Below are 72,089 nucleotides of genomic sequence, written 5' to 3'. Positions count from 1 at the left end.
GCAATAGTGGTTTCATTCATAAACAGTTTAATAAAAAATACAATAAATTGGTAGAAAAGTGACAAGACAAAGGAAAAATGATTTAGGCTTTAGGGACAGCAAACAGTAAGAAAGTAACTAGATAAGGGAAACTAATGAAAAATAAGGGTCGTTTTAGCCAGTTTGTTTGGTAGATTCCTCTGCTGCTGTCTCCGGGCATTGCTGCCAGTGATTAAGAATCAATTAAAAATTGTCCTGCCCTTCCTGGTTGAAAAGAGGAGGGCAGAAAGTTTGCCTTGTGTCTCCTTCTTTTCAATTTCCTTCCACTCAAAACTGATTATATCAAAGTGGCATAATTTGGGATGGCGTACTCTGAATCGCTCATAAGTAATAATGACTGAGAATTTTTCAAAATGAACAACGAACACCAAACCAAAGATCCAGAAAGCTTAAAGAATACCAACCAGGATGAATACCAAAAACCATGCCTAGGCATATTATATTCAAACTGCAGAAAATCAAAGACAAAGGAAAAATCTTGAAAAAAGCCAGAGGGAGAAAAAGAAACAAAAACCTTATCTATAGGGGAGCAAAGATAAGAATACATTGGATTTCTCATCAGAAACCATGAAAGCAAGAAGAAAATTTAGTGAAATATTTAAAGTATTGATCTGTAGCCAATGGAATTATCCTTCAAAAGTAAAAGAGAAATAAAGACTTTCTCAGGCAAACAAAAATTGAGAGAATTTGTTGCCGTAGACCTGCCCTGCAGGAAATAGTAAAAAAAAGTTTTTCGGGCCGGCTCGGTGGCTCACGCCTGTAATCCCAGCACTTTGGGAGGCCGAGGTGGCCGGATCATGAGGTGAGGAGATCGAGACCCTCCTGGCTAACACGGTGAAACCCCCGTCTCTACTAAAAAACACAAAAAACTAGCCGGGCGAGGTGGCGGGCGCCTGTAGTCCCAGCTACTCGGGAGGCTGAGGCAGGAGAATGGCGTAAACCCGGGAGGCGGAGCTTGCAGTGAGCGGAGATCCGGCCACTGCACTCCAGCCTGGGTGACACAGTGAGACTCCGTCTCAAAAAAAAAAAAAAAAAAAATTTTTTCAGAGAGAAGGAAAATTATACAGGTCAAAAACTCAGATCTACATAAAGAAAGGAAGAGTGTCAGAGGAGGAATAAATGAAGGCACAGATTATAGTAGCATATAATTAGGTGAATTGAATGACAGAAATGTTATGAGTTGGGAAGGAGGAATGGGGATAGTCTGTTTTAAGGTACCTGAACTGCACATGAAACAATGTAGTATTACTTGAAAGTGAACTTAGATTCATTGTAAACATATATTGTGAACTCTAGGGTAACCACTTACAAAAAAATTAGGAACCATATAATTGATTTGCTAAGATAGAAAAGACAACAGAATCATATAAAATGCTGCCTTAAAAACATAAGCGTATTGAGTTTTAGCTCTTATTAACACAAAAGGCACAATTAATGAAAGAAAAGATTATAAGTTGGACTTTATTAAAACTAAACACTTCTGCTCAACAAAATGTACTGTTAAGAGAATGAAATGCCACAGATCAGGAGAAAACATTTGCAAGACACATATCTGATAAAAGACTTGTATCCAGAATATAGAATTAACTCTTTTAGCTTTATAATAAGACACAAGCAATCTGATTTAAAAATAACCAAAAGATCTAAATAGACACCTCACCAAAGAAGCTGTACAGATGGCAAGTAAGCATATAAAAAGATGCTCAACTAGGGAAATGCAAATTAATCAATGAGATACATTATACACATTAGAATGACTAAAACTGAAAACACTTTTCAGTTAGACAGGAGGGCTACGTTCTGTTGATCTGTTGCACAGCATGGTGACTATAGTTAACAATAATGTATTATATATTTCAAAATTGCTAAAAGAGTGGATTTTAAATGTTTTCACCATGAAGAAATAGCTATGTGAGGTGATGGATGTATCAATTAGCTTGATTTGATCATTCCACAAAGTATACATGTATTGAACCATCACACCAAATCTCATAAATAGATACAATTATTATTTGTCAATATAAATAAAATATTTTTTAAAAAAACACTGACAATATGAAATGCTGGTGAGAATATGTAGCAACAAGAACTCTCATTCAATGCTGGTGGGAATGCAAAATTGTACACCCATTATGGAGGACAGTTTGTCAGGCTCTTACAAATCTAAATATAGTCTTACTGTACAATCCAGGAATCACTTTTCTCAACAGTAACCCAATTGAGTTGAAAACATGTCCATACAAAAACCTACACACATAAATGTTTATAGCAGTTTTATTCATAATCAGCAAAAATTGAAAGCCAACAAGATGACCTTCAATAGGTAGATGGATACACAAACTAGTACATTCACACAATGGAATATTATTCAGTAATTTAAAAAATGAGCTATCAAGCCAAAAACGGACATGAAAGAAACCCAGCTGCATACTGCTAAGTGGAAGAAGTCAGTCTGAAAGGTTGCATACTATATCATTCCACCCATATGACATTCTGGAAAAGTCAACAGTATAGAGACAATAAAAAGATCAGTGGTTGCTAGGTATATGGGGGGAAAGGGAGAGGAATAAGTAGGTGAACCACAGGGAATTTTTAGGACAGTGAAACTTTTCTGTTTGATACTGTAATGGTGAATACATGACATTATGCATTTGTGAAAATCTATGGAACTGTAAAACACAAAGAGTGAACCTGAATGTAACTACGAACTTGTTAATAATAATGTATCAGTGTTGGTTTATTTGTTTGTGTGTGTGTGTTTGTTTTTATTTGTTTGTTTGTTGAGACGGAGTCTCACTGTGTTGCCAGGCTGGAGTGCAGTGGCACGATCTCGGCTCACTGCAACCTCCACCTTCCGGGTTCAAGCAATTCTCCTGCCTCAGTCTCCCAAGTAGCCAGGGCTACAGGCATGTGCCACTATGCCCAGCTAATATTTGTAGTTTTAGTCGAGACGGGGTTTCACCATTTTGGCCAGGATGGTCTTGATCTCTTGACCTCAGGAGTGTGGCTGTGTGGGTTACTGGAAAAGGGAAAGATTCATTTTAGTCATAAAAGGCCAAAACAATATGAACAAAGTTTGGGGTAATTTCTCAATGGGTCATTGTGCTATATTAAAATTTTTTATTTTTATTTTTATTTTTTTGAGACAGAGTCTCACTCTGTTGCCCAGGCTGGCGCAATCTCAGCTCACTGCAACCTCCGCCTCCCAGGTTCAAGTGATTCTCCTGCCTCAGCCTCCTGAGTAGCTGGTATTACAGGTGTGTGCCACCACACCTGGCTAATTTTTATTAGAGACAGGGTTTTACCGTGTTGGCCAGGATGGTCTCAATCTCCTGATCTCGTGCCTCCCAAAAGTGCTGGGATTACAGGTGTGAGCCACCATGCCCGGCCCTATATTAAATTATTAATAAACCACTTGGTACTTAAAGGATAATCCTGGACCATCAGAAAGGCCATTCTAGGGAAATGGAGAAATGAGATGGTGGGAAAAAGAGGGAGGAGCAAGGATCATAAACAGGCTTCCAAGAGCCACTCCTGGGACCCCTGGTTTCCTCCGTCTCAACTGTGCATGGACCGGTCTGCTCCTGTTAATGAATCCAGGCAAGCCTGGAAGACCGAATGTGGGCCACCAACCTCTTCTCTGCCTCCTGTACCAGGACTCGAGATCCTGGGGTGAATTTTAGTGGCTGCCCCATTATTCTCATGCTTGGTTGCACATCAGACTCACCTGAAGAGTTAAAAGACCGCTGATTCCCAAAGTGTTGTATCAGTGTTAAATTTGCTGGAGTGGGTAACTGTACTACGGTTATGTAGGAGAATGTCTCTTAGGAGTTGCACACTGAAGTATTTTGAGGTCAAGGACCATGATGTAACTAATCTTCAAATGGCCCAGAAAAAGAAATATTTAAAAATATTTTGTGTGAATATGTATGTGTGTGTGTATTGAAAGATAGAGAAAAGTAAGCAAGCAAATAGGTTAAAATGTTCACAGTCAGTGTAGAGGACATATGGGTATTCTTTGTAGTAGTTTTAGTCTAACACCTTCTCAGAGCTTAAAATTATTTCCAAAAACAGTTTTAAAAACATCCTTTTAAACTTGGTTCCCAGGGCCTACCCGTAAAGAGGTTCTAGTTTAACTGGTGGCTTTTCTTAAGGCTCCCAGGTGACTCTGAAGTGCCCTAAGGTTGAGAACCCAGTGGCTCTGAGTCAGAGAAGCACCTACCTCTCCCCCTCCCTCTTCAGGCTTCCAGGCTCAGCCAACCACTGTGAACTGTCTTTAGCAGAGATATGATCAGCACTTTAGCTTGTGGTTGTTTGTTTTTTGTTTGTTTTGTTTTGTTTTGTTTTTAACAGTCTCGCTCTGTCGCCCAGGCTGGAGTGCAGTGGCACGATCTCAGTTCACTGCAACCTCCTCCTCCCAGGTTCAAGCGATTTTCCTCCCCAGTAGCTGGGTAAAATTAGAGGAGCATGCCACCACGCCCAGCTAATTTTTTGTATTTTTAGTAGAGACCAGGTTTCACCGTGTTAGCCAGGATGGTCTCGATCTCCTGACCTTGCGATCTACCCGCCTCGGCCTCCCAAAGTGCTGCGATTATAGGCGTGAGCCACTGCACCCAGCTGCTTGTGGTATTTTGTTGCCTACAGAGACACAAAGTCATGTAGAAGAAAGCATCCTCTTTAGTGATCCTCAAGGCACTGGTGGTGTGCCATGCAGCTGTTGAATATTCATTGCCCACAAATTTTCCACAGGGCTGGACACATTGTCTGTCCACTGCCTGTCCAGTCTGTCTGCTGCCACTTTGTAACTGCTCAGCTGTCTGCGTCACTTTCATCAGAGGTGGCCTGTTTGCTGAAAGCTGTACCCAAGGTCATGGGCTGAGTGGTTGCTTAACACCTGTGCCTCCTTTTAGGGACTGGCTCAGGGAGGGGCAAGGAGTGGGGATGAGGGACCCTGCCTTTCTCCTCCAGGAAAGCACTTAGAAGAGCTGGGGCCTGGGGAACTGAGCTCAGGTGGTAACTGGAGAAAAAGCCCTCTGGGGACCCCCGCTCCAACTGCACACTTCAGCTGAGAGCTGACTTGTTCCTCTTCTGCTTTCAGTGATCAGAAATGCAGCCTGGTCCAGTCTATCCAGCACATCCCTTCACTCGTCCCTTGAGACCAGTGGCATGCATTTGTGAAGTGAGAAGGGCATTCTGGGGTTGCATAACGGAGCCTTCCTCTGGGACCGTTAGATGCCCGGAGGGGTGGCTCTCCTGAACTCATTAACACCTTTTAAAGCCATGGCAGCTCTGGCTGACTCATGTTCTGTGTGTGGTCCACCAAGAGCTACCAGATCTTTTTGGCCTTGTGTCTGCCTCATCTTCTCAGTGCTGTGTTTGTGTGATGGGATTTTTGTTTCTAAGCAGACTCGGAGGCCCTGTCTTTACAGGACTGAACCTCCCTGCTCCGTGGCCTGGGGCAGCTTCCAGGACCCGGCTGGTCTGGTGTCAGGCTCCAGGAGAGCAGCGAAGTCCCTGTCTCTGTTTCATCTTTGCGTATGCCTCCCCTCCACAGAGTAGGCACCCAGGGACTAATCACACTGGGACCAGGACAAACTTTGGAGTGTAGCACTGACAGCACGACATCACTAGAGATGGGGAAAGAATGGAGGGCAGGGAAGACAGGGGAGAAGGACAGCTGGTCACATGCACAGCAGCAAAGAGGCAGGAGGGACAGAAGGGTGTGAGCCATATGGAACTGGGTGTGGGATCATTACCAACTGAGAAACCACAATAGTGCTGGGGGCATTGTTGAAACTGCCTTTGCAAAATTATGACTGAGACAGTGAAAGAGATCTAACTTAACTAACACTGTCTTGCTTTTAAACTCCAAACTGTCCTTGTTCATTCCTGGGCATAGGCTGAACTAACTTTGGGAGAAACTTAGTTTATAGTTTAAACGAAAATCTTAACAGCCCTTTCCCAAAGCAGACCTTCTTCTTGCGTGGGGACTAGACTGCCTTTGTAGGACCAACATTACCCACAAGATTAGAAATGACGGTTTAGGAGTCATGCAGCTGGAGGCTACAAGATTCTGACCCTCCCTAAACTGCTCCTAAGATCAGTGCATGAGATATTTTGCAGACCCTGAACTTAATGGATTAGCCGGCCCCACCCAGATCAATAAACTGGCTCATCTGATCCTGTGGCCCCCACCCAGGAACTGACTGAGCGCAAGAAGACAGCTCCTACTCCCTATGATTTCATCGTTGACCAATCGGCTTTCCAAGCTCACTGGCTCCCCACCACCCACCAAGTTATCCTTAAAAACTGCTCCCTGAATGCTCGGGGAGACTGATTTGAGTAATAATAAAACTGCAGTTTCCCGCACAGCCGCTTCTGCATGAATTACGCTTTCTCTATTGCAATTCCCCTGTCTTGATGAATTGGCTCTGTCTAGGCAGCGGGCTAGGTAAACCCCTTGGGCGGTTACATTGTGAGCGATACAAAGATAAATTCCACATGAATGCACTCACACAGGACCTGCTGAAATGGTGCCTGGAACCACGGAGCAGTTAGCTAGGCTAGGGCAGGGCAGGGAATGGGCTGGAGTGAGCTGATGACGTATGGGGTTGCGGGTGGTGGAGTGGATGACATTTGATGCTTCTCAGGTCTTTGATGGTTCTCAGAGGAGGTGGCATTTGGATTGGGCTACCAACCCAAAACAGGTGAGCAGGCTTTTGACTGTCATAGGGGAAAAGCTTAGTCTTGATAAAAGAGGCCTGGGCCAAATCCCATTTGCCTATAAAAAGACTTCCTACTCTTTTCCAAGATCCACTCAAATGCAAACACTCGGGAGTGGGAGGCAAGCAGGCTGAGGAGGTGGAGGAGCTGGTCCAGGTCCTTAATGCATTGCAAAGTCACACTCTAGGCCCAGGAATGACGTGGATTTCAGGAGCAAGCTTAGAAGCCCGGCTCACTGGAGAGTGTCCCAGATCTGGCTGTCATGGGCAAGGCAGCTGCTGTGTTGGCTTGGCTCTGGGTGGCCTGAGGATGAAGAGAATCTTCCCTAAAGCCCAAGGAGCCTGGGGTTCTCCCAAAGCAAATCTTTGAAGGCCTCACTTGGCCCCTCCTTTTTTGTTGACCTTGTCTTTGCATTAGAAATATATTCTAAAGCCTTCCCAACTCAAGACACATTGGCCCCTTTGTTCCTATTTTGGGTGCATAGCTCATACTTTTTGTTGTTTGCACTTTTTAGAGGATTGCAATCTGACCTTATGTCTCATGCCCATTCTGTCCCTGTAGCCATCCTGTCACAAAAGCTATCTGTTTTGTGGGAATGAAGCCATGAGCTCAGCTCTGTGCCCTGGGAGCAGGGAAGCTGTGAGAGGTCAGCTCTCTGAAGCCCCTCTACCTACAGAAGATAGGGATGGGGCAGGGTTGGGGCTGTCTATGGGGAGGATGTGGCAAAAGTCTGCAGGCTGTGTACACCCTTCCTACCTCAAGCCCAGGTTTTAAGAACTCAGGGGTAACCATTCCTGCAAATGATTGGGCACTGGGCCCAGTAGGTTTGCTGAGACAATGATGGGAGCTGGGGCAGGCATCCAGGGAGCCTTGTCAATATCGGGCTGTCTTTCAAGACTAGAGAAGCAACATTTATTCTGTGTATTGGAGCACTTGATTCCTATTTCCTTGTGACCCAGTCTCTAATAACTTCATGCCTGTTGGCCAGTCTGTAAGCTTTCTAAGGAAAGGAGCAAATAGTATTTTTCTTTACCGAGCCCTGCAGTGTTTAAGAAAGCACTGAGCCCATAGCAAGTGCTTAATAAAATAAGCAGTGGCTAAATAAGTAGAAAACAATGCACCCCTGATGATGTTTAGAGTTTTACAGTAAAGCATCAGAGCAAGGGATGGGGCACATCTGTCCAGGGCTTGTTAGGGCAGGAGAGGAGAGAAAGACAAGAATAAACATATTGAGTAGTTGTAGTGTCATTTTTTTGTGATTTATTTGAGGACAATATATAGCTAAAAATCCCCAGTTGTGCCATTTCTCCAAGTCATTTGTGCCCATTCTTCTTTTCTTCTGAACAAGGTCATTTGTTCCTTCACAGTCCTGGAAGTAGTGCTATGAGTCTTGGACCTGGCCCTGGGGTGGGAGTTGGAGAGGCTACCCTCTCACACACTTCCTCGGGAAAATCCATCTCTTGTACCCACATCTTAGAGCTAACCAAATGTCTATTTGGTGCAAGATCAATCTACCCTGTGATTGCCTCTGCTTTCCAAAATGGACTGGAATATTTAAAGAAGAAATGCCTCAAAGGAATGAGTAGGGTTGACAGAACAGTCTTAATAAAGTTTCCCTCTTCCCGTTATTTCCCCAAGGTGTTGAAACCTGGATGTGGTTTGATTTTGTTTCTCTTGCTATTGATTTTTTGGCTCAGCAGTGTCTTGCTGAGAGAGGATCCCGACTCAATGGAGTCGAGGCTCATTGTCTCATCTCCCCGTTCCTGGCTGAACTCTCCTATTCGGACAAATCTCACCAGGGCAATAGAGCTGCTCTTATCGAACTCGCTCTACTCCGTCATTCCCCTCTGATGTACTGGAGTAGTTGCTGATGAAGAAACTTATTTTTCAAATATAGAAACCTAAGCTGCTGGTCCCCGACACAGAAGGAGCAGAGTGAAATTACAACCCGCAGGCAGTTTGCATCTGAGCTCTCCAACAGTAAGCACGCAGCATGCTGTGAATAATAAAACCATATCCTTGTAACTCTCTTTCTCTCAGGAGTGCAGAGCAGTTTGCCAACATGATCATATCAATCCTTACAATATTTATATAAGGCAGGCATGAGGCTCCGACGTTCTCCGTGGACTCCTCCAGCCCCAGTATGAAGAGGGGGCTGGGGATGGGTTGCATTTCCCTTCTGCCTGCCTGTCTCAGCAGCGTCTGGCTCAGGAAGCCCTGGCCCTTCTGACTGTTGCCTTTGTAAAAAACGTACTATGTGGGTGGGGATAATTAGGAATATTAAAATGCCTTGCTTCACCAGTTGAGGAAGAGGGAACAAAATGTTTCCCAGGCATGTATCTCAGAGGAATTCAAAGTGTTACAGACACTAATGCATCTCAGCCATCTGCTCCTATGTTGAGGTATCCTCTGCACTCGGGCTACTCTAGCATTTGTGTGCTGGGCAGGATCCAGCTGGTGACATTCAATCTATCCCCATCTCCAGCATCAGAGGACATGCTCCTGGGAACTCAGGCAGCCCAGGCAGCGGGGGTCCCTTGCAGGTCAACAACATGCTCCTTTCCATCACGTTTGAGCTGGAGCTCAGCAACTCTGCAAAATTTTAGTTCCTCTTTTTCTTCATTTCTCACTTCCTCCCCTCCTTTCTTATTCTTCGTGCCTTTCCTTCAGCCTCTTCTTATTTTAATTGGCCTCCAAGCTCTGAGTCTGCCCTTCTTCACACTTTCTTCTCAACTCTTTCCTTTCCATTTCTCTATTCATCTTTTTTACCTTTCTTGTCTGAGGATATGAGTTGAAACAAATCCTTTAGTGAGAAGGTGACTCGATTTACAAGCAGATTTTCGATGCTTTCAAACCTCTCTTGTTTGCAAACCTGTTGGAAAGCACTGATGGCCACGTAGGCAGCAGGTGTAGGAAATGATCCTCTCAATGCTTGGTAGCTGAGAACAATTCATACTTATCACACCGGCTTTGGTCAAGTCAAGTGTGAATGGTGTTTGATTGTAATCATTTTACCTTTTTTTTTTTTTTTTTTTTTTGAGACAGAGTTTTGCTCTGTCGTCCAGGCTGGAGTGCAATGGCGTGATTTCAGCTCACTGCAACCTCCACTTCCTGGGTTCAAGAGATTCTCCTGTCTCAGCTTCCTGAGGTGCTGGGATTACAGGCGTCCACCACTATGCCTGGCTAATTTTTGGTATTTTTAGGAGAGACAGGATTTCACCATGTTGGTTAGGCTGGTCTTGAACTCCTGACCTCTGGTGATCTGCCCGCCTCGGCCTCCCAAAGTGCTAGGATTACAGGTGTGAGACACCACACCTGACCCATTCTACTTTTTTAACATAAAAAAAGTAGTTAAAGCTTGGATCAACTCCTCTTCCGATTGTTCAGTATTTCTGGGCATAGTGTTTTTTGTTTGTTTGTGTTTATACTTGTTATCTGGATATGTTTTGGGATCAAAGAAATACCAAATAACAGAGGTTCTCGAATAGAATTCTTTAAAAAAATATTTTCACAGCCGGTCCAGGTGGCTCATGCCTGTAATCCTGGCACTTTGGGAGACTGAGGCAGGTGGATAAAACCTGAGGTCAGGAGTTCGAGACCAGCCTGGCCAACAGGTGAAACTCCATCTCTACTAAAAATAACAAAAATTAGCCAGGCATGGTGGTAGGCACCTGTAATCCTAGCGACTTGGGAGGCTGAGGCAGGAGAATTGCTTGAACCCACGAGGTGGAGGTTGCAGTGAGCCAAGATCACGCCACTGCACTCCAGCCTGGGCGACAAGAGTGAAACTCTGTCTCAAAAAAAAGAAAAAAAATTATTTTCACTTAATATATCAATACATCTCCATCGGAAATTTAAAAAATAAACCTTTTTTTTTGTTGTTTCTGTTTAATTGATGCCAGGTACTCAACCTCCAATGCCATCGCTCCCACCAATGCAGACTCGGAGGAAGAGTTTCAGGAAGCAGGGATCCTACTGGTCTTTCTGTCACTATAACCCAGCCTTGGCATGGAGCCTAGCACCTGGTAGGGGCTCAAAGGACATTTGCTGAATGCATGAGTGAGTAAGTCAGCTGAGGGTGCCATGGAAGGGACTAGAGGACGTTGTGCTGCAACCAGGAGCTCAGGGCATCATGCTGTCATTGGAGCAGAGGGAGGTTTTGCTGGGACAACAGAAGACCAGAGAAAGTGAAAATCACACTTCGTTCTTGCCCAGATATCTCAACCCCTCTACCATCCAAAAATCACATGTCTGTTTAGTATACTAAACTTTTATTGAAACTTTTGCTACATGTAGACTCAAGTTAAACTCTAGGGATACCAAAATAAACAAGACATTTTCTCTACCGGCAAAGATCTCTCTGTACGGTAAGAAAAAGAATAATTTTTGAACTAAAAGGTTATACCTCCATGTGTTACATTTTGGACTAAGCTGCACCAATATTTTATTTTTTTAATCAGGAAGATGAATCAGTTTGAATTGCCATTCTGTGTGTCTCTGTATTTCCTAAATCTTTTGTGCTGAAATAGCACAAGAACAGCAGCGCATTCCCACAGACGGCCCCTGACGGGACTGTGTTTGGGCCGAGTCTGTATTTCCTCCTTCTCTTGCATCATTTGTTCTCTGCCCTTTGCAAATCTCAGCACCATTTCCTCCAGAGCAGCTCCTGGAATTTTTGATGGGAGCTGTCACGTGTAACTAGGGAGCTTTCTCTTTCATACCTGTCATAGAAGGAGCTCGCTTCTCACGAAGACCCGCCCATTTTACCCCCTGACTCCGCTGTGACGTTAGGGAAAGTTTCCTTCTCTAGAAGTGTCTAGAAACATGCTTGGCTTTCACTAATGCATCTAGAGTGTCACATCTGTTTAAGAGCCCTTTGCTCAATGAGCCCACGTACTTGTGTCCACTTCCTGCCTTGGCGACAGTCTCAACGGGACAAGCCCGGCCCATCGCAGAAGCCCTGTGTCCTGGAGATGAACAGGAACTTAGACAGCTAACATTCTACCTGATGCTGGAACTCAAGGTCCCTGACAAATGGCCATGTAGTTTACGTTCTGAGAAGTGACAATGACCTCTCCATCGCTGGGGAGTGCCATTTCCAATTCTGAGCACTTTAGTTTGTTAGAAAGCTTTTTTTAGCAAGTTGTTTTTGTCTATTGAACTCAAAATCAAACTCCTTGCCACTTCCTTCCTGATTTACTTCCTCTGTCTTTCCCTTGACATTTACTCACTCTTTGCTCCTCTCCTGTCTTGTCCTAAAATAAAACCCATTTATTCCTTTGTCCTCACAACACCTCCTCCGATATTTGAAGACAGGAAGATAGTTCCTTGTTTTCTCTCTTCCAAGGTGAACACACTCAGAGCTTCCCACCAGTCTAGGTCAGGCACAGTTTCTAAAACCCTCAACACCTCCACCTTGCCTCTCTAAATGAGACATCTTAATTACAGGGCCTTGTAGTGAACATTATTTTCCAATTATCATCTGACAAGCATATAGTGCTACTGTTACTTATTATGTGGACATGATATTTTTATTTAATGAAGTTTACAATTACATTCACTTTTTAAAGCGACTGCATCACTCTGTTGGATCCAAATAAGCTTTAGACCAAAGAAAAAGTCCAGATATTTTGAAAACAGAACTGAGGGCAATTAAACCAGATCTCCCCCGTTATGCCATTGTGCAATCAATGTCTGGACCTAAGTGTGTTGGTACAATACCAGCCATATTGACATAAGGGTATTCTTCAGAGTCATCTCAAGCTAGTTTCTGGCTTGTCACTCGAACCCAAGCTCTACCTTTGTACCCGTGCCTGTCCACTGGAATGTGAGGTCCTCAGTTTCAGCAGCCCCACTTAGGTTGAGACAGCATCTCTGCTTTTTCTTTTTTTTTTTTTTTTTGAGACAGAGTTTCACTCTTTTGCCCAGGCTGGAGTGAAGTGGCGCAATCTCAGCTCTCTGCAACCTCCGTCCCCCACCCCGGTGTTCAAGCCATTCTCCTGCCTCAGCCTCCCGAGTAGCTGGGATCATAGGCACCCGCCACCATGCTGGTTAATTTTTATATATTTTTTTAGTGGAGACGGGGTTTTGCATTGTTGGCTAGGCTGGTCTCGAACTTTTAATCTCAGGTGATCCACTTGTCTCGGCTTCCCAAAGTGCTAGGATTACAGGCTCTGCTTCTTTTTAAATTTTACCCAGCACCAGGCACAAACCGTGGAAGAAGTCAATTCCTAATTAACATGTGCTGAAAGGCTGAATGAATGCATCATATGAGGCTTTACTAACAACAGTTGTTTCCCACAATGAGCTAAGATTGCCATGGAACGCATAGACTCCTTGCATGTTTTATGTTGTATTTCCTTAGATTTTCATCTTAAGAAAACCATGAATTCATTCTAGTCGAAGAAAAACCCTATACTTCCCAGAGAACTTGGAGCAAATTTCTCTTTAAAGGAAGGGGTGACCCATTTACTGTACTCATCACTACAGTTTAGTTGCTAGAGTTACTTTCTGAGCACACCAGGACAAGAATATTATCTTTCTGATATGTTGGCATGAAAAAGGATGTTGAGAAAAGCACATGGACCATAATCACATTCCTTGGCACCAGCAATTTCTAAGCAGTACGGCCAGAGCCATTGCTATGAGTAGGTTTTTCCTGGCTGAGACCAACCAGACCTGAGGAAAATACTTGCAAGTTATCTAAACCAGCAAATACTTGCATTAGGGGAACAGGAGGGCAGATGTTATGTCCATTCCTATACCCGTCATTGCCAAAGCACTTATTTTTAAGGATCACGTGGCTTCTAATACAACCACTCTAACACAGTGCCACGGAAGGAGTTGGTATTATGGATGTTCTCCTGAGACCCATAGTCTCTGTTCCAGCCTTTGGAGACTTTGAACGAAAAAAAAAAAAAATGCAAAGAAAGGCTGGTAATTACTGGGTGGAGCAATACGTGGTGTGCTAATACAATCCCTTGCCCAGGTTGTCTCCTCAGAAGCCTAAAACTTTGTGCACATCCTGCACAATGAGGCCGCTTGTCTTTAGGAGTCTGCAAGGGCTCTGTTTTATCTGGTAATAAGGCATTAGGGCGTTCTCTGATATAATAGAGAAGAAAACTCAGAGAGTGAGAAAATAGATATGCTTAACTCTCTGAAGAAATAAAAATGGTAAACAGGAAATGGGTTTTCTTTCTACTTTATTTTAGCTGTGCAGGGTGTTCCAAACCCTGGGATGAGAATTCTCAACGTCTTTGCCACTTGGGATGGACAGAGTGAGCCTAATTTCCTCTTTCATGAAATCTTCCTAAGCCTTAGAGTCAAGAAGGCCTTTGTAGCATCAAGAGGCGCGGTATTGAATCACTAAATTGGAGTGAGGCTTATACTGGGCGTGGTTCAATATCTCTTATTAAAAAGAAAGTGATGAGTTTAATAAAAATTTAATTGAGCCTCCTGCCTTTTGGCAGTCCTTAGATACTATGGAAATGGCTGGGGTGTGCTGAGCTAAGTTGCTAGGATGGGAAGCTGAGGAAGGGTATTTAGACTCCTGTGTGTTTTTAAATAGTTGATCACCCTGGTCTCTGCATCCAACAAGTTTTCAAGAGTCTGTACTTGGCAGGACAACATTTATAGTGATTAAAAGTACACACTTTGGAGATACCTAAACATGGATTCCAATCCCAGACTGATAGGGTTTGTCTCTGTGTCCCCACCCAAATCTCATGTTGAATTCTAATTCCCAGTGTTGGAGGTGGGGCTTCCTCCAACCTCCAACTGGGAGGTGATTGGATCGTGAAGTGGTTTCTAGTGGTTTAGCACCACCACCCTAGTGCTGTCTCGTGATCGAGTTCTCAAGAGATCCCAAAAGTATATAGCGCCTCCCCCTTCATTCTCTTCCTCCTGCTCCAAACGTGTAGGATGTGCCTGCTTCCCCTTTGCCTTCTGCCACAAAGCTAAGTTTCCTGAGGCCTTCCTAGCCATGCTTCCTGTATGGCCTGCAGAACTGTGAGCCAATGAAACCTCTTTTCTTCATAAATTGCCCAGTCTCAAGTAGTTCTTTTACTTTTTGGAGACAGTGTCTTGCTCTTTCGCCCACGCTGGAATGCAGTGGCACAATCTCAGCTCACTGCAACCTCCACCTCCCAGGTTCAAGTGATTCTCCTGCCTCAGCCTCCTGAGTAGCTGGGATTACAGGCGTGCACCACCATGCCTGACTAATTTTTGTATTTTTAGTAGAGATGGGGTTTCACCACATTGGCCAGGCTGGACTCAAACTCCTGACCTCGTGATCCGCCCACCTCAGCCTCCCAAAGTGTTGGGATTACAGGCGTGAGCCACCACGCCCGGCCATCAGGTAGTTCTTTTTTTTTTTTTGAGACGGAGTCTCACTCTGTTGTCCAGGCTGGAGTGCAGTGGTGGGATCTCAGCTCACTACAAGCTCTGCTTCCTGTGTTTATGCCATTCTCCTGCCTCAGCCTCCTGAGTAGCTGGGACTACAGGCGCCTGCCACCACGCCTGGCTAATTTTTTGTATTTTTTTAGGAGATATGCAGTTTCACTGTGTTAGCCAGGATGGTCTCGATCTCCTGACCTTGTGATCTGCCCACCTCGGCCTCCCAAAGTGCTGGGATTACAGGCGTGAGCCACCGCACCTGGCCCCCAGGTAGTGGGCATGGACTAATATGAGCATGGAGCAATGTGAGAATGAACTAATACACAGATACACCCACTCACTGACTATGAAATCCTGAGCAAGTCACTTGAACTCTCTGGGCCTTGGTTTTTCTTACTATAAAATCGTGATGCTATCTCCTAAGTCTATTGTGAGGAATAAATTAATTAATGCCTGCTAATTAATTATCACAGAGCCTGGCATGCAGTAAAATATTAAAACGCTTTTTTAGTTGGGTACAGTGGCTCACGCCTGTAATCCCAGCACTCTGGGAGACCAAGGAAGGAGGATTGCTTGGGCCCAGGAGTTCGAGACCAGCCTGGGCAACATGGCAAAATGGTGTCTCTACAAAAAAGCCAAACAAATTTAGCCGAGTGTGCTGGCCCATGCATGTAGTCCCAACTACTCAGGAGGCTGAGGTGGGAGGATTGTTTGAGTCCAGGAGGCAGAGGCCATGAGCTGATATTACGCCATGCCACTGCACTCCAGCCTGGGTGACAGAGTGAGAACATGTCTCAAAAAACAAACAAACAAAACAATAACAATAACAACAACAACAACAAAAAACCACCTACTCTTTTTTAAAAAGTTAACTGTTGTTACAGTAGGAGCTGAGATTAGATATATTTTTGACAACGTGAAGCTATTCCCAAGAGACCAGAATATTTAATGAGATATTACTATTTGCATAACCCCACATGATACGTCATGGAATATGTAAAGGAAGGAAACATTTCAGCATCAACAGCTTTCCTCTGGGTTTTCTTTGTTTGTGGCATTCCAATCATTGGAAAATTGAAGCTGTAAACAGATGTTCATTTTCCAGAATACAAGGAAACACTCTCTGAATTGGTAATTGAAATCTACACACAAGCCTACAGCATCATATTTGTATTATTACTATCAAAATTCTCAGCACCAAAAAACATGTGTAAGAGCTGCATCTAGAAGGACTGGCCTTGGAGTGCCCTTCTCCCCAGCCTACATACCGGAGAGATACTAAGCTGCCCAGTTAAGTCATGTACCATGGAACAGCAGGGAGAAAGAGAGAAAGAAAGACCTACATATACCACAGGCCAAATGGCCACTTCCCAGGACGGAGAGCCTGAGACTGTGAGACTCAACTGGGTTGCAGGGCGTGGGTTCCCAAAGGCTCTGGCCTGTGCTTGGGAGCTAAAGAAGCCTGGAAGCTTGGAGTAAATCGTGGGTGTTATTTTCAGTTGCTGAATAAGTTATTAAGAGGAACCAAAAAGAGAAATACGCGTGAGACTGGATTGCAGGAGAAGGAAAGTGAGGTTATCTCCATGCAGGGTGTACAGAGATGGGAGACAGAGAGAGAGACAGAGAGAAAATGAGAAAAACAGAAAGAGACAGAGAGACAGAGAAACAGAGAAATGGAGAAAGAGGGTAACAGAGACAGAGAAAAAAGAAACAGAGAAAACAGAGATGGAAACAGACACAAAAACAGAGAGAGAGACAGAAAGGGAGAGAGAGAGAGACAGAAAGAAAGAGAGAGAGAGAGACAGAGACTCCTCCCAGGAACCCAGGTGTGGCCCGTTTAGGACATCAGGACAAACTGGTTAAGGAAAAGAGGGAATTCAGGGTCTCATTGTCTTTAAGAGTTGGAGCCTTTCTCTAGGGTCAGGATACATTGAAATAGGTTCGACTCGAGTTGCCAGCAGCCCTGTTTTCTGTGTCATAAACTACGAATCATGAGGATGGCAGAGCAAGGTGGGGCGGACACACGCCAGGTATCAGTCCTCGCTGCATCAGCACGGGGAGAACCCAGCTGCCCATGGCTTCAAAGGAGCCTATGGGGTCTCCAGAGTCCTGGGCACTGCAGAGTACCACACTCCCTTCCCCTGGACGCGGTCGGCTGGGCAGAGACACAGATCTTGGCAAGACCAAGGCTATAACTTCAGTGCCCAGGATAACAACCAACCTGAGGACACTAATAATTTAACCCAGCAACTGAAAATAACACCCGTAATTTACTCCTAGCTTCCGACTTCCCTTAGCTCTCACAACAGTCTTTAGAGCCTCCGGGAATCTCTGTGCGCCACAGTCCCCCTATTTACCCCTTCCTGCCTGTGGCTTTTTCCTCGGAGCCCTCCTCCTGCAGGGCATGGCGAGGTGAGACTACGAAGGCCACTATCCCTGAGCAGCCGTCGCCAGGGCACTCGCTCCTCTGCTGGTGGGGCTTGGAGGACCGTGGCCAAGTATGGAAATGTCCAGGAAGGTGCCTCTTGGATGGTAATATCACTCTTCACTCATGGCAAGTTTCATCTGGACTAAAAACAAGCGAGTATGTCTTCCTTTTCCCTCCCCCAAATCTAGATGTAGGGGTGTCAGGTCTCTCCCTTCACGTCTGTGGCGGTGGAAGGAGGTGGGAGGAGGTAGGAGGAGCTGGCCCCACACGGGAGAATGTGGCTGGCTGTCCTCTCCCCGCCCGGAGCTGCCAGCGGCTGTGGCTTGAGCGGGGAGTGGAGAGACGCTCCAGACACTTCCTTTTACTTCCTGCACTGACAGATCAATTCGCAGTAATTTATTTACAAGCTGGATTAGTAAGTCTCCATAGAGTAAACACAGTGCCTGAATATAGAAATGTAGAGGAATCCCTTCCCAGCTGTTCCCAGGCTGGAGCTAAATGCTTTGAGGACGAGGACGTGGGAGGGATGAGGCAGGTGTGTCACCCAAGCACACTCAGGGTTCCTAGGCCACAGCAAATAGAAAGCGAGAGCTGAGCCACCCCGCCAGGAACAGATGCCCAGAAACAGTCTCCATGAAATCCCTCCTCCCTCCGGAGTCCTGTCCCCGGCTCCAGGGTGGGCTCACAGTGGCTGCTCTCTGACACAGAGGACACAGAGTGCTCTTACGAATGTCCTTGGTTCTCCCTCTAAAATGACCTATCCAGAGACACCTTTGAGTCTCTGCCATCTGGGAATAAGATGGGCGGTTTAATATAAAAAGAAACCATGCCTGGTCTCTGAAACGCGTTGGCCTGCACTGGAGGTGGGAGATATAAGACTCATCCCTAAGCACAAGCCTCCACTCTGTCAAAGGCAATGGGAGAGATTCTAAACTGAGACTAGTCAACACCGGCTCTGGGACCCCAGGCCCTCCTCATATGGAAAAGAGATGGCTTGTTACAAGGCTCTGTCACATGATTTCTCTCTCTGTGAAGGAACATAGTTTTCACAAATAGCAAAAGGTCTGTCTGTGGGACAGTCATTCACCCGTGCTTCTAGAAAAAACCCGTGCTTTACTGGCCACTAAAAATGAATTGGGCATGGCCCCAGCCTTGAAGCTCGGGACTGGCCGTGAGGCAGCTGCAGAAGAGCACGAACATGGACACAGCCAGAGAGGCACACAGGGACAGCCGCTTCTGAGAATTTCACTCCACACGTGACGGCCAGAGGAAAGGGAAAACGGATGTGGCAGGTCCTGAGCTGGGAGATGAGAAGCCATGGCCAGGTCAGTCCTCCACAATTCTCCTTGTGTCAGTACCTTGCAGAGCTGATGTAATTGTGGATGTATGAGCGGTTTGCATACAACACACTCCCTAAAGCATTGCAATACATGGGACAGAGAAAGGCTTTTCAAAGGCTACTCTGCCTATGTGCGATTCTGCCTAACTCTCTCACTGAGGCTAAGAACCAGTGTAGGGGAGATAACATCTTTCCCTCACCCATTTCTAGGCTGTTGGCTGAGGCCCCTGTAACAAAAGATAGCACAACAAGAAAAAAGCGTACAAATTGATTTAGTGTAAGTTTTATGCGACACAGGAGTCTTCAGCAATGAAGACCCCCGAAGGACAGCCTTTTTGTTAGGTTTGATGAAGAGTGGACAACAATGGATAAGTGTAATTGGACAAAGGGGCATGATCTAATGGTCATAAAATTGTTTTTTTTGGGGGGACGAAGTCTCACTCTATCACTCAGGCTGGAGTGCAGTGGCGTGATCTTGGCTCACTGCAACCTCCACCTCGTAGGTTCAAGCGATTCTCCTGCCTCAGCCTTCCAAGGAGCTGCATTACAGGTGCGTGCCATGGCACCCAGCTAATTTTTATATTTTTAATAGAAATGGAGTTTCGCAGTGTTAGCCAGGTTGGTCTCAAATTCCTGACCTCAGGTGATCCACCCGCCTCAGCCTCCCGAGTGCTGGGATTATAGACGTGAGCCACCCAACTAGTGGTTATTAATTGAGGAGAACTAGCCAGGCCTGTTTGCTCAGATTCTTCTCTGTGTCCCCATGTTTTCAGATAGGGACGTTCCTTTCCTCCAGGTGTGGAGGGAGGGTACCATCACAAGAGGCTCTTATTACTTCCTTTAGTCACTGATGGCCTGCTTCAGGGGAGAAGGGGAGGAGAAGGTCAGAGAGAACTTTGTGTCTGCTGCTTTCTCAAATGCCAAGGTGCCATATTTTGCATAGCATGTCCTGAACCCCATCACTAGCCGTGCAGTGATGACTCCACTGAAATTGAGGTGGCGTAAAGTGCTCTAGGAGCCCTTCTAGAATTAGATTGTTCAGATTCTTTAGAATTAGAGGGACCCTGACAGATACGTGTGTCTGCCCAGACACACACATGTGGAAAAGAACGGAGCTGGAAAGGCCTCCGAGAGGAGATGGTCTTTGAGCTGGAGCTTGCAGCAAAAATCCAACTGTTCCTGTCAGACAAGAGAGGAGATCGAAACAAACTCTGAAGACAAGAGCACCGAGGAGGGCTATCAGGTGGGCATGGAGCAGACTTTTGCTCCTTCACAGAGGTCCTGCTTGTGTGTACAAACTTCAGCTTGCGAGCTTAGAGCAGGGAGGAACTTGGGAACATTCAGTCTAGACGTCCTTTTATAGATAAACAAGCTGGGGCTCAGAGAAGGTCAAACAGATTTTCTAAGCATAGTTACTTTGCTGCTGAAGGAGAGAAGCATGAAGTTACACAAAGCCCTAATATGCATGGGATGAACACAACCTAACACACAGCTTCCTTGACACCTGTGGTGTTTGGCCCACCTACAGCACCTCACTTGGTGTTGTATCTGTATGAAAATAAAAGGCCCGTTAGGCTGAAATGATCTATGGAGGACCTTCAGGGCTTTGGAGATGGTCTCTTTCAGGGTGGTTCACTTTAAACCAATCATACAGAAGCAGGGAAGACGCCTCTGGTGGCGAAGGAAGTCTGTCTCCTGCATTTTTATGCTGGGCACCTTTCATTAGATAAGTAAGTATATGTCAGAAAAACATGAAAAAAAAACCCATCTGTGTCTATAACTAATTAAAAAGATGTGTGATCAACAAACACCCTCTTCTCCTACAACCAGGGAACAAACAGCTCATTATTTTCCTTAAAAGGCATCCTGGAAACCTTTCCCTGGGGAAATGTGCTGAGCATTGATTATCTGCATCCATCATAGCCACACGGCACATTATTCCATTTGTTGGGAGACCTTACTTTACTGGTTGGAAACCAAGTTTCCAGAGTAGAAAGCATGGTCTTAGTCTCTCCCCAACTCATGGTTCTTCAGAGATCTCCCAACACTTCTGCCGCCTCTTCTGCACGTTGGTGCAAATAAATGGCACCAATCTGAATGTTCTTTGCCTCAGACCAAATGGGGCCAGGAGCTTAGAAGCAAGAAGCTGAGGCATCAGCAAAGTACTCCCAGGACAGGGCTTCCTTTGGCTGTGATCATTACGTGATTCCCTGATGGGCTCCTGTGTTCATCCATGGTGTCTGTAACTCACTGACTGAAATCTTTGCCCTCTGTGGTACAGATGGGATCCATCTGCTGCCAGTAATGATGTGTGACCTCCTGGTGAAGGTAGGGGAAGAAAAGAAGTTAAAGAGATCTTTAATATTTTTGAGAATTCATTACAGGGTTTCAAGAGTGTCAAAAAGAGACATGGGTGATGAGGAAAGGAAAAAACTACTCGCTTCTTTTTTTTTTTTTTTTTTTTTTTTTGGAGACAGAGTCTTGCTCTGTCACCCAGGCTGGAGTGCAATGTCATGATCTCGGCTCACTGCAACCTCCACCTCCTGGGTTCAAGCGATTCTCCTGCCTCAGCCTCCCAAGTTGCTGGGACTACAGGTGCGCACCAACACGCCCAACTAATTTTTGTATTTTTAGTAGAGACGGAGTTTCTCCCTGTTGGCCAGGCTGGTCTCGAACTCCTGACCTCAGGTGATCCACCTGCCTTGGCCTCCCAAAGTGCTGGGATTACAGGCACGAGCCACTGCACCTGGCCACAACTACCCGCTTTTAACAGAAGTTCAGAGCTTCCCATGGGTGGAATCACATGTGGAAGGGATTCGATGAAAGTTCAGGGTGGAACACGCCCTGGGGCAGCGCACAATCAGAGTCACAATTCAAGGCCCTTTTCAGCTCATCACCTTATTTCTTGCCTTAAGATTTCCCAAGTGAGGCCTGGCACCGTGGCTCACGTCTGTAATCCCAACATTTTAGGAGGCTGAGGTGGGCAGATTGCTTGAGCCCAGAATTCCAGACCAGCCTGGGCAACATGGTGAAACCCCATCTCTGCAAAAAAAACCACAAAAATCAGCTAGGCGTGGTGGCACGAGGCTGTAGTCCCAGCTACCTGAAAGGGTGAGGTGGGAGGATCACTTGAGCCTGGCAAGTTGAGGCTGCAGTGAGCCATGAGCATGTCACTGCACTCCAGACTGGGTGACAGAGTGGGACCCTGTCTGGAAAAAAAAGAAAAAAGAAAAGATTTCCCAAGTGAGGGCCCAGTTCTTCTCCAGCACTTCTCAAGGCACCACCCACCAGCCAAGGGCACCCTCTCCCTCCCTCATCACTGAGTGCTCCCGGTCAGCCAGGAGGAGGGGTGTGAAGACCTCAGAAGGTTGATGCCTGCACTGCCTCCTTCGCAGGCTCACAGAGAAAGCCCCTGATCTTCAGACTGGGGAAGCATCTTTCATTCCCAGTATCCACAGAGACTAGCAGAATGTACTGTACAGAGAGGGTAAGATACTTGTAGAATATTCCTTGAAGAAATGAATGGAGAAACATTGACAGGGTATGGTTCTAATATGCTCGCAATGACCTCTTCCACCAAGTTTGAAGATATTATTTCCGTTTCCTCTCAGTCCCAGTGGTCCTGAGGCCCAGGTTGTAGCCACGGTTCTCTCACCCACCTGAAAGCAGACTCATCAACTTCCCTGGATCCCAGCCACGGATTTTCCCTGAAACCAACTCTTCCTGTCTTGGGAAGCCGGATCTGGTCAGTGCCTGACCGTTTCCTGGGAGAGGCTCTGGTAAGGCCAGCCTCGGCCTTTCCTTCATCTACTTCTGCTCTAAAAGTTCCTCATTCTTTTTTCTCTTTAGACATTACATTATTTTTCCTGCTAAGTGTTACGGTAACACATAGTAATCATAGAAAATTTGCAAAATAAAAGAAAGTATAAAGAAACAAACCAACAAAACCCCTTCATTATTTCTAAAGGGCCTGCGTTTCTAGTCCTTGCTCCATTCCGGTCCTCTCCTTTCTTCTCCTCCTGCAAACTTCCTGCTCGTAATCCTCTTTGTGGGAGGATTCTCACATTAGCATTTCTGGTCTCTTTATCTTTGGAGCCAAATATTAGCATAATAATTAGCATATTATAACCCAATTACTTTTCAGTTACAAACAACCCCAACCAGATCGAGATTATTCTTAATTTGCATAGTTTTGGCAAGGGGGTGAGAGATGCAATGGGAAACTGTGTTGTTCTCAAGTAAACGCAACAAAGATTTGCTTTGGAGATGAATGTGGCTTGGAAACAAATAAAAAGATAAGACATAATGGGAGGATATAGAGGCTTCTGCCATGGGTGAGTGCTGTTCTGCCCAGAGAAGCGTGGAATAAATGATTTCTCACCCTCCCTTCCAGCCTCTTATAATGTCACATGGTTTCAGGAAAATAACACGGCTTATTGAGAGAGTTCTTTCATAGGAGAAGGGGCCAGCTGCCAGTTCCCTTTAGGTCTTCATGAAGTTCACCCAGGATCCCTGCCAAGGTCAAGAGGAGACGCCGAAGGACTTCAGGAGACTCTCCATCCCCATCCTCCCAGGACAATGCATCTAAATACCTACATAGGTGGGCATCAGTGAGCTAACACATGCTTGGTCAGTGTAACAGAATAACTAAATTGCCACTATTCCAGAATAGGCTTGCTGTCTAATTACCACAAGATCCCAAGAATCTATTGCAGATCTACCATATGGATAGAGCTGTACTAGGCAGATACAGCCTAGTTAATGAATGCTTCTTAGGATCAGTAGGAAAACGAGACCAAGAGAACTCTTATTGAGGGATCTGAATCTAGATATAAACAGCAGGATCACTACATTTTCTCAGAGAGGGCAAAATGGACTTTCTAGTGTTATGCAAATGTTGGATATCTACAAGCTTTCACCCCCAGACTCCACAAAGTACGAGTGAGCACTATAGATTTCACTAAACACTATGTTAGGGAGGTAGAGAGGAAGTGATAGAGCACAACACATGGCATTTCACTGCAAAATATCTTATTAGGTATCTCTTTCCTAGTTTTTGTTCTCAGCATTAAACATTTCCTCTTTAAATTGTTCATTTATTCAACAACCTTTCATTGGTTTCACCCTCTGGTCCTGCACTGTACTGAGAGCTTCTGAGGTTGTGGGGAGCCAAGCACATGCCTGGGTGGGTACAACACCAATGACCAAGGAGCTGGCCAGGCTGGTGGAGGTGAGGAGATACCGACCAGGGAGAAAGAAGTCAGGACGCGGGCAAAGGCAGAGATACCTCACTGGCTGTGGCTGTGCAGTGTCATGCCAGAAGTGACAAAAGATGAGACGTTGCCTGCAACTGTGAGGGAGCTTTGCCTTCATCTCTAGGCACTTGGAAGGCCGTCAAAGGACTTACTTGCTGGTCTGGTTTCCATCTTTACTTTTGTCTGCCCTGGCCTCCATGTGTTCGGGAAATGTATGAGTGATATCTTCTAGCCAAAAACCTGTCACATATTTGAAAACAATAATGTTGCGTTATTTGAGTTTTCCTCTTTAGCTTCAGTAGTCCTGATTCTTTAGCCTTTCCTCATGGGGCCTCTTTTCCATCAGGCATTCTGCCCTTTTGTTTGTGTCATTCTCTGGATGGTCTCAAGTCTTCCCGTGTACTTTGAAAAGTGCAATAATCCAAATGGCCTGTGGCTTCCTGTAAGAGAGAAGCATAAGAAAATGACTTCTAGCTTCCCATACAATATTCTCTTTAATGTGCTGTAGAATTATAATTTGTGCTCCAGAATGACATAATACGGTTGGCATATTTTCCAGCTTGGGGTGTGTTACAATTTCTAACCATTCCCCCTATTTTTACCAGCTGGTCTCTAGACAGCTTATAGGAATCCACATCTATTGATCTTAGTGTGCCAGTTAGCATTACTGTCCAGGGGCCATTTTGTTTTAATCATCTTAGTTTATATTTTACTGTAAATCTCCCATAAATTCTGGATTCCTTCCCTTCTACCCACAAAAAATTCTGGTTCTAGAAAATAAGGTGCAGGGTGTCTTATGAACATGGCTTAAACAATGCATTGTCTACAAGTCTTAGAAGTAGCTAAAAGGCAAGCTCTGTGGATTATTTACAGGTGAGTTATCAGTGTCAAATCTAATTTCTGATTATTATGCAATTCCCTGTTTTAGGCACTCATCACTTTTCATTTCTTAAGGACTGTCTCGGTTCTTGGGCCTTCACTAGATTGTTGCTGTGAGGATTTGCGGAGTTATTTTGAAACCTATCAGCGATGCGTGACCTTCTGGCATCCTGATTCAGAATTTTCCATAATCTCCACTACTACAATTGTTAAATTGTTACCTGTGTAAAGCCTTCTCCTTTTTATAATTGAGTAAAATTAATTTCCTTTCTTCCTGGTGTAAATGTAGTTGATCTCATTTACCCTTTGTTAGGAAATGGTAATGTGTTGATTAAATTAAGGGTTTTACATGGATTTGGAATAGTTTTATGTGGGGAGGAGCTGCCGGGAGATTTTCTCAGAGGCTGATAAATAGCTAAAGAGAAATAGAGAGTGAACACTGACATGAAGACAGAAATACAAAGCTTTTTAGAATGTGCAAGCAACCGTTAGCTTAAGGACATCAGTTACATATGAATTTTAGCTTTGGATTAAGAGTTTTCCATTGTAAAGTTCAAATGCTGAGGACCTCTGGGAATGATGCCACCATTTTTCTTCTGTTTAATCCTAACTAGAAAAAGGTAAGGGAGGAAATAGTGCACAGGGTTTTTTTTCTTCCCATTAAAACAAAAATTGGTGTAAAAAGGAGTAAAGTTATGGAGAAAGCTCAAATCATTATACTTAGAAAGATTTCATTCATTAGAGAGAATACATTTAATAGAACAGTAACTTTTCTTTCCTTTCTTTTCTTTTGTGTGTGTTTGTGTGTGTGTGTTTATGTGTGTGTGTGTGAGACAGAGTTTTGCTCTTGTAGCCCAGGCTGGAGTGCAATGGCACGATCTCAGCTCACTGCAACCTCCACCTCCTGGGTTCAAGTGATTCTCCAGCCTCAGCCTCTCAAGTGGCTGGGATTACAGGTGCCCACCACCACGCCCAGCTAATTTTTGTATTTTTAGTATAGACAGGACTTCACCATGTTGGCCAAGCTGGTCTCAAACTCCTGACTTCAGGTGATCTGCCCACCTTGGCCTCCCAAAGTGCTGGGATTACAGGCGTGAGCCACCGCACCTGGCCAGAACAGTAACTTTTCAATGAGCTTTCCCAACTGTCTCTCTGGTGAGAACCTGTAGGGGATCCAGGGCAAGTCCTGCCACCCCCATCGTATAGTGGGGGATGAGCTTGGAGTTCCAAAGTAAGGTAGAGGCTGAGCTAGAGGTGAGCCTGTGCACATCTTACGTCAGCACCACCTTCACCCAGCGCCATCACCAAAGATCACATCAGTAGGATTCAGGATGGAGACCAAAAGAACCAAGAGAAGGCAGTGAAGTCATTGCATAATGCTCATTAGTGAGGGTAACCACTGTTTCAAGGCTATCTCTGTCCTAGTCAAGGCGCTGGTGACACACTGAATAACACAGTGGACGCAGCCTGACATATCCCACTGTGAGTGCCACCGTGAATGAAGGCTAAGCTGAGAGATCTGAAAGGTGCAGTAAAGGAAGAGGGAGAAACTGGCAAGACAAAGGGGAATTCAATGGAGACGTGTAAGTGGCTCTTCAAATTTCATACACCTGACTGACTTAATGGCTAAAAACTCGATTGCTGTGCTTATTCATTTAGTCACTGATTTTTTAAAACAAAAGTATATTGAGCACCAGCTGCATGGCAGGTACCGTAGCTAGAGGCAAGAGATGCAGGGGGCATGGACATGGGCCCTGGCTGGAGCATCTTGGAAGGACAGTGGAGGCAACAACCATGTGGGTTGGGGCTAAGGTCTTGCCTGGTGGCATCTGAGCTCTCCCCAGCCTCCAAGTCTTCTCTCAAAGCCACAGCTTCATCCTTCTGCCCTTACCCCTTGCTGATTTGCCTGATACCCTCTCAAAACTCCCATTGCACTATGTCCTGTGTTACATGCTCCTCTGCTATTTAGTTTTTAGTGGATTTCTCTCTTCTAGAGCATTCTTCAACACCTCCAAAGGGCGGAGACAATGTCTTTTCCTGCACACGAGGCCTCCTCCATGGTGGGGAGTTTGTGTGTATTTTCATTTTTTGCCAACTCATCATCACAGGTCGATCGCCCTCGTATTCACGTGTCCCTTACAATTTTAGCAGATCCTCGTATCCCTAAGGATGGATCCTTTCCTTACAGAGGCTTTGCATACCGCATTTCCCTAACAACTCTAAAAACGCAGGGTGCTTCTAGGAGTTTTGGTCTTCCCTTTATGGGGCTTGGGCAAGATCATAAACCAGACCTAAGGGTGCCCGCCTCTGTCAGGTGAAGAGGACACGGCAAAGCCACCTAAAATTGTCTCCTCTACTCGTTTTTCACATTATCTGAACCTCCACTATCATATTTACTCTTGTCACAGTCACTGTGTGAGAACTATAATTTTTTTTTAAAGTGGAAATGAGAAGATGAAAACGGAAAAGGAAAGCATCAGAATGCCAACCTTTGAGCCAAGAACTTTATTCAATTTTTTCCATGTCATATGGAATTGCATGTAGTTTCAGGTTTTCTTTTAAAAGCCTTTGGGCTCTTGAGTCAGGCTTGAATCCTAGATATGAATCCCACCTCTGCTCATTACTAGGTGGGTGATTTGGGACAAGTGGCTGAACCTCTCTGTGCCTCAGTTTTCTCATCTGTAAAATGAGATTAACAGCAGCACCTACCTCAGAAGGTTGCTGTAGGATTAAATGAGTTAATACAGTAAAGTGCCTGGCACATAGTGAGCGCTCAAAAAAATGCTGGCTGTTATGAGGAAAGCAGGATATCTGGGCAGGATTGACAAAGGAGGATGGCCGCACAACCACACAGATTTCTGTCAGTTGTCTACATAGTAACTGTTGCTTCCAAGCAGCTCTCTGGCCAAGCCTTGCCCTGGGTACCCGTGCACTAAGGACATGAGGAAGCCCAGTGGAAAGGGCATGCCAAGGGAGCGCTGAGGTCTAGGCCTGGCCAAGCATCCATAAGGGGCCCTCCAATAGCAGGTGGGAGGGCGAGATCAGGGCGAAGAGGGCCTGTGAGGAAGAGGGGATCATTATAGAGAGAACCAAGGGGAGTACAGAGTCGACTCAGCCCACTTAGCACCTTTGCACCCGCTGGCCCTGATGACCAGCCACAATCATTCCATTTTGGGGCTTTTGGAGAGGTGGGGAGGTCCTGGACCCAGCCAGGATGAGACTGGGGAGTGTTCTGCAGCTGAGTTTGGCTGTGGAATTAAAGCCCTGGTGTCTAGTGCCGAGAAGAAAAGAGAAAACAAGCGCTGGAACCCAACTGGCAGATGTGCTTGTTGTGCTGAGAGAAATTCACAGAGCCTCGGGGTGCCATCTGGCTGAGAGCTGACTGTTTGGATGATGCAGTTCTCACTTAAGGAGGTGAAGCATCGAACTCCCTGGCCCTGCCCACCTGCCTTTGCGTCTGGGTAGCTGTAGGTAAGGACACTCGGCAGCCCCAACGTAATGCCACATCCCAGTGCGCTCAGGAGGAAGCCTCCAATCTTTGTTCTCTGCCTAAGGAAAGAAAAACAGCTAAAACAAAGCATTCTAGGACTGACCTTTGGTACAATGCTGGAAATATGAAAGAAGTATAAATGTAACATTTTAAATTTCTGAAATGAGGAATAATTATTAATTTCATATATGCAAAGTAAGCCCAGTGGGCAGGCCTACCAGAGCAGTGGTCTCCAAATTTTGGGGTATTAGGTACCGGTTTCATGGAAGACAATTTTTCCACAGATGGAGAGCAGGGGGGGTGATTTCAGAATGAAACTGTTTTGCCTCATCCTCAGGCATTAGATTCTCATAAGAAGAACCCAACCTAGAGCCCTCACTTGTACAGTTCACAACAGGGTTCATGCTTGTGTGAGACTCTAATGCCACCGGCTGATCTGACAGGAGGCAGAGCTCATGTGGTAATGCTCACTTGCCCACTGCTCACCTCCTGCTGTGTGGCCCGGTTCCTAACAGGCCACAGACTGGGACTGGGACCCATCCGAGGCTGTGGACCCCTGTGTTGAGACTCTCAGAAGCACTCTCCATCTCCAGATAATATTCTGTCCCTCCAATGTGAAGGAGACACAGAGCTTCCCTGATGGAGCCTGGCAGGTCTGTCTGTCTTCATACACACCCATCGTACAGAGAAGTATTCTGGACCCAGGCTATATCATGATCACTGTCAATTTTCAGAACATCTTCTGGGCTGGTGAACTGTGGTTAGATAATAAAGAGTTGCCGGTGAAATGCCTCAGGGTGTGGTTAGAAAAAAGAAAGAAAGAAAAACAAGTGGCAATATAGGGTGTGGGGGGAGGTGTGGGGAGGCTGGGTAAGTTTTCAACTCAAGAGGGAGAAAGGGAGAGGAGAAGAAATAAAAACTCGATAGCTCATCTAGAGTGAGCCAGATTGGATTCCAAATGCTAACACTTAATGCACTAAAAACTGTATAATTCAAACATCTCGCAACACAGAAGACGGGTACCACGTGCGTAGCAAAACATAACTGAGCTGAGGTGCATCCCTGTCCTTAAACGAGGTTTATAAGCGAATAGTGGTGATGAAGGTGAGGATCTGAATACTCCAGAAAAGGAAAAAGATCAGAGGAGAGATGAAACGAGATTGGCAAATTGTTGATGATTGTTGAAACTGAGCAATGAGTGTTGGGAGGCGGGGATCATTACCTGACTCTTCTATCCAGGAGGCTGTTAGTGGACCAGGAAGTCAGGACAAGATCTGAGGTGAAGAGCTGGTGAGGAGTGAGACCGCCGCCAAGGTCCTCCTTGTTCCCCTGAGGAGCCGAGCTCTTTCTCTTCCTTCCTTTTAGACAGGTTCATTAAAGCTGGCCCACTCCACGTGACCTAGAAGAACTCAACCCTGAAAGGTTTGCTCCATGGCCCAGAAGGACAGCCTCGGATATCACAAGTGCAGGATTGGAGAAGGCATAGTTGGCATGGAAGGTGTATTGATTTTTTTACAAATCAGAGCTTCATGCTTGCTGCCGAGAACATTTCACCGGGCCAGGAAGCTGCTGCAGGGTTTCCAAGTCCTCTCCTCCACACCTGGACCTTAACTTAGAGAGCGCTCTCGGCCCCTCCTCCCACCCCCCTGCACCCGCCCAGGTGGGCCCCACGGCTCTCCACATCCACACCCACCTGGGCGTTGCTCTCCACCGAGGAGGCTCTCCCTGCTTTGCTGTGCTTTTTTCAACCTTCCTGCAGCTTCCCTGTTGTGGGAGGCTGAGACAGTGGAAACTGACCAGCTTCCCCAAACAGGCAGCTCCGAGAAGGCATCTGCTCCGCGTCTGCTCCTGCTGAGCCGAGGTCCAGCCCAAAGGCTCAAATTAGAGCTTGTTAGCCAATTGCTGAAAAACTGCAGGGGGACTCATTTGTAAGCACACTAATGGGACATCCCAGGATGGAAAGCCTGGTATTATTTTTAGCATTTCAGAGCTGACACCCCAAACACCTCTATAACCACCCGCCAGTCTGAAGAGGGAACAAGCAGAGCTCAGGGTGTGGCGCCCTGCGCGGGTGGTAAGTGGAAGGAAGCGGCGCATGGGGAGGGTGCCTTGGGGACCAGCGGAGCGCAGCAAGGGGAGGATGCTCAGCTCTCACGCCTGCTCTGTCTTGGACATAATGAAAAACAGCTCTGACACAAGGAGTGTATCAGAACACCACAGCACCCTCTGGGACTGTGTGGGAAAACAAAAAACAAAAACAAGGGAGACTCCTACCCTTTTACCTCGAATGGTCCCTCTTAATGCCAGGCCCTTGAGCGTCTTGCTCTGCCACTGCATGGGGCAGGTGCAATGTGCTCTGTGATCTGTGATCTCCTTGCTCCATTCGTGGCAGGGGCTCTGCTATTGTGGGCTTTCACAGTAGGACTCCAGCCTTGCTGCACTCAGGCCTCACTGTCATCCAGTGGGCTGGAGCTGCCCAGCACGGGAGCATGCAGGGCCTTTCCCTCTCTCCATGCCCTGGTCTCAGGTACACTGCTGCTGCATGCCAGCTCTTTTCTGCTGCATCCTCTGCAGCCACTGGGCCACTTGTTTCTCCCAGGCAAATGCTGAAGAGATACTCTACTCTTCAGCAGATTGGCGCACACCTATATTTAGCCACATCGTGGAATATAGTGACGATGATACTTTGTACTCAGGATACACGTTTTATCAGAGGAGTGTGATGCACTCTGCAAACATCACCAGCACAGCACCCTTGGGGAGGAAAGACTGTGCCAAGTCTTTCCAATCCCCAGGCTTACAGCTAGAGAGATTGAAGCCAGGGAGTTGGGGTGTCACCAGAATCTCTTAATGAGTCAGGAGGCCTGAACGGAATGATGAGGTGCTCCTGGGAGTTTTTCACCACACCTGCCTCTTTCTGAGCCTGCAGAGCCTATAGTTCCCCCTAGAGCTGGTCCTCTCTCCCTCCCTGGCACAAAACTGTTCCTTCGCTCACACAGCTGTCCCTGTGCCTGGGCACACTTGTAACTTGGCTTTAAAACCCATCTGCCAGCTCAGTAGAAACACAGACATGCTGTCTGTGCTGGGGCTTGCATTGGCATCACTGTGGTACCTCAATGCTCAGGACAGATATTTCCACTCAAATCTATACCTTGCCTGAATGGAGCTATGAGGGTGTGACCCAGAAGAAGTGCTGAGAAACTCTGTGTAAAGAGGTTAGTTCAGACGCCATCTCTTTTATGACACAGGGTAACCAATCAGATGCTCCACTTCCCAGAAGTGGCTGGACATAGCCAGCTCTGGAGTAGAGACACAAAGCTGTGGGATGAGGGGGTCCTGCATAGGGATCCTCAGGGATTCCTTGGGCACAAGCAGGATCTCTCTTCTCAGAAAAAACCAACAATACCATATGTTAGAAGCTCAAAACCAACTGTTTCCTTTTCATTCTGTTATCACTGATAATTACTAGCATGCCTTTGCAGCAGATGCAATGGATGTGGCAACATTTCTCACACCTTAGCAAGGCCGAAATGGCAAAAAGCAAAGCCAGCCAAAGGGCCTTTGGGTAGATAGTGTTCTGTGTGGGGTTAGGACAGTGCTTTGGTTCTGGACACAGGCTTTATGTTCCCCAGACCCCAAAATAAACCGCAATACGTACCCCGTGCCACAACTGATGATTGTCACGACTTCATAGTGAGGTAAGGTCTATGTCCTTCTCCCTCAAACCCAAGCAGATGTTTGCAAATTCCTGTACCACACAATATGCAAATTCCTGTACCACTAGACATGATGGGGTATGACTTCCAAGACTAGAGTATAAAAGGCAATACCGCGTCTATCTTGGCACCTTGCGTTGCTCCCATGGGGAAGCCAGCCTCCATGCCCTGCACTCAGCAGCTCTGTTGGACAATCCTGTGTGGAGAGAACAGAGACCTCCAGCCTCCAGTCAGTCCCAGCTTCCCAGGCAGTTGTGTGGTTGGGCCACGTTAGGAGCAGACTGTCTAACCCCATCACGACTTCAAATGATGGCAGGCCTAGCCAACTCATGACTGCAATCGTGGTAGGGACCTCCCAGGGAGAACTACCAGACCAAGTCCTTCCTGAATTCCTCATCGACAAAGGCAGAAATCATTTTTGTTTTTTAAGCCACTATGTTTGGGGATGATGGTGTTATATAACTAAAACACCATGGGGCAATTCTAAGCAGAAGGGTGCGGTGAGATGATATGTGGGGGAGAATCAGTCTGGCCACTGTGTAGAGAATGGACTGCAATGGAGCAAGGATGGGGGCAGGATGACCAGCTATGAAAAATGGCCATCGCGGTAGTAGTTATGCCTACTTCATAGAAGCATTTAAAGTACTATGTGAGATACCAGAGGTACAGTGCCTCATAATGCCTGCCTCAGAGTAGTAGCAATGATGGGCATGTCTCATTTTATTTTGCTTTGCTCTACTGCACTCTGCAGATATCGTGTTTTTTACACGCTGAAAGTTTGCGGTAACCCTGTGTCAAGCAAGTATATCAGGGCCATTTTTCCAACAACAGTACTCACTTCATGACTCTGTATCATATCTTGGTAATTCTTGCAGTATTTTACATTATTATTATTATTACATCTGTTATGACGATCTGTGATCAGTGATCTTTAATGTTACTGTTGTACTTGTTTTGGGGTGCCACCAACTGCACCCATATAAGACAGTAAACTCAATCAATAAATATATGTGTTCAGACTGCCCTGCCAATAGGCCGTTACCCCATCTCTCTTCCTTTCCTTGGGCCTCCCTATTCCCTGAGACACAATAATATTGAAATTAGAACAATTAATAACCCTACAATGGCCTCTAAGTGTTTAAGTGGAAGGAAGATTTGCATGTCTCCCACTTGAATTCAAAAGCTAGAAAAGATTCCGCTTAGTAAGGAAGGCAGGCCAAAAACCGAGTTCAGCTGCAAGTGAGGTCTCTTGCTCCAAACAGTTAGCTAAGTTGTAAATGCAAAGAAAAAGTTCTTGAAAGAAATTAAACATGTTACTCCAGTGAACACATGAATGATAAAACAGAGAAACAGCCTTATTGTTGATATGGAGAAAGTCTGAGTGGTCTGGGTGGAGGTTCAAACCAGCCACAACATTCCCTTTAGCCAAAGCCTAATCCAGAGGAAGGCCCTAACTCTATTCAATTCTGTGGAGGCTGAGAGTGGTGAGGAAGTGGCAGAAGAAGAGTTTGAAGTTAGGAGAGGTTGGTTCATGAGGTTTAAAACGCCATATCTATAACATAAGAGGGCAAGGTGAAACTGCAAATGCTGATATAGAAGCTGCAGCAAGTTTTGTAGATGCTCTAGCTAAGATCATTAATGGGGGTGGCTACTCTGAACAACAGATTTTCAATATATTCAAAACAGCCTTCTATTGGAAAAAGAAGCCATCTAGGACTTTCATAGCTAGAGAGGAAAAGTCAATGCCTAGCTTCAAAGCTTCAGGGGACAGGCTGACTCTCTTCTCAAGGGCGAATGTAGCTGATGATTTCAAGGTGAAACAAGTGCTCATTGACCATTCGAAAAATCCTTGGTCCCTTAAGAATTGTGCTAAGTTTACTCTTCCTGTGTTTTGTAAATTGAACACAAAGCCTGGATGATAGCACATCTGTTTACAGCGTATTTTGTTTACTGAATATTTTAAGCCGAAAGTTAAGACATATTACTCAGAAAAAAACATTTATTTCAAAATATTACTCATTACTTAGGTGCTCATTGACAGTCCACCTGTTCACACAAGAGCGTTGATGGAGATGGACAAGGAGATGAATGTTGTTTATCTGACAGTTTACACACAGTCATTCTGCAGCCCATGGATCAAGGAGTCATTTTGACTTTCAAGTCTTATTATTTAAGAAGTACATTTTGTAAGGTTATAACTGCTTAGTGATTCCTCTGACAGATCTAGACAAAGCAAACTGAAAACCTTCTGGAAAAGATTCACCGTTCTAGATGCCATTAAGAACATCTGTGATTCCTGGGAGGAAGTCAAAATATCAACACTAACCAGAGTTTGGAAGAAGTTGATTCCAGTCCTCCTGGATGACTTTGAGGGGTTCAAGACTTCAGTGGAGGAAGTCACTGGAAATAGCAAGAGAACTAGAATTAGAAGAGAAGCCTGTAAGTGAGACTGAATTGCTGCAATCTCATGATCAAACTTGAAGGGATGAGGAGTTGCTTCTTATGCATAACAAAAGACAGTGGTTTCCTAAGGTGCTGTGAACATTGTTGAAATGACAACAAAGTATTTATTCAAATAACTTAGTTGACAAAAGGGTAAAATGCTATCAAACAGCATTGTATACTACAGAGAACTCTTCATGAAAGGAAGAGTCAACTGATGCCACAAACTTCAGTGTTTTCTTATTTTAAGAAATTGCCACAGTTACCCCAACCTTCAGCCACCACGGCCCGGATCAGTTAGCAGCCATAACATTGAGAAGTATCCTCTACCAGCAAAAAGATGACTACTTGCTGAAGGTTCAGATGATTGTTAGCATTTTTTTTAGCAACAAAGTATTTTAATTAAGGTATGTACATTGTTTTTATAGACATAATGCTATTGCACAGACTAGATTATACTTTAAACATAACTTTTATATGCACCGGTAAGCCCAAAATATGTGCAACTCACTTTATTGTGATTTTGCTTTATTGCAGTGGTCTGGCACAGGACTCACACTATGTGTGAGGTATGCCTGTGTTAACTATCATCAGGGTAGTCAAAGGTGCTATGAGAAGGTCGGGGTAGTGGGACACAGACAAAGGAGAGTCCTTTTTTATTTTTTTTTTAGACGGAGTCTCGCTCTGTTGCCCAGGCTGGAGTGCAGTGGTGCAATCTCAGCTCACTGCAGTCTCTGCCTCCTGGGTTCACACCATTCTCCTGCCTCAGCCTCCCAAGTAGCTGGGACTACAGGCGCCTGCCACCACGCCCAGCTAATTTTTTGTATTTTTAGTAGAGACGGGGTTTCACTGTGTTAGCCAGGATGGTCTTGACCTCCTGACCTCGTGAATCGCCTGCCTCGGCCTCCCAAAATGCTGGGATTACAGGCGTGAGCCACCACGCCCGGCTGAGTGATTTTTAAAAGTGGATACTTATGCCCCTCTTCTCTTTATATCCTCCCTGCTTTGAATGCTGTATCATTTAGAATTAAGTTCAGCCAAAGGGGCTGGGCGCAGTGGCTCATGCCTGTAATCCAAGTACTTTGGGAGGCTGAGGTGAGCAGATTGCTTGAGCCCAGGAGTTTGAGACCAGCCTGGGCAGCATGGTGAAACCCCATCTCTACAATAAATGCAAAACAATTAGCCAGGTGTGGTGGTGCGTGCCTGTGGTCCCAGCTACCTGGGAGGCTGAGGTGGGAGAATCACCTGAGCCCAGGAGGTCGAGGCTGCAGTGAGTCGTGACTATATTCACTGCGTTCCAGCCTGGGTGATAGAGGCTCTGTCTCAACAACAACAACAACAAAAGTTCAGCTAAAGCAATAGGAAACCCACAAGAGCACTGGCTTAAGTAAAGCGAAAATTTAGGTCTCTCCACTGTAAAAAAGTCTGGAAGTAGGCAATTCAGGGATGATTTGGTGACTGTAGTGACAGGGACTCAGGTTCCTTGTGACTTTTGCCTTACCACATGCAGCTCCCGTTCCCAAGGTCACCTCATGGTCTACAGTGGCCACTGGAGTGCCAACCATTACATCTGAATTCCAGCTACCTGAATGAAAAGAGGGACAAAGAAGAGCATGTCCCTTGCATTTAAGGACATGTACCAGAAGTTGCATACATCAGTTCCACTTGCATCTCACTGGTCAGAACTAGGTCACATGGTTATACCAATCAGCAAAGGAGGCTAGAAAATGTATAGTCAGTCTTTAGCCTGTGAAGCCAAGTGCACAGTTAAAAACTGGGGGCTCTATTACTAAGAAGAGGAAAGAGAATACTGGAGAAACAGCAAGCAGTCTACCACGTGTGGACATCAGCAGATGTGCAATCCCCAGTATCTAGCATACTCAAAGACGGAAAAGGCCATGTTTCCAACAGAAACCTGGGTAGAGGTTTGTATCACCCCTCAGATTCTCTGGGTCTCACATCCCTAAGGTCTTTGGCCCCTTGTTCTATTCCAGCTGCTGCTGTGCTGAGCAGCACTGCACGGGCTGTGACCAACTTCTCAGGAGCTTGGAACTACGTCCCATCCTAAGCATGCATGAGCAACTACTTAGTGCCTCACCTCCAGCCTGGGGCTTTTCTGTTGAGCTCTGTCGTGAGACATCCACGGACCGCATAGCGTCTACATGTGTCCAACCAGAAGCAAGGGGTGTCACATCAGCCGTGCCAAACTTTGACCCATAGATGAATGCAGCAAATGGCTAAACTGCCTCCCTCTCTTCCCACAGAAGGGCTGTCTTGAGATGTAGCCATTCGCATGGCCTGTCGGAAGATGGTCCTGCAAGATGGCATCATCTATTGAGCTGAGCAACCAGTAGTGGAGAGCTCGGTTACAGCGCCTTATAAGCTCTCCCTTTTTTCCTGCCTTGTTCCCCTCTTCCCTCACTCTTCTGTCCTTAGGAAGGCCCTCCGCAGTCTAGAAAGAGCCCACATACTTTGCCTCAGGGTCTGCTTTCTAGGGAAGTCAGGCTAAGGCAGGTAGATCTCTTCCCTCCGTCCAGGCTCCCTTCCTCTCTCCTCCCCATTTCCCATTGTGCTTCTGGTTGAAGAATGCACAGTTTTGGTTAACAGAACTGAAATGTGTCTTCAGGCAGGTTCAAATGAAGCCCTTCCTGGTCTAATGCTTTCTAATCTTTTTATCCCAGACAAAATCAGCCTCTCAGAGTTAACAAGGTTTCTGGTTATCCCAAGTGGAAAAAAAAAAACTTTCAAAATTTTTAAATAGCCATTTTTTCTTTCTTTCTTTCTTTCTTTTTTTCTGAGACAATTTTTTTTTTTTTTTTTTTTTTTTTTTTTTTTGCTCTGTTGCCCAGACTGGAGTGCAATGATGCGATCTGGGCTCACTGCAACCTCTACCTCCCGGGCTCAAGTGAATCTCCTGCCTCAGCCTCCAACTAGCTGGGATTACAGGCACCTGCCACCACACCTAGCTAAATTTTGTATTTTTAATAGAGATGAGGTTTCACCACATTGGCCAGGGCTGATCTCAAACTCTTGACCTCAGGTGATCCATGCGCCTTGGCCTTCCATAGTGCTGGGATTACAGGTGTGAGCCACTGTGCCTGGTCTAAAATGGCCTTTTCTAATCAGCTTTTTTTATGCAGAAATTTATTTGCAGGGCTCCTTTTTGATAGACTAAACTGAATACATAAAGAAATTTAGGGGTAAAATCCAGTTTCCCCAGAAACTTCATTCCAACCGTGCTGCCATGCCCCCATATCCATGCATTTTTTGGGTCTGTCTTCTGCTGGTCCACATTTGGACGCCATGGTTGTGTCTATAACACCCTTGTTATTACTACAGGGGATATAGTAATGCTTAGCACTTTTCATTGTGAACTAATTCTCAACACAAATCTAGTTCACAGGAAAGTAGGCAATGCTCTTATTTCTTGAAAGAGAAAAGTCCATAAAAAAGACGTGGAAGTATTAAGTGCTAGTTCCTTCCTTACATTCTCATTCAGCAACCTACTAGTGATTTTAAAGCATTTGGGGGACATTTGGTTAAAAGAAAACGAGTTTCATAACCAAGTGGTGTCACTTTATGGAGATTATACTAATTGAGATCATTTATTTCTGAAAGAGTAGCCCAACTTAATGGGACTTAAAGCACCAAATATCTATAATCTCTCTGATTCCCAGAGAGAAGATCCCCCCAGGTTTGGAGCAGCAATACTGTTCCTTAAAGTAATATAGGTTGAGCATCCCTAATCCAAAAATCTGAAATCCAAAATTATCCAGAATCTAAAACTTTTTGATTGCCAACATGCCACAACAAGTGGAAAATTCTGCACCTGGCCTTAGGTGACAGATGGCAGCCAAAACACAGTCCAAGCTTTGTTTCAGGCACAAACTCATTTGAAATATTGTATAAAACTCCCTTCAGGCCATGTGCATAAGATGTATATGAAACATAAATGAAGTTCGTGTTTGTTCAGACTTGGGTCCTACCTTCAAGATACCTCATTCTGTATATGCAAATATTCAAAAAAAAAAAAAAAATCCCAAATCTGATAAGAGAGGCACACCCTGTGGAGCAAATCCAGATCTGTTCTGAGTTGGAAGCTCAGAAACCAATTCAGTGATGACTGCACTTCCGGTGTTTGCAGTTTCCCATAATTAGCTGGATGTCATAACAATCCCTTTTCCCTTTTTTACAAGGGCACCATGACACCTTACAAAATACTTTAAAGGATTTAATGTTATTTTAAGAATCTTTGGATAAGTTCTTTAAGCCCATTGACAAAATTAAAACAATCCTGGGGGTTGTGAAATCTGGATTGGAGATCATAGAATTTTGTTTTTTAAAAGTATCATCTTTCCCTGAATCTTTCATTGCCTACCTGATTTATTCAACTCTAATTCTGCAATAAAATGGAATTCTTTTTCTCTCAAATTTGTTTCCTTAAATCAGAACACCCAATCTAATTCCTATCTGTAGTTCTGCAGCTTGTGGAATCAGTTCATGTCATTCTTTTTAAATTGGCCAACAACATCAATTTAACAAGCCACTTCCCGTAGCAAAGATATCCTTAGTTACGTTTTTGGATTTAAGCTGCACTAAAATCTAAGGAAATATTGAAACCTTTGAAGAAAGCACTAACTTGACTTCCTTCTTCCAGATCTAGGGGTCCCTGGTTACTCCTGAATTATTCCCATCATCCAAAGCTGCTGTCTTCTGTTTATATATCATTTGAGGGAAACACAATTATTCTAAGAAGTTATGAAGCACCCCTAAGTTACGACTTTTCTAAACATTCCAAGTATTATGATGACTTTCAGACTGGAGATTTATGCTATCTATCCAGTCAAACTCGATCGGCCATGGCGCATTCAGAACATGTGTCGTCAACAAAAACCGACATCACAGAAATGGCTAAAGGTGTACCTCACCGGCCTGGCGTCAGGTTCATCAGAGGCATTGCACATTGAGAAACAGCAGGGTAAAGTGACATCACCAAGGTGAATAGGTGAAATTGAGCTCCAACTTCAAAAGTTATTCTTAGGGAAGAAAATCATCTCTTCTCTCTTCCTCCTTCAGCTCCTCTTAGCCAGTGCTTTCCTGAACCTGAGGAATGCCTTTGCTCTTTCCAACTCCCACATTCAAAACAGAGTCTTACAACTCAGCCACATTTTCTGCTGAGCCAGCCACTGGGAACCAAGTGCCACCAAGGTCTGTGGCAACCAAAGGTGTGCGTGTGTGTGTGTGTGAGTGTGTGTGTGAGAGAGCATGTGAGTACATATTTGTTTGTTGTGATTGTGTGTAGTATGAGTGGGTGTATGTCTGTGTCTGAGTGTTTGCATGTGTGTGAGAGTGTCTATGTGTGTGTTTATGTGTGCATTTGTGTGTGTTGTGAGTGTATGGTTGTGTTTGTGTCTGTGTGGTGTGAGTGTGTGCATGTGTATCTCTGCATGTGTGTTTGTGTGGGGTTAGTGTATATGCGTTCATGTGCGTGGGGGTGGTATGTGTGTGTGTATTGCTTTTCTTCTAGCCTCCTCCTCCACACCATCAGCCCACACAATCCACACCTCCTAAAACAGAACCCACATCCCATCCTACTACAAGGAACTGGAGGAAAAAAAAAAAAAAAAAAAAAAACAAGCAACAAACCCTCCTGTCACAGTCAGAGCCCAAGGAGAAGAACTAGGTGTAGATTTCAATCAACCCTCCCAGGTCTGCAGGTGTGAGAGAAGGTCACCTTTCTTGAATATCATGACAGTTTTCAGTGACCGTGACTCATCTATGTTATTCCGGTTCTCCTTCATTAGGGGGAGAAAATGCTTTTCTATCTTTAATGAATGCCAGTGATTCAGGAGTTCGAGAGAGGTGGGCCCTAATTAGTCGAGCAGGGTTTCCATTACACAGAAAGCTTGAAAGGAAGGATTTTGGCTATTCCTGTACCGGCAGCCAGAAGCCCAAGCCGGACCAGAATAGGGAGGTGTCGTTTTGTTGTTAGTCACCAAGAGAACCAGAGAAAGAGTTGTGAAACCAGGCTAAGGCCCTGGCTGCTCTGGCTTCCTTGTCTGTAAAATGTGAGTGCTGGACTGGAGTTCTGGATCTCTGCCAGTTCACAGATGATATGACTCTCTAAAGTATTTGGTCAATATTAGGCAGTCCCCACTGGAAAGCTGGGTTAATAGACAACTTGTAGGCTTAGTCCTGAGAAAGCCTCACGACGTCACTAAGGAATATAGTAGAGAATCCAAAGAGGAGAGGGAGAACTTTACCTACTTTGGTGGAATAAACAGAGTTTTTTAATGAGAGAAGAGCAAGCCCTAGCCCAAATTGTGTAGCAACCACGGTTCACATCCAGCTCCTGCATAATCCTTTTTCCTTATCAATCTCAATAAAGGATTTAAAATCAGTGACTTTCTGTTTTGATGGGTTCGAAGGTCACTGTTTTTCTGTCAAAGGGGTATGTGCATTTAAATCTTATTTTCAGTTGTGGGGTGGAAGGCCCCTCTCTGTGGCAGCAGTTGCAGGCATGAGCAGTGGCTGGGGGAATGGGTGTGCACAGCTGCAGCCTCAAGGTCTCAAGCCTGATGACCTTACTTCTGGTGCGGGGACTTTGTAGGTTGGGAGGTCCATTCTCTCTCTCTCTCTCTCTCTCTCTCGCTCTCTCGCTCTCTCACTCTCGCTCTTGCTCACACTCTCTCCCTCTCTGCTGATGGCTTATGCTTTCCCTCAAGAAGCGTTCAGAACTTTCTGTGGCCACTCCTTGCTGAGTACAGCCGGCAATCCAGATGCCCCAAGTCCCCCAGCAGGCGTCCTTCCCAGAGGAGTCCTTCCTCCATGGAAAAACGCACCAGGAAGCCCTGCTTGGCAGAGAGCTGCCCTCTTTTGCCCTGAGCACCCTGGAGCGAGGCTGGAGTAGCTGAGGGCATGATGAGCAATGCGGGGCTCTCCTCTCTGTTTGTTTGCATTCCATTTGATGAGGCAGCTGGCGAAGCTTCTCCCCTGTCTCAGCTGAGGGGTAAGCAGACTGCGGCTGCTGCCTCTGATGCGCTCACCGGAGCATCACCTGCCTCCAGCCAGGAATTCCACCTGTCCCAGTGACACCAAAGATGTGAAGGAAGGATGTCCTCATCCACCTCAAACAACTCCCAAATGAATTTCCTTCTTTTGAGGGGACTGCCGACAGGAAAAAACATGGCATCACCAGGCACCGAGCACTTTAAGCAGACAGAGCCTCTTGTAAAATAGGAAGCGGAGAGCCTTTAAGTCGCACATGGCATGAGCTGCCATGTCTTGAATTTGGGCAACCAGTCCAGGCAGGCAAACCCAGCTGGAGAGGAACAAGACAGGGTGCCCAACAGGGGGCGCTGTATTTCACTTGCCCTCGGAGACAAAGGCTGCCAATGGGCGGGTGGGTCCTAGCCTCAGCAAGGACGCCAGGAGTGTGACTCAGGTACTGTTGTTGATTAGAGGAGTGGCTAAGGCAGGAGAAATCCTGAATCATGCTGTGGCCACGTGGCACCAGAATCACACACTTGGTGAGATTGTGCTCATGCCCTGAGCCATTTCCTGATCTAAAACAAATATTTGAGTTTAAAGAGTTGAGTAAAGCTGCAGAACGTTTTGTAGATTTATCACATTTTCTCTGCTGCAACTATAGGCCTTGGAGAGCCTCACTTGTGGCAGTCCACACAAGAACCTTGTTTCTGTAAGTGGTTTACACTGAAAGCCAGTGACTTCATCCATAAAGAATGTCCTCTCTGGCTGGCTCGCCCAGTCTCCACTTCTTCTGTTTTGTTTGCGTAATTGGTGCCGAGACAGAATTTTCAAAAGCATTCACCCAAAACTGAAGGGCCATGGGATATATGGCATGGGAACAGCCTCCTTCTCCAGCCCTGCAGGCCATTCTTGGGCTAGCCTGGCATTCCCCAGCTCAGACAAGGAACCCAGCAAGTGCATGGCTATTGGAAGGCAGGTGCTTGTCCTGTTTCTGTTGCAGGCATGATATGTGATCTGGGTGACTTACTTGCCCTCTCTAGCTATTAGTTTTCTAACCTGTAAAAATTATGTCCAAGATCCTGTCCAATTAAACTTTTAAACCTGTCTGGATTAGGCTCAAGGCATTTTGGGGCTTGTGGAAGCAGCTCAAAGTTGGATCTGTGGTTTGAGTCTCCTTGGGGTGTCCTCTACCTAAGCCAGAATGTGGGCTCTGGAGCAAATGGAGCCAGTCCTCAGAATCACCTTGATATTTCATGGGCCTTTCATGTGGGTTTTTAAGTTACATTCTCCAGGCTGTTAGAAAAACAACAGCAACCACCACAGACCATCCGGAACTAGAAGAGTCTAAGGGAATAAAGAAAGAGGGAATCTAAGAGGACGTGGGTAAAGGGGAATTCCTCAGAGCAACTGCTTCCCAGCAGTCATTTTGTCATGAGACTTCCATTTTTCCAATACTCGTATCTCCAAAACACATACTCTGTCTCTCTCTCTTCAGAGATCACATTGCCTCTGCCTTTTGGCATTATCTGCCATGTCTCAGATTTAATCAGTCTTTTTTCCCCTTTGTCTTGGCAATAGAACTACTTGTCTCAATGCTTAGACTGTGATCCTTGCAGTTCAAAGAGAAAACTGAGTCAGCAGAACAGGACTGACTCAGCATTCGCAGGTTGGCCACAGTGGGGCCAATTCTCAGGTCCATATTTTGGCCTAATTCCCATTGAAATCCAATGCCCAGTAAGAAGTACAAGCTTTATATCTATAATTATGAACAAAGGCTTTTAAGTGGCTACAGGGCAAAAAACAGGGATCTGCATCTCTCTATCAGCAATTACCCTAGACTTGTTATTATAATAGCCCGACTGCCCGTGCAGTTGCTCATGTGGGCACAGGGGCCAGGCCATTCCTATGCATGCCCTCAACTCGGCCCTCTCGACTTATGGCTGATGGGATCAGGCCTACCACTCATCATCAGTTAGGGAGGAGAAATGAGAAATGGAGAGCTGGAAAGATTTTATGTGTTCTTCTTCCCCTACTACTCACCGCTACTTCATGTTTTTATTACTTAGCAGTAAGTTATCCTGAACAAGTACTTTACTGTTACGGAAATAGAAGGAAAACTAGAGGTATTAAGAATGCTGAGTCATCATGGGAGCTTGGATGGAATGACCAGGGGTGAAGTTACAGAAGGTGAAATGTACATCTCTGGGTATTAATAGTACAATATTCTGGAGATTGAATTGCCCCAAGTTACAGCTTGTTACTCTAGAAATAAGGGCCAAAGGGACCTGTGGTAGAAATGGTAAGCTATCTAGTGATTTGCACGGGTTATCGACCCTGGATCTGCATGAGAAATACTCCACAAACAAAAATTAGTCACAGCTAGACCGCACCCACTGAACCAGGGTTTCTGAGGGCAGGTCTCAGGCATCAATATCTTTAAAGGCTCTCAAGATGATTTCAATGCACAGCCAGGAATAAGAACACCAAAACATAGGAAGTACTTTTTTCTCCACTAAGGAAGGAAATTAAGAGATGTCCTAACAGCTGGAAAGAGACTGCTACAGCATTAAATAAATAAAATTCTATATTTTTTTTCTTTTGAGGCGGAGTCTCGCTCTGTCGCCCAGGCTGGAGTGCAGTGGTGCAATCTCGGCTCACTACGACCTCTACCTCCCAGGTTCAAGCAATTCTCCAGCCTCCCGAGTAGCTGGGACTACAGGCACCCGCCACCATGTTCAGCTAATTTTTTGTATTTTTAGTAGAGACGTGTTTTCACCGTGTTAGCCAGGATGGTCTCCGTCTCCTGACCTCGTGATCCATCTGCGTCGGCCTCCTGAAGTGCTGGAGTTACATGCATGAGCCACCGTGCCTGGCCAAAATTCTATTTTTATAAAATATTGATGCTAATAGCAAGTAACACTCATTATGTGTCAAGTTGTGCACTACATGCTGAACTTGCGTAAATTCATTTAATTCTGATAATCCTTCTGAAGGACTTATTGTTATTGGCCCCATTTTACAGAGAAGGGCACCAAGTCTTACATGTAGTGACTTGTCCAAGGTGAACAAATTGAGATGTAGCAGGTGAAAGGCGCATATGTGTAAGGAGTATGGAAAATACCAAGATAAGTAAAACATAGGCTGACTCTCAAGTTGCTGGCTTTGAGTGTCAGAGCAAATGACTAAAAGTCCAAAGCAACACGACAACTGTCATAGAGCTACAAAGTGTGACGGAACCACAGGAGAGGCAGGATTAGTCAGGGTTTGGTAGTGGAGTTTGAGCCTTAAAGAATGAGCTCCAGATTCTGCTAGGCAGGCATGGTCATCTACTGGTGGCAGCAGGAGGAGGAGATTCCCAGGAAAAAGCACAAGGCACAGAAATCCAAGAAAGCAGCTGAAAGCTGGCAAATAGCCTGGTCAGATTCAGGTTAAAAAAAGAAAGTAAAAGAAAAAAAGGCTAGGAAGGGCAGTTGTCCTAAATTGTGGGATTTTTAAATGTGATCTAGGAGGGAACAGGGCATCCTGCAGGTATCTGCACAGGACGTGTGATGGAGCAGTGTTTCCAGAGGAGCTACCAACCTGGGAGCCTCCGGGACATCCTCTAAAGGGGAGTGAAGCAGGGTTGGACCACTGGACTCCCAGTGGACCACAGAAGAAGGAAAGAAGGCGGAAGACATGTGGGAAGATATTAAGCCTACAGCCCTCATGTTTGATCTGCCATCTTGGAGTTACTCTACACCCTCCCACAAAGCCTACCTTATTGTCAGGAACCACACCCCTGGCCCTGTCGGATCACTGGATTACCCCATGTGTCATTTTTCTGTGTTAGCTGAGGTTGCTGTTAATTGTTTTTTAATGTGAAAGAGGGTGTGCAGCTATGTTCTCTATGTACTTTGGATTCCTGTTGCGTACATGTTTATTTAGATATTGCCCTTTTTCTCAGTCTGTGATGACACATGATATTTGATTTTTTCATCAAGGGGGAAAGTGAAGAAAATGAAAATATGGGATTCTGAGCTACGTGAGACTTCCTTATATTTCCATAAGCAGAGCATTTCAAATTTTCCACAGGAGAACCTCTTGGGATTCTGGGGGTGTGGCCTATTGCAGCCCCCTAAAAGGGTACATTTCTTTGCAATTTTGTGTTTTATCTTTAAATGCCATGTAAATTCTCTGATCCCATAATATATCCAACCCTTCCTGTTATGCTGTACCAGGTTTATCCTGTGACTTGGTGACCGCTGGCTCACCCCCATGGACCTGTCTCTGATGAGAGGCCATCCTGATTGTTTCTGTCCAGGGCTGGGTTATTGATTTGGACATGAGTCACTTGAAAGACAGCTCTAAGCTGTCTATGTCTCTGTGATCAAAGAAACACGCATTTGACTAAGAAACCGTATGTCTTATTTTTATTGTATAGCTTAGTAGTTGCAAGATATTAACATATATATCACATTGACCGCTGGGTAGAAAAATGCTCTCCAATTAAAGATCTCTTTGTTTACAACAAGGTCCATGGAGACAGATTGCTAATAAAGTCCAGTTGCCTTCTCCATTGTACAAAACCTATATGGGGGAGATTAAGGAGGGAAGAGGAGTTTTAGAGAGAAGAGAAGGGGTTTGGTCATTTGCCAATATAGGTTGGCAGCAGGAAACTATCCTTGACTGATTATCTTTGGGTAAAATAGGTACCTTCTTTACAGCTCTATCCTCACACACAGTAACACCTCTTGCTCCAAAGGCTTGTGACCTCCCAGATACACCTTTAGTTGCTTCCTCTCAAGCCATCAGCTTTTGTCCTCTAATACAAACTTGTCAGCTCAGCTTTTCTGTAATTTTCCTCCTTTATCCCATTTTTTTTTTTTTTTGAGATAAGATTTAACTCTGTTGCCCAAGTTGGAGTGCCATGGTATGACCACGGCTCACTGCAGCCCTGAACTCCTGGGCTCAAATGGTCCTCCTGCCACAGCCTTCCATGTAGCTGGGACCACAGGTGTGCGCCATCACACCCGGCTAATTTTTTAATTATTTGTAGAGACAGGGTCTTGCTATGTTCCCCAGGCTGGTCTTGAACTCCTGGGCTCAAATGATCCTCCTGCCTCAGCCTCCCAAAGTGCTGGGATTCCAGGCATGAGCCACCTCACTTGGCCTTTTATCCTATCTTGATGAAGGGGTTAAGAGAGTCCATCTTTCCACTCCATTTGTCTCTTCTTGGTCTTCTCCAGAGATGTTGCCTCTTTAATAGGGTATTAATGCCAGGGTTCTCCTAGATCCTGCCTCTCTTCTTCACTTGGACTGAATGAGGGCCTTCTCACCAGTCCTTGTCCCTGGCCCGCCTCTATAGGGCACAGTCATGTTTGATGGGTGCCCTACCCTGAAGGATGCTGTGGCTGCTCACCACTGAGCCCTTCTGCTGGGAGGGGGCCTCCCCAGGCTCCTCCTGCCCTGAGCCTGCTCTGGGGCTCCTACTGTGACCTCAGTTTAGCTCTTCCAAAGACCAATGACCACAGTTGATAATGGCTTAGGGTTTATTCCAAATGTTTCATTACTAGCCCATCTATTTCATTTTCTGGTCAAGCTAAGTTACAGTGGTTAGTATATATTAGTGACTCATTAAATATTTCTTGATTTTGATATGCCTCCATCAGAGACCTGGAGCCACAGAAACACTCATACATGAGCCAAAAGGAAAAAAATTGTGTGGCAGCTGCCCAGCTCTGCTCTGTAACCTTGCGCTTCCTGTTTACTGACTAAGAAGACCTGATGAACCTGTATCTACTACTGCCCAGGGCACATTAGAGTCACCACAACCCCTGCTAGATGACTATTTTGATATGGAGGGGAAAGAATTGCTCCCCTCAGTCCCTGGGGATAAATTTAGGACCATCACTGGCCAGTGTTATGTCCTTGTTTGAGGAGTTGGAACTGGGAACCCAAAGGGAAAGTTCACCTGACTTGGAAATGTGCATACAAGTAGTCTCTCAACACTATGACGTTTACAGTGAAGGAAGCATCACTGAAGAGAGTCGTGGTTCATTGGGATGGCCTGGCCATAACAAACTGTCTTGAATGGAACACTTTCATGGGGCTGCTTCGGGGATAGTTGGAGCAAAGTCGAATCTGTTCCATGAAGTCAGGGTTGGAGATGCACAAATGATTGCAGAGTGGGTCTGGAAGCAGGAGGGAAAACACTGGTCTCCAATGAGAGGGCCTCAGGGAATGGGGAGAAGATAAGGAGAAGTCAACTCTCCCCACAGGTGAATTGGAAGGAGAACAGCTACCCAAAGGTCCAAGTGTTAGGTGGGCTGAGGTCTAACGGGGTACCTGGTCAAGCTTTTCAAATCCTTATGGGAGGGATGGAAGCCACTCCAGAGGCAGGATCTCAGCTGTATCCTGAGGCTGCTAGGTCAGGTAACAGCAGGGAGGTTGCAGAGCGCCCTTACAGAGCAGCTTCATTGTGGAGAGAGCAACCATAGAGCAGATCCTGGCCAGTGGAGCGTTTTCTGGACTCCGTTCCCCCAGCTCGCTGAGTTTCTGCTCATGACAGTTGAAAATAATTACCAAAGATACAATGGGGAGGAAGCTGCATTCTTTCTTTTCTAGCTACCCACTGTCAGCTTTTCTAGAAAGCAACTTTCACGCTTTCTACCCAACAGTGAAAAATTGTGAATGAAATGATCATTTCTTTGCAAAAACAGACATAATTTCATAAGGAGTGCATCCAAAGCAATGAAACTTTGTTTCTGGGTTCCATGCCTTTGCTGCATGGACCAGTTACATGAATCACGTAGGGAGAGCCATTTAGAACAGACCCTGCTGTTGAGCACACTTCATGAAAAGGGGCTTGGAGTCACATTGCACAAAGGTTTTCTTAGGAAGCCAGGCCTTCAGTGATGCTTGTCCAAACGACTCACTGTTCTCTACATGTGAATGGGATTTGTTGTTGTCATGGTTACAGTTAACAGAAATTCAATTCAACATAATGACATATATATACATCAATGGTGACATCAGATTTGACCCCTTTATGTCTGAAAAGAAACACTAGTGCCTGTCTTTGGAGGTTCTGTTGGGGCTTTATGAAGCCCTGTGCAGCTTTGGGCTTCCATACATTCATTTAATTTATAGTTATTGAAATCTACTACGTGGCAGGCACTATGCTGGCACTAGAGATACTGAAATAAATGATCCAGTCTCTGCCCCTAAGGAGCTCAGAATCTGGGAGGAAGAATAAGACCAATGAGTCTATCACATGGGGCAAGGGTATTGTGAACAGGAAGGTACTACAAAGGCAATCCTGAAAGGATGCATTCTTCAGATAAGTGGTTCTAGCTTGTTTGGATTATGGCAAATGGAGCACCTTAGTGTTCTATTGGCCTTGTAACAAATTACATTAGTGGCTTAAAGGAACACAAATTTATTATCTTACAACTCTATGGTTAGAATTCTGACATGGGTGTCAATGGGTTATAATCAAGGTATCAGCAGAGCTGTGTTTCTTTTTGGGGGGCTCCAAGGGGAATCCATTTGCTTGTCTTTTCCAGCTTCTGGAGGCTGCCCCCACGCCTTGGCTCATGGCCCCTTCCTCCATCTTCAAAGCCAGCCATGGTGCGTCTCTGTGACCATTCTTCCACAGTTATGGCTCACTCTGACGACAGCTGGGAAAGGCCTTCTCCTTTTTGAGAACCATGTGATTAGATTGAGTCCTCCCGGGTAATCCAGGCTCATCTCACTATCTCAGGCCCTGAAACTTAACCACATTTGCAAGGTAAAGTAATATATTTACCAATGCTAGGTATTAGACGTGGATATCTTTGGGAACTATTATTCCTGTCACACTGAGGAAAGATTTGTCACTGTAGATATCTTTTTTCTATACTTTTTTTCCTTTTTCGTTTTTTCATTCATTACCCAACAGAGATGCTGTTTGCTATCAAAACACCATTGCCTGTGGTGGTGGGTGCAGAAATGTATTGGGCAGAGCTGCTGGGATGGGGAGAGAGTAGTTATTTCAATATCTCCTAGTAGAATGTGGAGTTTGGGAAAGATAACTCAATTTAATATTTATATATGAAAGGAATAATAAAGTCACGTCACATAATGCTAACTACAGGAAGCAAAGATCAACCAAATATTCTTGGCCAGTGGAGCTAAGCAGAGATGTGGCAGCTCCATTACCTATGACTGGGAACAGGGCCAAGGAGTTGGGGGGGGGGACACTGAGGAGGACACTTCCCTGGGAGGTTTATATCAGACTCTTTCCAGAGAAGATGGAAAAGCGTTGAGTTAGGCCAGGATAAAAGGCTTCTAACAAGTGTCCCCACCCCCATGCTCTCTTTAGTCTAACCCATTTTCAATTTTTTTTTTCTTACCCAGTCATGGGTTCCTTTGAGGAATCCTGTGCTGAGGTGTTTTATTAATAGCTGCAGTTCTGGAGCTGGTATTGGCAACGCCTGGCACAGGGCAGACTCTCAGTAAACGTTTGCTGAATGAATGAAATACACTGAATGACTGTTGTTCATGTTACTCCTGTCCCAGAACCTGCAACGGTCTTCCATTATTCACTGAATAAAATCCAGTTGTTCCAAACTTGCTCCCTGATTCCCTCCCATCAGCTTGTATCTCCCCGGGTCCAAAACCTCTCTTTTCCAAGGCTGTAGTATCAGCCCAAGTCTGCTTTGGCTGCCATGACAAAGTGCTACAGACTGGTGGCTTAAACAACAGAAATGCATTTTCTGGAAACGAAATGTTTGAAATCAAGGTGCCAGCAGGGTTAGTTCCTTCTGATGCCTCTCTCCTTGGCTGGTAGATGGCTATCTTCTCCCTGCATCTTCATGTTGTCCTTCTTCTGCCTCTCGGTGTCCAAATGCCCTCTTCTTGTAAGGACAATGGTCATATTGGATTAGGGCCCACCCTCATGACCTCATTTTGAATTATCTCTTTAAAGGCCTTATCTTCAAATACAGTCACATTTGAGGTACCAGGGATTAATACTCCAACCTACAAATTTTGTGAAAACATAATTGAGCCCATAGCAAATGCTTATCTCATTCCTTTCTTTATAGTCTTCTCTGATTCTTTTTTCCTTATCTCTTTTCTTCCTATCTTCTCTGCACCAAAATTTTCCCACCTTGCACAGTGCACACACACACACCAACGTTCACACTCATCCTGTAAGTAATTTCTCTCTTCTGAATAACTACAGCCCTAAATATTTTTCTTGTGGTACTTACCACTTTTATCTTGTATTATATTATCTTGTGTATACTTTACCTTGTATTATACTACCTTGTCTTATATTATTACATACATTGTATGTGTTATTTCCTCAACTAAAGTGTAAGCTCCTCCTGGGAAGACTCTAACTAATCTTTTTCTCTCTTACATGACTTGACACAATGTCTCGAACATGGTAAATACTCAAGAAATATCTGATGAGTGAATGTAGATGGTAGGAGCTAATTAAGAAGTAGTCACTTGAGTATGGGATGAGTTAAATATATTACAGATACATTTATTTCTTGCTTGAGTAACAGTTCCTAGAGGGCAAGAAATCAGAATCATGTGCAAGTTTGGAATCAATGGATGCTTTCTGACAAGACTAATAATGTACACCAGAAAAGCTGGCTGGTCTCACAGCAGCATAATCCAGTGGTATGGCCGAGAGACATTTAGCACCATTGCTGAGAGCACTAGTTCTGAGCTGGACTGCCTGGGTTTGACCTTGCCTATGTGCTATAATTTGGATGTGGTTTGTCCCCAGCAAAACTCACATTAAAATTTAATTAACAATGTAGCTGTGTTGGGAGGCGGTGCCTTTAAGAGGTGATTAAGTTGTTAGGATAGATTAATGCCTTTCTTAAAAGACTGGGTTAGTCTTGCAGGAATGGATTAGTTCCCCCAGCAGCAGGTTGTTGTAAAGTGAAGTAACAATTTTTTTGCTCTTTCCACACATCTGGTTCCCCTTTCATGTCTCTATGATGTTTTGACCCAGCATGAGGATCTCACCAGAAGCCAGCAGAGGCAGCCACCCGACCTTGAATTTCCCAGCCTGCAGAACCATAAGCTAAATAAACCTTTTTCTTTACAGAGGGCTTCTGTTATAGCAACACAAAATGAACTAAGACACTGTGTGACCCTGAAAAACTTACATGTCCTCTCTGTGTCTCAGTTTCCTCATCTATCAATTGAGATAATATATATGTATATATCCTTCTCATAGGCTCTGTGGCACTTAACATAGAGCCTGGCACATAGTAAGCACACAGTACATGTTGGCTATTATTATCACCAGTGATTTCAGATGGCTTTAAAGTGCCACTAACTTCTACCCCTTAAGTGGAGTCATTATATTTCACCGCAAAAATAGGAAAAGTTCTTCAAAAACGTGACACTTCCTCCCAAGGATCTGCAATTAGCTTTGGGTATTATTCTCCTTTATGTGTGTGTTTCTGGACATGGTGCAGGAAAAGCAGGTAGAACTTGCTCATGTAGTGGTTGGGTCTTTGTGAAATGTGACAGCCAAGTCCCTAATTATTCTCAGAAATGTCAGAACTCACTGGATGCGACTGGGCTTGACAGTTCAAGGGCTAATTAACTCTAAACCCTGCTTCTTGGGTTGCCTCATTTGCAATTCTTGGTCACTTATTTTCTTAAGTCTTTTTAAAAATCCATTTAGCAGTTTGATAGAAGGTAGGAATGTGGCATGCAACAGATCAGTGACAAGGGAGTGCCTCAGCCAGAACCTTATACCCTGTGGAGGTGCAAGTAAGGTGTACGTATTCAGGGTTGTCCCTCTCCAAGGCCTGCTCTTGAAACGTGGAGGGAGCCTCAGCATGTGCGAGACTCCCGGAGAAGGTCACACCGACCAATACTAAGTTCTGATTTTTCTGCTTCAGAGGAAGCTTTCTTTTCTCTTTTCCCTTGACTATCTCCAATGAGATAATTGTCTCAGGACTTGCCTTTTTTTTCCCAAAAGCCTCATTAAAAACAAATCAAACATATGCTAAATGAAATAAGTCAGTCACAAAAGAACATAGATTGTATGATTCCATTTACATGAACTATCTGGAACAGCAAATTCATAGACAGCAAGTAGATTAGAGGTTACCAGGGACTGGGGGGAGAGAGGAATGGGGAGTTACTGCTTAATGGGTACAGAGTTTCAGTGCAGGGTGATGTGAGGAAAGGATTTTAGAAATGCATAGTGGTTGATCCGGCACTGTGGCTCACTTCCGTAATCCCAGCACTTTGGGAAGTTGAGGCAGGTGGATCATTTGAGGTCAGGAGTTTGAGACGGGTGGATCACAAGGTCAGGAGATCGAGACCATCCTGGCCAACATGGTGAAAACCTGTCTCTACGAAAAATACAAAAATTAACTGGGTGTGGTGGCACACACCTTTAATCTCAGCTACTCGGGAGGCTGAGGCAGGAGAATCACTTGAACCAGGGAGTTGAAGGTTGCAGTGAGCTGAGATTGCGCCACTGCACTCCAGCCTGGTGACAGAGTGAGACTCCATCTCAAAATAAATAAATAAAAATAAATAAAATAAAAAAATGCATAGTGGTGGTGGAAGCACAACATTGTGAGTGTAATCAATGCCACTGAACTCAAAATGCTTAAATGGCATATTTCATGTTACATACATTTTATCAAAATTTTTTAAATGTTGAAAAGCAAAGGAAAAAGCGTCCCCACCCTTTAGCATCACATATTGGACTGTCCATGCTCAGACTCCTGCAGATGGGCCAGGTGTACCACATGAGGTGAAGCTCACGGAACACCTGGGGCTTGCCGCCTCACCCTCCGTGCCTTTGCACCTGCTGGTGCTTCTACACGAAATGTTCTCTCTCTCCTGTCTCCCTGGCAAACTCCTGTCATCTTTAGAATCACAAGTTAATTGTTCTTCTCTCTGTAAAGTCTTCCTGATTCTCTTGCCTGTACCTTTACAGGAAGAGCTGCTTCCCTCCTCCTTTGTGACTTTTTGTGCAGTATGCCATTACCGTGCTTACCAGACCCGATTGCAAGTTGTTTTCCTTTTGTGAATATCAACTTACAATGCATACAGTAAAATTCACTCCTTTTAGCATACATCTCTGTGAGTTTTGATAAATACAGTTAGTAGTGTAGTCAACACCAACAACATAGTTTCATTACTGCTCCCACCCAAAAAATCCCTCACATCTCTCTGTAGTCAATTCCTTCCCCCAGCTCCTGGTCTGTTTTTGGTCTCTCTAGTTTGGCCTCTCCATATGACATTTTCAAGAATGTCATACAATTGAAATCATGCAGTACGTATCACAGTCTGTTGCCACTGGTTCTTGTTTGTATAGCTGTCTCGTTCTAGACTTGAGCTCCTAATATCAGACTTTGTCCTACTTATTTTTTCCCTGCACCAAGCATGGTGTGTGCTCCATGGTGGTGTTCTGTGCCTGTCAGTAAAATGATTGAATGAAAGCATGACGTTAGAACCTGTTTCTAATAAAAACAATCCCAGCACAGTGTCCTTGGCATAGGGTTCAGTGGGAGGCTTCAGGCAGGAGCAGAAGCAGCTGGTTGCAAGGCAGTCATGACCAGACATGGCAGACAGAAGTGAAGTCCCCCAGCCCTTCCTTCCAGGGCAGTGACAAGGAGCTGAAAGCAGGGAGGCAACTGGCACCGGGCTGTCTGGAGCTGGAGCCCTCCTTCCTGCCAGCAATGGTTACCCACGAGGCCACACCCATCCACAGTACCTCTAGACTGGGCAGCCTGGTCCTGACCCAGGACCTTCCTGTTGGAGGGCACCTCTGGGACTCCCGGTCAGCCAGCCCAGAAGCAGCCCAGTGGGATCCAAGCATAGGCAGTAACCAACCAGGATGTTGGGAGGAGCAGATTCAGAACCTCAGAACCACCTAGCTTTTGCCTCTTCCTGCATCTTCCTCTATTCCCACCTCTCCCCACTCATTCCTACCTCCACCCTCACACACAAAGCCACACATATCCAGAGGATCTTTTGCTTGGTCTATACCACCCTAATTTCAAGGAAATAAAGAATGCCGTGTAGCCATTTGAGTTGCTGTTTTCCACTATGGTTTTCTATTTTAGCCTTCACGGGGGACCCTGGGGAAGCCCTCATCTCCCATATCCCCATATTGTAGTTATTGTCTCGATAGGAACAAAAGTCCTGCATCCCTATTATTCCTCTTTTCTTCCATGCTTTATTAAACCTTTTGTTAGCCCCTCAATGAGAGCTCCTCGAAGGCCAGTAGCACAGCCAGGTCCTGGGACCTTTGCGCGAGCACCATCTGTGATTAAAGAGAAATCATAACACAGTAAGGGCCATGTGGTAAACACTAAATAAATGACTGTTAAATAAACTGACTCAAAAATTCATGATCAAACAAATACGGATTATGGAAGCTGCCTACATTTTTACTGACCTTCAGTTTGGAATGACCACTACCTCTGGATCATATCCTGGGGCAGAGCAAGAAGAAACCATTCACTCCTTAAGGTATGAGTAACTTCAGTTCAATAATTAATAAGCAAAAGGGTAGAAACCTGTGGTTAAAATGACATGTGGAGAATATGGCATGAATGTTAATTCTATTTCTTATTATTGCAACAATTGCGAATTGTCTTTTACAATAACTTTATGACTTTGTTCTTCAGTGGAAGTGAAAATTTTTTAAAAATTCTTTTCTGGGTCAGAGGACCAAGAATATGTTCCAGGATTTTCACATTCAAAGTTGCGTTTCTTTTTAAACGTGTAGACTTTGCATCATCAACCCAACAGATATGTCTTGACTATCTCTTTTAACTCCGAATGCTGTTTAGGATACAGAAAAAAGGACGGGAATTGCCTGAAAAGTCCTGTGGGTGTTCAGGTCCTGCTGTTCAGAGGAATCCTGCTCACATATGCACCTCAGTGGCCAGTGGAACCTCCTTTTCAGATGACAAATCACTGATTCAGGTCCCAGCCTCAGAACTGCACTGCTTATAGGTGCATTTTATAGCAATGCCTTGTGTATACTCATTAGATTGAATTTGCTGATTTCACAAGCATGCGCCAGGGAACCAGGGACATAAATGCACAGTGACAATATCTAAGGTTCGATAGAGGGAGAAATGCGCCTACAACAGTAACTCAAACTGAAGAACCAAGTGGAAGCTGCCATCAGAGGCTCCCAGACACAGAGCCAGGGCTTGACTACCTCTTCAGAGGCCTGGGATCATCACACCAATCAGCAGGCACCCTGGGGTGTGATACAGCTTGCTGCAAAGGATCCTCTAGGCCAACCGTGACTCACTGGCCTGAGGCTCCCGCTGCCTGTACCCATGAGGCTGGAGAAAGAACATGGGCTTCGAGCAAATAGAGCTGGAATCCTGGTTCTGTTCTGGACAGGTGCGAGATTTCTGACATTTCCAACATGACCTGTCTCAGGTTTTGCTTGTCTGGAATATGGCGCTAATGCCCCTTTCCCCTAGGATGGCAGAAAATATTCCATGAGATAGTGTATAGAAAGCTCTCACAAAGCATATAGAAGGTGTAATGCCTTTCCCTCCCCCGCCTACCTTCAAAGAATGAAGGCCCTGCCAAAGCACGCCCACAGGGCAACACAGTATGTCACTTCCAGGCAGCAGAACAAGCACATCTTAACAGGGCCAGACCCGGGAAGTCAGGAGTGTGGAACACTGAGAGGAATTTTGCTGTAGGTTGGAGATAACCAGTGGGTGGCCCCAGGGTCATGGGTGTACTTATGAGGCTCATTAGGACAGAGGACAGAGGCAAAACAGTGGAGGGAGGAAATCAAAATCAACCTGGTCTCATATCACACTGGACCTACAGCTAGCCCTACACGCACAGTCTAATATTCGCTCCTGATGCTAGAGCCCAGGCGATGCGCTTGTTTATAACACAGAGCTCTTGTCTGCCCCCTCCTTAGTCCTGCACCAGCCGGACACAGGGCTTTGACTTCTCCCCTTGCTCCTGTTTTAGATCATTACCCCTGAAATGCTCCCGGCTGGATGTCCCAGGGGTTCACCGAGAGCAAATCTGTGGCAAGCAGAAAGAAGGGGCTGGAACGGCACATGCATGGCAGTCTGTCGAGATGGTCGTTCATCAGGTCTCGGAACCGAATCTGAGACACCATCTGCCTTTGTCCTCCATGAGGATTCTGCGTTGGAGAGGGGAATGGCCTCCTCGGCGCCTCCTCCACAGTGGCTGAGAGAAGCCGCCATCCGGTGACATGGTGGGAGGCGGTGGGGAAGGGGGGTCTACTCTGAGGGACACCTAGGCGAGGGGATGGCTTTGTGTTCATAACCACGGCAGCCCCACTCCGCTCATGGGGCCTCATTTCTCAGCGCTAGGCCAAGTGAACATTCTCACTCTGCTCTTGCTCATTCTTGGCTTTGTGCTTTTGGCTGCTTAACTTTTGAATGCCAGACCAACCTTTTAAATGCATGTATATTCCTGGCAACACTCTGTGGGAGCATTTATTGCACTGAATGCAAAATAGGAGACTCTACTTAGGGCTGGGACTCAGAAAACCCCCAAGGAAGAAGGCGACTCTATCAACTCAATCAAGGACCCCTGGGAGGCACGATGTCACTTCGAGTTACCCCAAACTCAGGATTTAACCATTATAAGCCAAAGAAATATGATTGATAGTCTCTCTGTATAATTCAATCACACACGTCCCAGTAGCCGGGAAGCATTTGGACCAGGTTGCCAGTTTTTTCTTATTCAACAATCCTAATGGCTCAGGGGTGGTACCAATAAGATATTAATTTCCCTGGAGAAATTTTCTTCTAATCATGCATATTGAGCTTGAAGCCCTCAGGCACAGGCAGATTCGTATAATTTATTTTTTCACCTGAAGCTATTTTTTTGTTTTTGTTTTACTCGCAGTTCGTAGTGTTTATTACATTCGCTTGAGAAAATTTCTCTCCACTTTCCGCACTTTATGTCCTCAGTCTTTTTGGCATAAGACAGGATGTGGCTTTGCAGCTGCCTCCAACCACGCCTTTGGAAGCGAGAGATGGCAGCTCCCAGGCTCCCCAGGCCTGCAGTCCAGATGTGAGAGCGTGAGAAGCTGTCTTCCTGGGCTAGAACGAAATGTGGGTGATTCAGTCTCATTTAGCCCTGCCTACAGAAAGGTTTTTCTTTTCAGGGGCATTTTTAAAAGATAGTAACTCTTATTCTCCAGGTAAATCGCCATCAGAAGCTAATTTCTGAACATCTACCGTCATTGACCATTTTTGGCTTGCGTTTTAAAAAACAATGTAAATTAAATTAAATAAACATCCACCATCATCTCCAAGGCCTACTTATGTTAGAGAAAGTGTAGCTAGTTAGGGAGACAAGAGTCGGATGGAGAGCGTCTTCATTCCACACATTGAGAGTAAATCAGAGAAGTGCCTCTGAAATATTCAAAAAAAGTAAGAAATCCGGATATAAAAGTAGACTAGGTCAACATGAGCCTCTAGGGTCCTGTAGCTATTGGGCTAGCGTAGAGCCTAGGGTTAACGTGGATCTATTTCACTTGGACGGCCCTGGGAATTCTCCTGCGCATTTGTCACACAATTTGATTCGGGTTGTCCCACTGCCCTGGGAAGTTGGGCTACGTGTGAGATTTGTTTGGAAGCAGTAACGAATCCAACTGGGGATGAACGTCTAGGTTTGAGGAGCAAGCACTTTTAGCCACAAAAAATATCCAAATAAGGATGGAGGGGCGAGAACAGTCAAAAGTAGCTTACTCATCGTTTTCAATAGGTGTGCTTTCAGTTTTCTTCTTCATCATCAGGGTGCTAGCAGTATTGCATCAGGATCCATATAAAGAAAGGGAGACGCAACAGGGAGCCGCGGGGAAAGCTCCGACTGAGGAGTTGGGAGTGTGAGGGATCTGCTGTCCCTGGCTGGGCGGCCACAGAGAAGTCACGGACGCCTCTGGCCCCACTGCAAGAGTCTGTTGGTTTATGTTTCTAAGTGATCATCGTGTCTTTAGAAATTAGCCATGCAGATGAGTTCTCCCCAGATGTTTGTTGGAAGATTATAGTAAGTACAGATGCTCCTTGACTTACAGTGGGGTCATATCCTAATAAACCCATCATAAGTTGAAAATATTATAAGTCAAAAATGCATTTAATACACCTAATCTGCCAAACATCAGAGCTGAACATAACCTTCCTAAATGTGCTCAGAACACTTACATTAGCCTACAATTGGGCAAAATCATCTAACACAGAGCCTATTTTGTAATAAAGTGTTAGATTGAATACTGTACTAAAAGTGAAAAACAATGGTTGTATGGGTACTAGAAATACAGTTTCTACTGAATGCATGCCACTTTCACCTCACCATAAACTTGAAAAATCATTTGTCAAGGAATGTCTGTAGTTGTTTTTTGTTGAATTGTGTCCCCCAGAAAGATATGTTCACGTTCTAACCCTGGGTACCTGTAAATGTGACCTTATGTTGAAACAGAATATTTGCAGATGTCATCAAGTTAAGACGAGGTTATACTGGATTAGGGTGGACTCTAATCCAATGACTGGTGTCCTTATAAAGAGGGAATTTGGACACAGACGTAGAAAGAATGCTATGTGACAAGGGAGGCAGAGAAGGTAGGGACTGGAGTGATGTGCCTACAAGCCAAGGGACACCAAGGATTGCCAGGCAAATACCAGAATCTAAGAGAGAGACTTGGAATGGACTCTCCCTCAAGCCTCCAGAAAGAACCAACCTTGCCATCCTGTTGAAGGGAACACCACCATCCCAGAAGTGACCACACCTTGATCTTGAACTTCTGGTCTCCAGAACTGTAAAAGAATAAATTTCTGTTGTTTTAAGCCACCCAGTTTGTGGTACATTGTCATGAAAGCCCTAGGAATCCAACACAGCAGTCATCTCACACAGGCCAGTATAACTAGTTTAGAACAAGATTCATTATACCTGTTAGATGTCAAGGGAATATTTTTTGGTCTCAATGATGGCAAATTGATTTTGATAATACAACTGACCTTGCCATTTTTACTGGGAGTTTTGGGAATGCATGTTCATTTCATGCTCCTAAAAAGATTAAGCATGCCTGTGTGCATGTGTATATCTATCCATCCACTAAGTTGTATCTCATTAAAAAATAAAATAAAATCAGGCTGGGTGTGGTGGCTTACACCTGTAACCCCGGCACTATGGGAGGCTGAGGCGGGTGGATCACCTGAGGTCAGGAGTTCGAGACCACCCTGACCAACATGGTGAAATCCCATCTCTACTTAAAATACAAAAATTAGCCAGGTGTGGTGGTGGGCACCTGTAATCTCAGCTACTTGGGAAGCTGAGATAGGAGAATTGCTTGAACCCAGGTGGTGGAGGTTGCGGTGAGCTGCGATTGTGCCATTGCACTCCAGTCTAGGCAACAAGAGCAAAACTCCGTCTTAAAAAAAAAGAAATCCTATTTTTTAGTATCAGGAAATGAATTAAATACTTCATCTATTTTCTACAAAAAGGTGACCTATGTTTACATTTTCAACCTCATATTTAACAGTGATTGTGCAATGTTATTGCATTCTCTAGTTAGCCACTCCCAAGCAGTGGAAATGTCTGCTTGCCAGCTCTCAGTGGAGAAGTAAATTGCCCTCTGACAGTGCTGGTGAGGCGCCACTCTATTTAAAGGCAATTTGAGGAAGAGTGATCGTCTCCTATGTGGGGAAGGCCAAGTTAAGACTTCTGTTCAGATCCACTGGAATTTACATATCTACACCCACTAGAGGACACTTCCACCTTGGTTCATGCTACACAAAAAGAAGCAGACCCCTGACAACTATTTGGTGACTGGCATAAATGAAGACTTACTGAACTTGAATGTGGGCCTCAAAACTGATTTTTATGTTGACTTCATTATCTGGCTTCAGACTTTTCTTTTTTACTGATTGGCCTGATTTTCACAGTCATGTTGTCATTTTTCTCATCAGCTCACTGAAACAGCCTTGGAGTCATGTACAATTCAACGTGCATGCACACAATTCAGTGCTGCCCTTCAAAACTTTCTGTCCTACCATCGTTCCGTTTTGGTTTTTGTTTTCCAGAATACAACTCCTTTAAGTAAGAAGAACTGAAGGGAGCTTTTAAAAAATGATTCTGAAAGAGTTTATATGATCACTGGGAAATATATATACTATGTCTCTAAATAAAATGATAATTTTTAAAATAAAGTGGAATATGAAAATCAGCCTGTGATTTTTAAGTAATCATGTTTTTAAAAATCAGCTTTTTAAAATGGGACATTTTCAAATCTAATTTATGAAATTATTGTTTGAATTAGAAAAAGAGAATTTCTGGCATCTCTGCAATTGGGAACTTTACGTGCCCTGGAATTAACAAGAGAGACTAAACTACACATTGCTGGTTGGTTGACTGGGCAGAATGAGAAAGACAGTCTTTAAACTGAAAAACAATTTTCTTTTTCTGTAGAAAGTGTGTTTTTCAGAAGATATATATGTATATATTCATCACATATATATTACAGACAAATAATCCTAAGTGTAGAATCTTAACTGAAAATATATGAACTGTTGGCCGGGGCGGTGGCTCATGGCTGTAATCCTAGCACTTTGGGAGACCAAGGCAGGCAGATCACAAGGTCAAGAGATTGAGACCATCCTGACCAACATGGTGAAATCCCATCTCTACTAAAAATACAAACAATTAGCCGGACTACAGGTGGCACGCCCCTGTAGTCCCAGCTATTCGGGAGGCTGAAGTAGGAGAATCACTTGAACCCTGGAGGTGGAGGTTGCAGTGAGCCAAGATCGCACCACTGCACTCCAGCCAGCTACAGAGTAAGACTCTGTCTCAAAAAGAAAGAAAGAATATATATATATATATATCTATATATATATATCTATATATATATATCTACACACACATATATAAACTGCCAATATCCACAGGGTTAATATCTAAGATGGTAGGATTATGAATGGTTTCTCCCTTTTTTTCTACTCTTCTGTGTTTTCTATAGCAATTATGTAGTTCTATTATAATGGTAAAATATGATTAATTGTTAAAATGAACTGAGAACAAACCTGATTCTATGAAACATGTCTACAGACAGCTGGGAAACAGCCATGGATGACAGAACCTGCTGTTACACTGTTACCAAGGATGAGAAGTGGCCCGATTTGGGTGAAAAATGCTCACACCAAGGCCAAGAGACAGGGCAGCAGCAGGCTCTCCAGGTGAATTTCCCGCTGGCCAATGGCCCCAGACCAGCCTTCTCAAGGCTAAAGTGTCATGGAGTCCAAGCTGGCACCACTTTTGTTGTGTCAAGCTCATTTTGTCTTTAATCTGAGCCTGCTTTGATGTGTTCAAATGAAATGCTGAGAATTTTTAGAGCAGAGAAAGCAATGAAGAGCCTGGCTCCCCAATCTGTCCATCTGGATAGACACTTTGAATCCAGAAAGCTTCTGGCACCTTCACAGTTGAGAACTTTATGTGCCCTGGAATCAGCAAGAAAAACTAAACTATTTATCGTAGGATATCGGGCCCGGCAGGATGAAAAGGCGGTCTTCAAATTGAAGTAACAGGCTTACTTTTACTGTCAGAAGTGTGTTTTGCAGAGGATATACTTAAAAGACAAAAATATTAATCCTGAGAATATCAAGGAGTCTGCTAAGGAGGACTTTCACACTGTCATTTATTCCTTTATCACTCACTCATTCATGCATGCAGTTAATTAACCCCAGCTCGGTGCGGGTGTGTGGCCGGTCCTTAAAGCAGTGGTTCTGAAAGTGTGGGTCCAGAACTAGAAGCACAGGCAACACCTGAGAACTTCTTAGATATGCAAATTCTCAGACACAACCCCCACACTGCAGAATTGAAGTCTCCAGGTGTGTGGCTCAGCAATCTGCGTTTTAACAAGCCCTCCAGATGATTCCTGTAGCCGCTAAAGTTCGAGGACCACAGGTGTTATGCATGGGTGTATGGCAGTGGAGCTGGAAAGGAATGGCTGTTAAGTATTTCAGCTGGGCACAGTGGCTCACAACTCTGTTACCAGCACTTTGGGAGGCCAAGGTGCGAGAATTGTTTGAACCCAGAAGTTCGAGGCCAGTCTGGGCAACGTGGCAAGACCCGTCTCTAAAACAATTATTATTATTTTTTAAAAAGGACAATAGTGTGTGGGGTGGGCATGGTGGCTCATGCCTATAATTTGAGCACTTTGGAAGGCCAAGGCAGGAGGACTGCTTGAGCTCAGGAGTTCAAGATCAACCTGGGCTACATAGTGAGACCTTGTCTTCACAAAAAATAAACAAAATTATCCACCATGGTGGTGCACACCTCTGGTACCCTACTCAAGAAGCTGAGGTGGGAGGATCGCTTGAGCCCCAGAAGTCAAGGCTACAGTAGCCATGAGCCATTATTGTGCCACTGCACTCCGGCCTGGGTGTCAGAGTGAGAGCTTGTCTCAAAAAAAAAAAAAAAAAAAAAAAGCACAACAGTGTGTGGAAGAAGTTCATTGTTCTAGGGAAGCACAGAGTGCAAGGCTACCCCATTACCCCATGGAGAGGACTTTCCACAGCCTATTTCTTTGCCCTGAATGTCTGATTCCGCTCTGAGGATGAAATGTGCAGTCTTCTTGATCCAATATTGTATTAATTTGAAGTAACCATTCCAAGTAGCTTCCAGAATGAAGTAAAAGGACTCAAATTTTAAAATATCTCCATTCTTTCTTGCTTATGTTCTTTGATCACGTTGTCTTTATTTGTGCTCTTATGAAATGGCTATAGCCCAGTCCTCACAGCCCAGCATAAGTTTGCCAAAAGGTACTCTGGGAATCCTGAATGGTTATCAATGATGTCACCTGATAGACTGTCCACATGATGCACTTAGAACAAACACTTCCTACTTACAATGACACTCATTTTCTTTTGTTTTCCTCTTCTTTTTTCCTCACTACATCATCTTTAGCTGAGAAGGTAGCAATGCTGCAGACGAGCCCTCCTATCAAATGTAACAGGCCTGGACACAGCTGTGTGGGAGGCAAGGCTGCTTGCGATGTGAGCTGCCTCCAGGATCTCCTGGGTCAAAAGGACTTGTTTTGCAGTCAAATCTGTTGTGTCTCATGTTTTTCTGCTTCTCTGGAGAGGAATGCCCAAAGAGGCGTGGCTCGGAGGTTAACCACAGTTATGCAGACAACAGCTGGCTGGTTTTTTCACTGCTTCCTAAGGGTTTAATTTTGGATCCTGTCCAAATAGCCATGTTTTGGATGGAAAGTGGGAAAACAGCCCAATTGAGATTGCTTTAGTTGCCTCTATCATGGACATCATCCTCATAGGTTTCAACTGGAGGCTTGAAGTTATGTTTTCAATGACTAGTGTATGTCTTTATTTAAATTCCATCATAGGAAAACCTAATACCTGCTAATCACAGCTGTTGAAAATTGTACAACTACATTCTACCATTAATTGAATGCTTGCAATGTGCTAGGCGTTATGTTGATATTTCCTGCTATAACCGCATGTCAACTCTCTAAAGGAGGTTTTATTACCCCATTTTGCAGCTTTGGAAACTGAAGCTGAGAGAGGTTAAGTGATATGTTCAGGGTAATATAGTAAGTAAGTTGCAAGATTGGAGTTTGATTCAGGTGTGTCTCACTCCACCATGTTATGGTGTCTCTCTGATATCCCTGTAGTGAAGGGATAAAATGATGACATTCATTTGGTTAAAGAACACCGATTCTGTCTTCTAGAAATGTGCTCTGGCCAGGCTCAGACATAACATTCTAGATCAATGACTGCATCACAGATTTCTTATCAGGCTAAAGCTGATCAAGTTGCAGGGGAATTTACCGACAAATGATAGATTCCAGAGCTGGCAAATAGGTTTTTTGCACCAATTCTGATTATTTGTCCATGTATACCTGGAGTGCTGTGTTGAGAAAGTGTCTGAGGCCACATGTGAGCCCAGGGGCAAGGTGTACTCTGATGGATACGGTGACATCTGGCCTGGCATCAAGAAAGGCAACTACAGGGAATATGATAAATATTTTGTAATATTTGATGTATTGAATTGGATGACAAGTGTCCTAAAATTTAGACTCACACCTTGGATTTAGGTCTTATAATAATTGCCATTGAAAATTATGTATCATAAAAATGGGTTCAGTAAAATGTGGTGTTACCTCATCAGTTCTGTGTGATGTGGGGGATGATGAAACAATAGATTGGATTAAAATTGATGCAAGCATGCTTCATTCTAAGGAAACCTACACTCATAAAATTACGAAGTATGAGATTCTCAACCTTACAAAAGGATAACTGGGATGCTTTTAAAGAGTAACATCACCTTAGCACTACCCCAAACACACCCAATGCATGCAAAGAGTCTTTCATGATCCCATTCAATATGGGAGAGGGAGTCAGAATAAGAAACTAAGCTTGTTCTTGTTAGCATATTGTTAATACTGTCCAATGTGATCTACAGATTCAAGGCAATCCTTATGAAAATTCCAGTGATGTTTTTCACAGAAATAGAAAAAATAATCCCAAAATTTGTCCAAAACCACAAAAGACCCCAAATGGCCAAAGCAATAATGAGTAAAAAGAACAAAGCTGGAGACATCATACTACCTGATTTCAAACTATACTATAAAGCTACAATAATCAAAACAATATTTTACTTGAATCTTAAATTCTGCTGATTTTAAAAAGAGAGAGAAAAAAAGAGAGTATGGTACTGGTATAAAAACAGACACACAGACCAGTGGAACAGAACTCAGAGCCCAGAAATAAATCTTTGCATTTGTGGTCAATTGATTTTCAACAAAAGTGCCAAGGACACACAATGAAGGAAGGGCAGTCTCTTCAATAAATAGTACTGAGACAACTGTATATCCACTTGCAGAAGAACAAAATTGGACCCTTATCTCACACTACATGCAAAAATCTAACCAAAATGGATTAAAGACTTAAATGTAGGACCTGGAATTGTAAAACTACTAGAAGAAAACATAGGGGAAAAGCTCCATGACATTGATCTGGGCAATGATTTTTTTTTTTTTTTTTTTTGATATTATACCAAAAGCACAGGCAACAAAAGCAAAATTAGACAAATGGAATTGCATCAAACTGAAAAGCTTCTGCACAGCAAAGAAAATAATGGAGTGAGGAGACAACCTATGGAATAGAAGAAAATATTTGCAAACCATACATCCAATAAGGGGTTAATATTCAAAATACATAAGGAATGCAAAGAACTCAACAGTAAGAAAGCAAATAATCAGACTAAAAACAGGCAATGGATATGAATAGATATTCCTCAAAAGAAGATATACAGATGGCCAACAGGTATACGAAAAATGCTCAAATCATTAACCATTAGAGAAATGCAAATTAAAACCATAATCAGATATCACCTCACACCTGTCAGAATGACTATTATCAAAAAGATGAAAGATAACAAGCATTGGCAGGGATGTGGAGAAAGGAAACCCTTGTACACTGTCAATGGGAATGCTGTTAATGGGTACACAAATTAGTACAGTCATTATGGGAAACAATGTGGAGGTTCCTCAAAAAATTAAAAATAGAACTACCATATGACCCAGCAATCCCACTACTGGGTATGTATCCAAAGGAAATGAAATCAGTATGGTAAAGAGATACCTGCACTCCCATGTTTATTGCACCACTAATCACAATAGCCAAGATATGGAATCAACCTAAGTGTCCACTGATGGACGAATGGATAAAGAAAATGTGATATTTATACACAACGGAATACTATTCATCATGAAAAGAAGGAAATCATGTCATTTGTGACAACACAGATGAACCTGGAAGACGTTATGTTAAGTGAAAGAAGTCAAGCACAGAAAGACAAATATCACATGATCTCACTTATATGTGAAATCCGAAAAAGTTGGACTCTGAAGTAGGGAGGAGAATGTTGGTTACCAAGTACTGGCGAGTGGGGTTGCTGGGAAGATGTTGGTCAAAGAACACAAAATTTCACTTAGACAGGAGGAGTAAGTTTAAGAGATCTATTGTACAACATGCTGACTATAGTTAATAACAATATATTGTATTCTTGAAAATTGCTAAGAAAATGGAGTTTAAGTGTTCTCACCACAAAAAATGAAAAGTATATGAGGTAAGTAATATGTTAATTCACTCAATTTAGCTGTTCCAAAAATATATGCATATTTCAAAACATGTTGCACATGATAAATATACAACATTTTTATTTGTCAATTTAAAAATAAATAAAAGAAGCTAAAGTGTTGGGAGACTACTTATTGAAGAGCAATCAGGAATGTGCATTTATAAAATTGATGCTGGAGTATCAGGCAAGAGGAACTATTATTCAATGTATAGAACCCAACTACCTGGGATGCTGAGGCAGGAGGGTTGCTTCAGCCCAGGAATTCGAGGCTACGGTGAGCTATGATTGTCCGTGTGAGTAGCCGCTGCACTCCAACCTGGGAAAAACAGTGAGACCTTGTCTCTAAAAACAAAAAGCAAAATTTATGTGCACAACATTTTTTTTTTTTTTGAGACAGAGTCTGGCTCTGTCGCCCAGGCTGGATGGAGGGCAGTGGCGCGATCTCAGCTCACTGCAAGCTCCACCTTCCAGAATACATCTATCAACAAAAGGCTTCGCTATTGATATTCTTGAGGTGAAAGGAAATGTCAGTAGATGAGAAAGATCTTTATACCAAATCCTCACAATCTTCAGCTCAATCTTCAGTTGAGTTGATTTTCACAACATGGCCTTGGACTCGGATGATGCTACATCCTCTATGTGGTCTGACATCTCCAGCAAGGTTTGGCGCATTGTGGATGGAGCAAACCTGCCTCTGGAATCAAATCATTATGCCAAGGCGTCCAGGCTGAGGGTAACCCAGGATGGAATGTTTCCCGAGATTACTGGGACCTTTCTACCCACATGAGGCCATCAACTGAGAATGGCTTTCTCCAGACCAGACTTGGGGGTTGATGCTATCTATACAAGTGTGCAAAAGTCAACAAGAGTTTTGTGTAACTTTGCTCAGGATACTTTGAAAAGTTGTTTAGTTTTCTATTTCTGGTTATGCATATTTTCAACTATTAAAACCACGCAAGAGGCCGGGCGCGGTGTCTCAAGCCTGTAATCCTAGCACTTTGGGAGGCCGAGACGGGCGGATCACGAGGTCAGGAGATCGAGACCATCCTGGCTAACACGGTGAAACCCTGTTTCTACTAATAATACAAAAAATTAGCTGGGTGAGGTGGTGGGCGCCTGTAGTCCCAGCTACACGGGAGGCTAAGGCAGGAGAATGGCGTAAACCCGGGAGGCGGAGCTTGCAGTGAGCCGAGATCGCGCCACTGCACTCCAGCCCGTGCGACAGCGCGAGACTCCGTCTCAAAAAAAAAAAAAAAACAAGAATCACTGTTCACTAATTAAAGCAATAATTTCATATTGAGAACATCTTGTAAATTCAAAATAATTGGGGGGTACTCTTACATTTAATGTGCTTTCAAAGTACATCTGCAATGTACTTTACTACTTCTGAAGAGGTGACCATATGGCACACAATCCGAGTTTTAAAGCGTGCAAAGTTAATGTGACATTTCACTTATCATTGACAGTGACTTTACAGAGGCAGTTTTCTTTTGGGTAACATGGTACTTCACAACATCCTGGATGTACCCAGTGGTCACTGAAGCAATCCTTTGAGCCAGCCCCATGCATGGCCAATAAACTCTCACGGAGGGAGTGGATGCAATGGGCCAGGATGGGTATAGAAAGCTGAGAACAACATCTATAGCTGTACAGCACAGTGTCCCCTAATCATTTGGAAGAATCACCTTACCAGAGGCAATATGTACTTACAGAAATTAACTTTTTCACTACTTCATACTGGTGGAGGAAAAAAAGAAGAAATTAATTTATATTCTATACAGTCTTGTGCAAAATATTAGATTTAAAAAGCATTAGATTTTAAAACATTAGGCTAAATGAAATCTTTTTGATCTAAAAAAGTCTTTATTTATCTACTTCCCTCATGGTCCCCCTGTTCCCTGTTCTGCTGCTCTTCACATCTCCAGTCAAAGATAACAAGAGCCTGTTCCCGTAATCACCGCTTCGCTATGCCACATGGTAAAATACACAGGTCGACTACAACCAGGTGCACGCTTCCACATGTGTTTACTGAAACAAAGGTCTCAAGAAACAATAGTTATCCTTATTCCGTAGGATGCACGCTGATGTTTTCTATCTGATTTTGCTTTTTGAAACATGCTGCAAGTCAGTTTGGAACATCACTGTTTAACAGAACATTCTGGGATGATGGAGACGTTCTATAGCGGCGCTGTCCGTTACAGAATCCACCAGCCACATGTGTCTGTTGAGCTCTGGAAATGTCTAATGAGCACTGAAGAAATAAATTTTAATTTTACTTTAAATAAAATTACATTTAAAGGTAAATAGCCATATTTAAATTTAAAGAGCCACGAGGATGGGCCAGCGGCTATTGTACTGAACAAGTCAGCTTTGAAAACCTCTTCGGTAGTATTTAATAAAGCTCAATACGCCGCTACCCTAGAACCCAGCCATTCTGCTCCTAGGGGGAGAAAGCACTTGGGTCACATAACACTGTTCTAGAAATGGAATTCTCTGCAAGTCTGGCTGCTGAAACTGTCTGTTGTAACCTGAGACAGGTTTTATCTGTAACTGCTGAAATAACTTATTCAACTCTAGGACCAATTTTGCCCGCTGCTGTTGCCCACAGATGAGCGCTTCCCAGCTCCCCAAAACCATCCTAGTGTCAATGAACTTTCTCAAAGAGTAATATGTAACATTTCTCTTTCCTACAAGACCTCCAACCTTTGTTTGTTCTTCAGACCTACCAAAGACCACCCAGTCTGTGTGTATTCTTTCTTCCCAAAGGAAACTTTAAATCTGTTCATATCTACCTTTTTATTCTGACTTTGACAATACCCAAGGAAAATACGTGAATATGTCCATGAAGGAATATGCAATATAATAGCACAAAACTGGAAATAACTCAGTGTTAGCCAATGGTAGAATTAATTTTTTTAAAGGATAGTGTTGTCATACAATAAAATACTATACAGCTATTTTAAACAAGAATAAACTCATACCATAAGAACATGATGTTTGAGTGAAAGAAGCCAGACAAAAGAGTTTATACTGTGTGATTTCACTTATACAATGATTAAAAATAGGCAAGATAATCTATGGTGATAGAAGTTGCCTCTAGAGGTGGGTGAATATTGACTGGGCAGTCACTTTAAGGAAACTTCTGGGGTGCTAGAAATGTTCTACATCATGATTTGGGTGTTGGTTATTTGGGTATATACACGTTAAAAAAATCAGAGTTATACATTTGAGATTTATGTGCATTATTGTAAACTGTATAATAGGGAGAAAACTAACTGTTTTTTCCTATTATATTCTTAACAGAACACTTCCGACACCAGATGTGTGGATTGTTTTTTTTTTTCCCCCTCTGTACACAAAGCAATTCTCCAGTGTCTTATAATTCAACTCAATTTGGACACTACCTGGAGATAGTGTCAGATCTCCAGTGGTTAAGAGCTCAGTGCCACAAAACTGTCCCCACTTCAGACACCAATCTCAGGCCCCATGTTGCGACCTGTGCTTCTGACCAACCAGCTATAAATCAGGGTTCCTATGTCCTCCTCATCGAGTTCAATAATTTGCCAGAGGCCAGGCGCCACTGGTGGCTCACACCTGTAATCCCAGCACTTTGGGAGGTCGAATTAGGTGAATTACCTGAGGTCAGGAGCTTGAGACCAGCCTGGCCAACATGGTAAAACCCTGTCTCTACTGAAAATACAAAAAATTATCCAGGCATGGTGGCGTGCCTGTAGTTCTAGCTACTCGGAAGGCTGAGGCAGAAGAATCGCTTGAAACCCGGGAGGCAGAAGTTGCAGTGAGCCGAGATCACGCCATCACACTCCAGCTTGGGTGACAGAGTGAGACCCCATCTCAAATAACAACAACAACAATAATAATAATACTTTGCCAGGGGTGCTCACAGAACTCAGGGAAATACTTGTGTTGATCCATTTTTTATAAAGAATATTACAAAGGCTACAGATGAACAGCCACATGGAAGAGACACACAGGGCAAGGTATGTGGGAAGGAGCTAGGAGCTTCCATGATCTCTCGAGGTGCACCACCCTCCAGACACCTCCACAGGCTCAGCAACCCTGAACCCTGTCCTTTTGGGTTTTGATGGAGGTTTTATTATATAGGCATGATTGATTATGTTATTGGCCATTGGTGATCCACTTAACCATCAGCCCCTCTCCCCTCCCCAGAGGTCAGGGAATGGGGCTGAAAGTTCTAGCCCTCAAATCACAAGGTTGGCTCCCCCAGGAGCCAGCCCCCATCCTGAGGCTATCTAGGAGCCCCCAGCCATCCATCATTTATTAACATTCCAAAAAGGCACTTATTACTCAGAGATTCCAGGGGTTTTAGGAGCTCTGGGTCAGGAGACAGGACAAAAACCAAGTATCTACTTTGTATTATACATCATGGTATCACAATTATACTTCAATAAAAAATATTTTAAGCAGGGCATAGTGAAATATGCCTAGAGTCCCATCTGGGGAGGCCAAGGCAGGAAGATTGCTCAGCCCCAGGAGTTGGAAGCCACCCTGGCCAATATAGCAAGACCCCATCTCTAAAAACTGTCTTATCTTGTCTTTTCCTTTCCTTTCCTCACTTTTCTTTTCTTTTCTTCTCTTTTCTTTTCTTTATTATGTTTTCTTTTCTTTTTGACAGAGGGTCCTGCTCTGTCACCCAGGCTGGAGTGTAGTGGCATGATCAGGGCTCACTACAGCCTTGATCTCCCAAGTTCAAGCAATTCTCCCACCTCAGTACCACCCTCCACCTCCTCCCGGTCCTCCGCCAAGTAGCTGGGACTACAGGCATGTGCCCCACTCACCGCTAATTTTCTTTTTCTTTTTTTAAGCAGAGTTGGGGTCTCTTCATATTGCCCAGGCTGATCTCAAACTCCTGGATTCAAGCATCTGCCCACCTCAGCCTCCCAAAGTGCTGGGATTACAGGTATGAGCCACTCCGCTCGGCCTTGTATATGTGTATTTTGAAGTAGTTGGTTCTTAGCCCTTAAATTGATTGCAGATCTACTAGTGGGTAGGGACCCTGTTTGAAGAACAGTCCTGAAACAGGATATACTCAGCATTCTACCCAAGGCATGACTCCCTCACGGAAAGGAAGGGCAGAGTATTAAAAAGCATTTTATTCCAGCCTGGATTTCTCTGCATTTGCTCCCTGTCTCACCTTGCCCCTACGTTCTGATGGTTTTCTGCCTTTGCATAGAAGAGCTGCTATGACTATACATGAAATCAAATTAACTGA

At 44.4% G+C, this 72,089-nt stretch overlaps 1 long non-coding RNA gene across 1 annotated transcript; it reads left to right on the top strand.

Annotated features, from left to right (window-relative positions):
* Positions 1–39,760: 39,760 nt before the first annotated feature.
* Positions 39,761–47,770, top strand: LOC112610616. The gene is made up of 2 exons (XR_003116444.1): positions 39,761–39,913; positions 47,344–47,770. It is a non-coding gene; the product is annotated as an uncharacterized LOC112610616 (long non-coding RNA).
* Positions 47,771–72,089: the final 24,319 nt, after the last annotated feature.

The sequence above is a fragment of the Theropithecus gelada genome, chromosome 17, assembly GCF_003255815.1.
Source record: "Theropithecus gelada isolate Dixy chromosome 17, Tgel_1.0, whole genome shotgun sequence".
NCBI classification, from domain to species: domain Eukaryota; kingdom Metazoa; phylum Chordata; class Mammalia; order Primates; family Cercopithecidae; genus Theropithecus; species Theropithecus gelada.
This window is presented reverse-complemented; position numbering and strand designations above follow the sequence as displayed.